The sequence below is a fragment of the Bos taurus genome, chromosome 17, assembly GCF_002263795.3.
Source record: "Bos taurus isolate L1 Dominette 01449 registration number 42190680 breed Hereford chromosome 17, ARS-UCD2.0, whole genome shotgun sequence".
Taxonomy (NCBI): domain Eukaryota; kingdom Metazoa; phylum Chordata; class Mammalia; order Artiodactyla; family Bovidae; genus Bos; species Bos taurus.
Genome location: NC_037344.1, coordinates 62,927,435 through 62,997,953, shown reverse-complemented (window position 1 = coordinate 62,997,953; position 70,519 = coordinate 62,927,435). Strand labels below are relative to the sequence as shown.

General features: G+C 49.7%; 3 protein-coding genes across 4 annotated transcripts; all 3 read right to left on the bottom strand.

The window, feature by feature from the left end:
* Positions 1-12,196: 12,196 nt before the first annotated feature.
* Positions 12,197-28,670, bottom strand: ACADS (acyl-CoA dehydrogenase short chain). Of its 2 annotated transcripts, NM_001034401.2 has the most exon segments (10): positions 12,199-13,008; positions 13,183-13,239; positions 13,437-13,532; positions 13,708-13,845; positions 13,928-14,098; positions 14,376-14,527; positions 14,871-14,982; positions 15,193-15,342; positions 26,946-27,109; positions 28,564-28,670. In NM_001034401.2, coding segments are annotated over 10 exon segments (1,239 nt in total). In that variant the 5' UTR covers positions 28,610-28,670; the 3' UTR covers positions 12,199-12,855.
* Positions 28,671-33,266: 4,596 nt separating this feature from the next.
* Positions 33,267-42,601, bottom strand: UNC119B (unc-119 lipid binding chaperone B). The gene is made up of 5 exons (NM_001206287.1): positions 42,358-42,601; positions 39,640-39,753; positions 36,697-36,817; positions 36,391-36,563; positions 33,267-34,314 (listed from the first exon to the last, which is right to left on the bottom strand). Exons 1-5 carry the CDS (start codon positions 42,599-42,601, stop codon positions 34,202-34,204), a joined length of 765 nt encoding a protein of 254 aa, NP_001193216.1. The 3' UTR covers positions 33,267-34,201.
* Positions 42,602-54,386: 11,785 nt separating this feature from the next.
* MLEC (malectin) lies at positions 54,387-64,382 on the bottom strand. Its single transcript, NM_001098983.1, is given in 5 exon segments — positions 54,387-54,774; positions 56,357-56,414; positions 56,532-56,708; positions 57,716-57,894; positions 64,026-64,382. Coding segments are annotated over 5 exon segments (852 nt in total). The 5' UTR covers positions 64,234-64,382; the 3' UTR covers positions 54,387-54,544.
* Between the last annotated feature and the right edge of the window lie 6,137 nt (positions 64,383-70,519).

Genomic DNA, 70,519 nt, shown 5'->3' with positions numbered 1-70,519 from the left:
AGGAAATAAAAATCAAAAGCACAGTGAGAGACCACTTCAGTCTATTAGGATGGTTATTATCAAACGAACAGCAACAACAACAAAACAAAACAGAAAATACCAAGTGTTGACGAGAACGTAGAGAAATTGAAACACTGGTGCATTGCTGGTAAAAATGGGAAATGGTGTAGTCACTATGCAAAACAGTATTCCTCAGAAAAAGTAAACATAGAATTACTATGAAAGTGAAAGTGAAGTCGCTCAGTCGACCCCATGGACTGTAGCACCCAGGTCTCTGGCATTGCGGGCAGATGCTTTACCATCTGAGCCACCAGGGAATGACTCAGCAATTTCACTTCTGGGTATACAAACAAAAGGACTGAAAGCAGGGAATCAAACAGATATTTATACAATCCACATTCACAGCAGTATTCTTCAGAATAGCTAAAAGGTAGAAACAATCCAAAGTCCATCAATAAATGAATGAACAACATGTGGTCTATTAGGAATTCTCTGGCAGTCCAGTGGTTAGGACTCTCACTGCCAAGGGCCCAGGTTCAATCCCTGGTTGGGGAGCTAAGATCCTGCAAACTGCTCAGTGTGGGGGGAAAAAAACGTCTATCCAAACAAAGGAATATTAAGTTCAGTTCAGTTCAGTCACTCAGTCGTGTCCGACTCTTTGCGACCCCATGAATTGCAGCACGCCAGGCCTCCCTGTCCATCACCAACTCCCAGAGTTCATTCAGACTCACATCCATCAAGTCGGTGATGCCATCCAGCCATCTCCTCCTCTGTCGTCCTCTTCTCCTCCTGCCCCCAATCCCTCCCAGCATCAGAGTCCTTTCCAATGAGTCAACTCTTCACATGAGGTGGCCAAAGTACTGGAGTTTCAGCTTTAGCATCATTCCTTCCAAACAAATCCCAGGGCTGATCTCCTTCAGAATGGACTGGTTGGATCTCCTTGCAGTCCAAGGAACTCTCAAGAGTCTTCTCCAACACCACAGTTCAAAAGCATCAATTCTTCAGTGCTCAGCCTTCTCCACAGTCCAACTCTCACATCCATACATGACCACAGGAAAAACCATAGCCTTGACTAGACGGGAACTGGACTGACTTCCTCCTCTTTCACTTTCATCAAGAGGCTTTTTAGTTCCTCTTCACTTTCTGCCATAAGGGTGGTGTCATCTGCATAACTGAGGTTATTGATATTTCTCCCGGCAATCTTGATTCCAGCTTGTGCTGGAATATTATTTAACCCTAAAAAAGAAGGCAATTCTGATACTCACTACAACACGAGTGAATCTTGAGGACATTATGCTAAGTGGAACAAGCCAGTCACAAAAGGCTAAGTACTGTATGATCATATTACATTAGGTTCCCAAAGGAGTCAAATCCATAGAGACAGAGAGTAGAAAGGTGGTTGTTAGGGGCTAAGAAAGGTGGGGAATGGGGAGGGATTGTTAAATGTACAAAGTTTCAGTTCGAGGAGAGAAGGTTCTGGAGATGGGCAGTGGTGATGGTTGCCCAAAAATGTGAATATGAAACTGCACAACTCAGGTAGGACTCGAACTCTGGCCAAAACCCACACTGGGACTTGAACCCAAGGGCTGGGATTCAAATCCACTGTCTTTAAATAAGATCACAAACCTGATCTCGGGACTTAACAAAGTTCAGGTTCTTTATGTCTCAGTGTAGAAGGAAACCAGTGAGGCAAAGTGATAAGTGATGAAAGGTACGCAGTTCAGTATTTGCCAATGAAACAACTGACAAAGGATGAATCTCCAGAACATAGAAGCGGTTCATGCAGCTCAAGATCAAAGAAACAAACAACCCAGGACTTCCCTGGTGGTAACAGTGGTTAAGAATCTGCCTTGCAATGCAGGGGATGTGGGTCTGATCCCTGATCAGGAAACTAAGATCCCACATGCAGCAGAGGAACTAAGCCCATCTGCCACAGCCAGAATGTTTGTGCACCTCAATGAAAGAGCCTACGTGCCGCAACCAAGACCCCACACAGCCAAATAAATATTCTTTTAAAAATTTAAAAATGGGCGGGAGAATTAAATAGACATTTCTGCAAAGAAGACAAACAGATGGCCATCAAACACATGAAAAGATGCTCAACATCACTAATTGTTAGAGAAATGCAAATCAAAACCACAAGGAGGTATCCCCTCACAATGGTCAGAAAGGCCATTATCAAAAAATTAGCAAACAATAAATTCTGGAGAGGGTGTGAGAAAAGGGAATCCTCTTACACTATTGGTGGGAATGTAAATTGATGTAGCCGTTATGGAGAACAGTACAGAGGTTCCTTAAAAAAAAAAACTAAAAATAGAACTACCATATGACCCAGCAATTCTACTACTGAGCATATACCCTGAGAAAAGTGTAATTTGAAAATATCCATGCACCCCAGTGTTCATGGCAGGCTTCCTTTTGTGGCTCAGTGGTAAAGAATCTACCTGCCAATGCAGGAGGCTTGGGTTCAATCCCTGGGTCAGGAAGGTCCCTTGGAGAAGGAAATGGCAACCCACTCCAGTATTCTTGCCTGGGAAATCCCATGGGCAGTCTGGTGGGCTACAGTCCACAGGGTCGTAAAAGAATCAGACATGACTTTGTGACTAAACAACAAATGTTTGTTGCAGTGCTATTTACAACAGCCAAGACATGGAAGCAACTTAAATGTCCATCAACAGAGAAATGGATAAGGAAGATGTAATACAGATATACAATGGAATATTATGCAAACATTAAAACGGAATGAAATTGGGTCACTTGTTGAGTCTGTCATATAGAGTGAAGTCAGGAAGAGAAAAACATCATATATTAACCCATATATATAGAATCTAGAAAGATGGTACCGATGAACCATCAGCTTGGCAGGGATACATGTGCAGACGTATGGACCCAGAGACTCGTGGACACAGAGCGGGAAGTGGATGGTGGGGCAGATTGAGAGAGTAGCCTTGACATATACACAGGACCACGTGTAAGACAGCCAGCCAGTGGGAAGCTACCGCATAGCACAGGGAGCTCAGCTCAGTGCCCCGTGATGACTTAGAGGGGTGGGGTGGGAGGCGGGGTGGGCAGGAAGTATGTAGACATACAGCGGATTCACTTTGTTGTACAGCAGAAACTAACACAACATAGTAAAGCAGTTATACCTTAATTTAAAACAGAGAGAGACACACATTTCATAGACGGAATTCAAAAGGCAGGAGTGTCCCTGGGAGAAACAGACTTTGCAGACAGGGTGTGGGCCGTCTCAGAAGGCAAGAGGCCCTGAAAGAGAGGATGGTAGTTTTTATGGGCTGGCTAATTTCATAGGCTAATCAATATGTGAACCGTGAACTTCCAGATGTTCAAGCTGGTTTTAGAAAAGGCAGAGGAACCAGAGATCAAATTGCCAACCTCCGCTGGATCATGGAAAAAGCAAGAGAGTTCCAGAAAAACATCTATTTCTGCTTTATTGACTATGCCAAAGCCTTTCACTGTGTGGATCACAATAAACTGTGGAAAATTCTGAAAGACATGGGAATACCAGACCACCTGACCTGCCTCTTGAGAAATTTGTATGCAGGTCAGGAAGCAACAGTTAGAACTGGACATGGAACAACAGACTGGTTCCAAATAGGAAAAGGAGTGCGTCAAGGCTGTATATTGTCACCCTGCTTATTTAACTTCTATGCAGAGTACATCATGAGAAACGCTGGGCTGGAATCAAGATTGCCGGGAGAAATATCAATCACCTCAGATATGCAGATGACACCACCCTTATGGCAGAAAGTGAAGAGGAACTAAAAAGCTTCTTGATGAAAGTGAAAGACGAGAGTGAAAAAGTTGGCTTAAAGCTCAACATTCAGAAAACGAAGATTATGGCAGCTGGTCCCATCACTGCATGGGAAATAGATGTGGAAACAGTATCAGACTTTATTTTTGGGGGCTCCAAAATTACTGCAGATGGTGATTGCAGCCATGAAATTAAAAGACGCTTACTCCTTGGAAGAAAAGTTATGACCAACCTAGATAGCATATTCAAAAGCAGAGACATTACTTTGCCAACAAAGGTCCGTCTAGTCAAGGCTATGGTTTTTCCTGTGGTCATGTATGGATGTGAGAGTTGGACTGTGAAGAAGGCTGAGCACTGAAGAATTGATGCTTTTGAACTGTGGTGTTGGAGAAGACTCTTGAGAGTCCCTTGGACTGCAACCAGTCCATTCTGAAGGAGATCAGCCCTGGGATTTGTTTGGAAGGAATGATGCTAAAGCTGAAACTCCAGTACTTTGGCCACCTCATGTGAAGAGTTGACTCATTGGAAAGGACTCTGATGCTGGGAGGGATTGGGGGCAGGAGGAGAAGGGGACGACTGCCGGGGTCCAGCCCCAGCTGATCCAGGGTATTCGAAGCGGGGACGGCGTTGGCGAGGATCAGGATACAATAGCTTCAGTTAGATATTAATTAGAGATGTAAAGAGTAATAGAATGAGGATAGCTCAGTAGGAAAATTCAGTGGAGAAAAGAGGCTGAGTAGCTTGGTTTACGCGGGAGACCAATAAAACTTCAAGACAAGAAGCTTGCACCACTTACATAGGCCGCAGGCATCCTTCCAGTTCTCCTGAAGGAGAGGAGACACTGAGGCCTCCCCGGTCGGATCTTAGAAGCCCAGGCATAATTAGTAAGCATGGTGGGTTCCGTGCTCCAGATGGAGACTCAGCCAGAGTGAGAGACAGAGCGACATGGGGAGACCAGTATTTCGAGAAACTGATCCCAGTTCTTTATTTTCCATGGTCTACTTTTATACACTGAGATGTTATGCAAAAGTCACGTGGGGTCAGCAGTCCTGACTTTTGTCAAAGTCAGGTGCTTCATACAAATGTATACAGAGGTCTTAGGGGTGTTACATCATCTTCTGGCCAGGGGGCCTGCTGACAATTTATGACCCTCTCCTTGTGACAGCGGTCAGTCAACCAGGACACTTATTTCTCCAGGGGTGATTATTCTTAAAACAGACGCCACCCAAATAAAGTTACATTCCTATAGGGTGAGGGTGTAGTGGGTTTTAGTTAAGGCAAGAATTTATTTAGCCTAAGGTCTAACGTGATTAATATCAAAGGTTAATACTTATTTCTTCTATATATTCATTAATGTGTGTAAGAGCAGGGGATATGGAGACTTAGCAACAAACATTGGCTCAACAAATGAAAAACCCTTCACCAATACAATTTCTAATCAGCCCATTATACTTATACTAATAGTTTTCTAACTTTTCTAAGGAACCTGTTTTTAGAAGGTTTAAAGCATCTCGTGCCTCTCACGGTTGGGAGGCTGTGAGCAATCACATGTGGCCGGACAAGCCTGTCAGGCAGGCTAGAGAACCTTCAGAGGAGTTTGTAAGTTAAAACACTCTTGTCATGCCCAGGAGTTTTTATTAACTGGAGCTCTAAATTAACTCCTTCTCTGAAAGAGGTGGTGGGGGACAGCCCCCCATAAAGTCAGGGGTGTAGGTGGGAGCACAAAGTAGTAAAGTAAGCAGGCTCTGGTTATGGGGGTAGATGCTCGAGAATTTCCAGGGGGACTCCTGAGGCTCGATCCCACCTTTGCGTATGTCGAGCCTCCTTCCTCATGACCTTTGCCATGGGCGGAGTGCCTCACTCTGGCCCCCAACAGACGACAGAGGAGGAGATGGCTGGATGGCATCACCAACTCAATGGACATGAGTCTGAGTGAACTCTGAGAGTTGGTGATGGACAAGGAGGCCTGGCGTGCTGCGATTCATGGGGTCGCAAAGAGTCGGACACGACTGAGCAACTGAACGGAACTGAATGAGTGGGAAAGTGCAATTCACTCATTCATGTCAGACTCTGTGGCCCCATGGACTATATAGTCCATGGAATTCTCCAGACCAGAATACTGGAGTGGGTAGCCATTCCCTTCTCCAGGGGATCTTCCCAACCCAGGGATCGAACCCAGGTCTCCCTCATTGCAGGCGAATTCTTAACCAGCTGAGCCACCAGGGAAACCCGATGAGTGGGAGGATTATTCCAAATATTTTGGAGAAGAAGTGGAGAGTTCCAGAAATGGGGCCACCACCCACGTTTTGGTCTTCTGCGGTTGCCCTCGGAACTGCCGTGGCACTTGTGGGTGTGTTGTTTAGTATATGCTAATATATTACAATGAGCGTATAATAAGGCTCAAGGTCAAGTTAAATCTTCCACCATCTAGGACCCCATCAGTTCTGACCAGTTTATGTCATTCTTTTAAAGGCTATGCCCTGCCCTTTTCCCTCCTGTTTCAAATATACATAAGGCCACTGAACTGAACACTTACAAATGGTTAAAATGGTAAATCCCATGTTACGCATATTTTACCACAACCTTTTTAAAAAGGAATATGTGTAGACAAGCTGGCTGGTTGGTTCTCTCTTTAGTGCTAGGCAACTCCTAGATCAGGGCGGAGCGGGGTGCTGGCAGGTTGTATATGTGTGTACGCATGTTATACATATGTTATACACGTGTTATAACACATATGCCTATGTGTTGTACACACATAGGCGTAGGGGGAATCTTTGTCCTCAGGAGAGGTACACAGGTCGCCTGGTGTAAAGGCCACATGATACCCAGAGCATTCATCCCATCTGCTGCTGCTGCTGCTAAGTCGCTTCAGTCGTGTCCGACTCTGCACGACCCCTTAGACGGCAGCCCACCAGGCTCCCCCGTCCCTGGGATTCTCCAGGCAAGAACACTGGAGTGGGTTGCCATTTCCTCCTCCAATGCATGAAAGTGAAAAGTGAAAGTGAAGTCGTTCACTCATGTCTGATTCCGAGCAACCCCATGGATTGCAGCCCACCAGGCTCCTCCACCCATGGGATTTGCCAGGCAAGAGTACTGGAGTAGGGTGCCATTGCCTTCTCCACATCCCATTTGAGAGGAAAGTAAATAACTGATCCTAGATGCACAGGAAAAGGTCTGGAAAGATGTACCCAAACTGCTCCCCAGAGGGAACCTGTCACTTTTTATCATGAAATGAGTGTCTGAAACATCTAGATAAAACTTCTGAAAGGTTGTTTTTTTTTTTTTTTTTTTAATTTTCAAAGTGGACGTTAAAATGTAAGTGAAAATCACTCGGTCATGTCCGACTCTTTGCAACCCCATAGACTGTAGCCCGCCAGGCTCCTCTGTCCTTGGAATTCTCCAGGCAAGAATACTAGAGTGGGTAGCCATTCCCTTCTCCTGAAGATCTTCCCGACCCAGGGATCGAACCCGAGTCTCTTGCACTATAGGTGGATTCTTTCTCATCTGAGCCACCAGGTAAGCCCTTAAAATGTAAAACCACTTTAAAAAGTTTAAGGGTGTCCCTGTTGGCTCAGTCATAAAGAATCCACCTTCCAGAGTAGGAGACACGGGTTCCATCCCTGGTCCGGGAAAATTCCATGTGCGACCTCAGAGCGACGAAAACTGTGCACCACAACTGTTGAACCTGTGCTCGAGAACCAGGAGCCACAACTGCTCAGGCCCTGTGCTCCAACCTCTGAAGTCCATGCACCCCAGAGCCCCTGCTTTGCATCAAGGGGGGGTGCCCTGCAACGAGAGGGCCGCCCACCGCAACTAGAGAAAATCCCCCACAGCAGCAAAGACCCAGCGCAGCCATAAATAAATATAAATCCATAAAAAAGTTGAAGTCACACAAGGAAGGAGTCTTTTGGCAACTCTACAGTTGGCAAGTGATTAGCATCCAAAACATGCACACGGAGGAACCTCCCTGGTGGTCCAGTGACTAAGACCCTGCCCCCCCCAATGTAGGGGGCCTGGGTTCGATCCCTGGTCAGGGAACTAGATCCCATGTGTCACAACTAAGACCCTATGCAGACAAACAAATAAAAATAAATATTAAAAAATCAACAAGGAGAAGACAACCCATGGAAGAAACAAAGGATGTAAATGGCAATTCACAGCAGAAACCAGAATAGCCAATAAACAGTGAAAAGCTGGGCAATTCCTCTATCAACCAGGGAAATGCAGGTTAAAATCACAATGAGGATGAAGAAAAATCGTCAAGTCTGCTGGTACCAAGAGACAGACACTCTCCTCCCCTGTTAGGAGGCTGTGTGCCAATGGAAGAACGATGCAGAGCAACCTGGCAGGCGCCGGTAAAGCTGAAGCAACCAACAGCGTCAGGCCAGCAAGCCCACTTCTATTTAAACACTCAGAAGCTCTCACACAGGAATAAGGAGACACATTCCAGAATGTTCGCCGCATCGTGGTTTATAACAGAGAAAAACCGGAAACTACCTGAATATATTTGCACAGGGAGACACCATAGAGAAATCAAAATAAATGAACTGGGGCTAAATGCACCAATGTGGGGAAAGAATCTTAAAAAACATTCAGTTTTTATAGAAGATGACTGGGGCCGTGACACAAATCTCAACATATTTCAAAGAATTAAAATAATGCAGAAAATGTTCTGAGATTACAATGCAACTAAGGTAAAAATCAGTGGTGATGGAGGAATTCCCTGGAGGTTCAGGGGTTAAGAATCAGTTTCCACCACAGGGGCAGGGTGGGGGTGGGGTGGGTGTTCCCACTCCTGTTGCGGGGAGGGGAACTGGAGAACTAAGATCACACAAGGGGTCAAAAGAAAAAAAAAATCAATATCGATGGGTATGGGAGTTGCCCTCTGTTTGTTTTTTACTTTTTGGCATTCCAGCTGAGCTATTTCAAATCCTAAAAGATGATACTGTGAAAGTGCTGCACTCAATATGCCAGCAAATTTGGAAAAATCAGCAGTGGCCCCAGGACTGGAAAAGGTCAGTTTTCATTCCAATCCCAAAGAAAGGTAATGCCAAAGAATGTTCAGACTACCGTGCAATTGTGCTCATTTCACATGCTAGCAAAATAATGCTCAAAACCCTTCAAGCTAGGCTTCAACAGTATGTGAACTGAGAACTTCCAGATGTACAAGCTGGATTTAGAAAAGGCAGAGGAACCAGAGATCAAATTGCCAACATCCACTGGATCCTAAAAAAGACAAGGGAATCCCAGAAAAACATCTCCTTCTGCTTCACGGACTACGCTAAAGACTGTGACTGTGTGGACCACAACAAACCACCTGACCTGTCTCCTGAGAAACCTGTAGGCAGATCAAGAAGCAATAATTAGAACTGGACATGGAGAGACTGGTTCAGAATTGGGAAAGAGGTACGTGAAGGCTGTATATTGTCACCCTGTTTATTTAACTTCTATGCAGAGTATATCATGAGAAATGCTGGGCTGGATAAATTTCAAGCTGGAAACAAGATTGCTGGGAGAAATATCAATAACATCAGATACACAGTCTGCAAGATTAACCAGCCTGATCTACTTAAAAAAAAAAATACCTATAATATACAGTGGGACTATTATGTAACCCTGTTCTGTATTTTCCAAGTCTCCTGTAAATGTGTTACGCTTTCATAATTCAAAAAGAAAATAAAAATTAACCTGTCTGTACACTTCAAAAATGCCAATGTCACAAAAAAACAAATTCACTCTGAGAAACCATCCTAGAATGAGAGGCACACAGCGACATGTGTGCAACCCACCTGTGTAGTTCAGGTTCAAGAGGACCTCACGTGGACTTCAACATTCAGTTCTGAGCTGCAGAAGCTTCCACTAAGGAAGGCCTGCTCCCTGCTCAAAACTGAGGGTTCATGGTTGACTCTCCCCACAAGCTGGAATCAAGATTTCTGGGAGAAATATCAATAACCTCAGATATGAAGAAGAACTAAAGAGCCTCTTGATGAAAGTGAAAGAGGACAGTGAAAAAGATGGCTTAAAACTCAACATTCAGAAAACTAAGATCATAGCATCTGGTCCCATCACTTCATGGCAAATAGATGGGGAAACAATGGAAATAGTGACAGCCTTTATTTTGGGGGGCTCCAAAATCACTGCAGATGGTGACTGCAGCCATGAAATTAAAAGACGTTTGCTCCTTGGAAGAAAAGTTATGACTAACTTGGACAGCATATTAAAAAGCAGAGATATGACTTTGCCAACAAAGGTCTGCCTAGTCAAAGCCAGTTTTTCCAGTAGTCATGTATGGGTGTGAGAGTTGGACTATAAAGAAAGCTGAGCACCGAAGAATTGATGCTTTTGAACTGTGGTGTTGGAGAAGACTCTTGAGAGTCCCTTGGACTGCAAGGAGATCCAACCAGTCCATCCTAAAGGAGATCAGTCCTGGGTGTTCATTGGAAGGACTGATGTTGAAGCTGAAACTCCAATACTTTGGCCACCTGATGCAAAGAGCTGACTCCTTGGAAAAGACCCTGATGCTGGGAAAGATTGAAGGAGGGAGGAGAAGGGGATGACAGAGGGTACGATGGTTGGATGGCATCACTGACTCAATGGACATGAGTTTGAGTAAATTCTGGGAGTTGGTGACCGACAGGGAAGCCTGGCGTGCTGCAGTCCATGGGGTTGCAAAGAGTCGGATACGACTGAGTGACTGAACTGACTTCCGCCTTCCCCCACCCCCAACTGGAAAGGGAGACCCGAGACCTGTGAGAGCTTTTGGAAGCCCAGGAGTGCATACACTCCTGGACGTTGGCTCAGAGACCCTGGCTTTTCACCTGCGCAATGGAGGGTGGTATGGCTCTATCTGGCCCTGTCGCTGAGGTTCTTCCCAGCCCCATCTGAGAAGAACACGGTCAGCTGGGGTGGCCACTGGACAAATCAGCATACTTCCCAGGTGGGGCTGACTCTGCTGGCCCAGCCCTGTGCCCTGCAGGAGCTCTGTGGCTCTGGCTGCCTGGCCCTTCAAGGTCTGGAGCCATTTCAGCAGGTAGGCCAGGCGGGCTTGATGCCAGGCCAGGAGGGGCCAGAGTCCAGAGCAGGAGAAGCAGGTTCCTAGCCTGGCGTCCCGCCTGGGACCGGGGCTCAGGTTGGGCCCCCTCTGTTCCCCTGTGAACCTCAAAGCCCCCTCACACTCCACCACTGCCTGGAGGAAAGGCCCAGAGACCGCCTCAACCTCGTGCCTGTCCCCACACCCTCACAGGGGCCAGGAGCCAGGGCTGCCTCGTTGGCGGCGTCGTGGTGTCATCTGGACGCCTGTGGTGCCCCAGTCACTGAGTCGGGGAGAGACCGTCCTTTCCCAGCCTCCCAGGTGGCTCAACCGTGGCTGCTCCGGGGCAGGAGCCCTGAATCCCAGGCTGTTCCCCGCACCTTCAGCTTGCCATCCCAACCCAGAGCCCCGCAGAGGGGTGCGCTGGCCGCTTACCTGGAGTAGGAGGAGGTGCAGCTCCGCAGACGCCGAGGCGGCAGCGAAGCGGTCCGCGCGCTCCTCGCGGCCGCATCCGTGCGCCTGGGCATCTCGGGATCCCGGGATCGCGCACCTGTTACCACTCACGCCCCGCCCGCCTGCGCAGCGGGGGAAACACGCCGCCGCCGCTGCGTCTCCCGGCCCAGCACTGCCAGGCTCCTCCATCCCGCGCACCTGGACCAGGTGCCCCGCCCCGCCCCCAAGGAACGTGTGCCCAGAGAGCCGCTCTCTCCTGCAGGAGCCTCGGCTCGGGCTCTGCCCGAAGGTCAAAAGCAAGGCCGGCCCTGGGCGCCCGGGGTCGGCGGGCTGGAGGCTGCCTCCCAAACCTGCACGGAAACCGCGCGCGGCGAGAGCCCGCGTGGTTGGGCGCCCACTGCATGGTGGCTCCAAATGGATCATGTCCCCATTCCCTCTGCCCTCCAGAGACCTCAAGTGTAAGTCTCAGCCCTTCCCGCTCGGCGGCGGAGGGCTGTCCCCACCTCCTCTGAAGCTCTCTTTGCGGGCTCTTCTCACCCCCACCCCACCCCCCTTTTCTGTCTTCTCCAGCAGCTCCACTCTCTTCTCTGCCTTGGGCCACAGCGGTGATCGTCGCGTGCTCCCCCGGACCCCACAGAGGTTCTTCCGTTCCAACGCCAGCCCCACAGCACAGGGACTGGAAACCCAACCCTCCTAAAACCCGTTTCCTTGCTGAGTTTATGATTAATCTCTCTCTCCAAAACTTTGCGCTTCCCTAGTGGCTCAGACGGTAATGAATCTGCCTGCAATGCAGGAGTCTCTGGTTCGATTCAGCCCGCCCCCCGCCCCCCACCCCGTCTCTCTTACACACACACACTCACACAGTGTGGGGGTTTGTAGAGAGCAGGCTAAAAGACCATCGTTCCCTCCCCAGCAGCAGCACTCAGGCAAGGACACACAGGTCAGGGGACAGGTATCCTTTATTACTCGGTTCCCACATATAATTGTCCCAAAGCACAAGTCAGACCCCTCACCTGTACTCATTTATACTTTACAAAGGTTATCGGTGCGCAGGAAGGCTTCCATAACGACCCAGCCCCAAGGCGGCGAAGGCCTCAGAGAACACAACTTCTGCGTCGAGATGTGGTCGTTCGGGCCTCCAACCCACTCCTCCAGACCCTGAACTCAGAGGAAACGGCAGACGCTGGGTCTCCTGCTGAGCGCCAGGACCCACAGGACAGAATTCGGGGAGTCCCCGGGGGAATCATTTCTCCCTTCCCACGGCCAAGCCCCCAGATGAAGAAAATAAGGCACGGTCAACGGTGGAGAGGGTACAAAGTCAAGAAACAGCTGGAGATGGGCATCCTCAGGCCAGGTCGCAGCCAGCCTCCGCTCTTAGGAAGCCGGCTCTGGGGTGGAGAGAGGTAACGGAGGGCAGCAGGCCCACCCAGGAGCCTGGGCCTGGGAGGTGGGAGGGGTCCTGGCAAGAGGGGGCGTGGCCCCGCCCCGCAGGCTGCAGCGGGGGAGTCAGTGGGAAGGCCACGTGACTCCCTCCCCCTTTCCCAGGGTCCTCCGGCCAGCTCGGCTCCTCGGCCGGCACGGTCAGCCCTCCAGAAAGGGCTCAGCTCCGGTAGCTCTTGAGCAGGTGCCCGGCGACCACGAGCCTCTGGATCTCACTGGTGCCTTCATAAATCTCGGTGATGCGGGCGTCGCGGTAGTGCCGCTCGGCTGGCATCTCCTTCACGTAGCCCATGCCGCCCAGGATCTGCATGGCCTGAAGGGGAACGGGAGGGCTCAGGAAAGGAAGACCAACCCCCCCTCCCCAACTCGTGGGGGAAAGACAGGGCAGGACCATCCACGCATAAGGGCCAGCGGGGAGGAAGAAGCAGCCGGCACACTCCCGCTTACCCAACCCTGGGGAGCTCACCCAGGCAGTGGGGACTCTCACCTGGTGGGTGATGGCAGTTGCGGCCTCCGATGCAGCCAGCTTGGCCATTGCCGCCTCCTAACCACAGAGGACGGTGGCGTCAGAAATTCTTAGCACCTGGCCTGTTCAACACGGCGGGCCTGGGGAAGCCGCCCCTTGGAGCGATAAACCCACAGGCTCAAGGAACTGGAACCCCGCCCAGACGGCTCCCTCAGTGCCTCTGCCGCCATAGAAGCTCTGGGCTGGGCCCGGGGAGACCCCTGCCCCACTGGCACCTTGGTGAAAGGCTTTTTGTTGTCCTTCAGCATGGCAGCGCGCCAGGTCAGCAGCCGGGCACTCTCCAGGGCGAGGGCCATGTCCGCCAACTTGAACTGCAACAACCCAGACCCGCCCCACCGTTGGTGCAGGCCCGCCCTCCCCTCTCCCTGAGGGGCGGGACAGAGGAGGGCGGAGGACGGAGCCGAGGCTGAAAGCCGTCTGGGAGGCAGAGAGGAAAGGCCGAACTCGCGTCCCTCTGGCGTCCAGGCAAGGCTGCGCGTCTGTTACCTGGATGGCCTGCAGCTTGGTGAGGGGCGCCCCGAAAGCACTGCGGTTCTCCGCGTAGGTCACAGCACAGTCCAGGGCGGCCTGGGCAATGCCCAGGGCCTGGGAGGCGATGCCGATGCGGCCCGTGTCCAGGGTTTGCTGTGAGGACCCACCTGTCAGGGGCCAGCCGTTCCCCAGGGCCTCACCCTAGGGAACCCCCGCCCCCCGCTGCCAGGCTCACCATGGCGATCTTGAAGCCCAGCCCCGGCTCCCCCAGCAGGCTGTCCTTGGGGATGCGACAGTCCTCGAAGATGAGGTTGGCCGTGGACGAGGCCCGGATGCCCAGCTTGTCTTCCTTCTTCCCCAGCGTGAGGCCGGGTGTGGGCATGGGGACCAGGAAGGCACTGATGCCCTGGAGGCCGGGACACGCCCCTGACTTGCTCACCGGCCCGAGGCCACGCCCCTCAGACGAACCACCCAAGACTCCCATTCGGGTCGCCACCCCAATTTCCACCTCCCTCAGAACCTCGCTGTGACGTCCTCTGCTGGCTCCTCCCGGGACAGCGCCGCCCCGGGGCCGGAAAGAGTTGGCTGGCAAGAGCCCCAGAGCCCAAGCGGCTCGGTCAGACCACAGAGATGCAGCTGGACATACTGAACGGCTTGCCGCCCCTCCCTTGCGAGCCCCTCACCTTGTTATGCAAGGATCTGTCGGTGCTGGCGAAGACCACTACGGCCGAGGCCTCCCAGGCGTTGGTGATCCAGGCCTTGGTGCCACTCAGGACCCACGAGTCACCGTCTGCCCGCGCGGTGGTGGCCGCGGCCCCTGCGTCGCTGCCGTTCCCTGCCCCACACGCAGACTCAGAGTCCACCGCCGCCAGCTCGCCCAGGACCCAAGCTCACACTTCCCACACCAAGCACCCCCCAGCCCTGCCAAGCAACACCCCCATTCTGCGCCCCCCACCCCCCCAGCTGGTGAGCCAGACCCAGGCGCAGGGAATCAGGGTCTGGCTCCTGAGAGAAGGGGCTGGAGGGCCACACCAGCTCCCTCTCTAGAGGTGCGGGGACATGGCACCTGGCTGTCTCCAAGCCAAAGGGACAGCGGGGTCCAAGTCCCTCCGTCCCAGCTCAGGCAAGGTGGACCCCGGGCGGGGTGGGGGTGGGTGAGCCACGGTCCCAGGTGGTACCTGGTTCACTGAGGGCAAAGCAGCCAATTTTGTCACCACTAGTGAAGGGAGCAACCCACCGCTGCTTCTGCTCCTTGGTGCCGAACTTCAGGATGGGCCCTAAGTAGAGGGACTGGGGGGACCGTGGGGGGAGGTCATCGCAGGCCCCAGCACACCCGCATGCCCACCCCCAGGCCTCTTCTCTCCAGAGGCCCCATGCAAAGGACCAGGCCTAGCGGCGGTCAGGGGCGGGGAGCCAAGGGAGGGCTGTGCCTGGATGTGGGGCCGTCTGGAGCCCCCTCCCCCTCTGCCTGTGTGTCTGAGGCCCAGGCGGGAGGCTCACATTGTTGACACTCATGATGACTCCCGTGGAGGCACAGCCCCGGCTGATCTCCTCCATGGCGATGGAGTAGGCCAGGTAATCAAGGCCGGCTCCGCTGAGCTCCTCGGGCACATTCATGGCCATAAGCCCCAGCTCGCCCATCTTCTTCACCTGGCCCCAGGAAAGGATGTCATGGCAAGGGCAGCCCCCCGGGGGAGGGGGGTGGGGGTGGGGCCACAGGGCCCACCCTCTCCAACCCCAACCCACCTGCCCCCAGGCTGGTGCCCACACAAACTCAGGTCGTGTGACCCTAACACCCACCCCGGAACCCCCAAGGCCGGATCTGTATGACAGCCCTGTTGTCTCAGGCAGTCCTGCCCCTGTACTCTGCCCTCACTCATCTCTGTGTCTACAGCCACGACCAGTGAGCATGCAGAAGGCACAAGGCTTCAGGGGCCTCCGAGGTGAAGGAGCAGGGCAGCACAGTGCCACACAGACCTTCTTCAGCCCCTAACGCTCACCGCACAGCCTGTCCTCCCCACCACAGGGCCCTTGCACATGCTGTTCCTCAGTGATGCCCTGTATCAACTGCTGTAGTCTCGTGCCAGTGAAAGATTCGATAAAGGGGAAGAGCCTGGAATGTTTGACTTGGAATCCAGGAGTGGCTGGGGTTAATTATCAAATGCCTTTGACATGCTCAGTGCTGGAAAGTGTTTCATGTGTATTCTTGGTCCAGTCTGTCTGAAGCTTGAAGCTTTGCTGAGTCAACCTCATGTCACAGGTGAGGAAGCTGGAGCTCAGGGAGGTGGAGCGCTTTGCACAGGGTGGACCTTGTAAATGGTGGGGCTGAGATTGAAACCTACCACTGACTCCAGGACTACAACCAGCTCAGTCTGCACAAGGTGAGTGATCCATGCACGGCATTTAAAAGAGAAAGTCTTATTGACCGCTAGTTGATCTACAATGTTGTGTGAATTTTCTGCTGTATAGCAAAGTAACTCTGCTATACGGATTCTTTTTCATATTCTTTTCCATATGGTTTACCGCAGGATCCTGAATATAGTTCCATGTGCTGTACAGAGGGCCTTGCTGTTTATCCATCCTATATACAATAGTTTGCACCTGCTAATCCAAAACTCCCAATTTGTCCCTCCCTCACCCCCTTCTCCTTGGCAACTACATGTCTGTTCTCCCTGTCTGTGAGTCTGTTTCTGTCCTGTATTAATAGATAGGTTCCGTTTGTGTTGTATTTTACATAACACATGTAAGTGATATCTTGTGGTATTTGTCTTTCTCTTTGACTTACTTCACTTAGTATGATAACCTCTAGGGCCACCACACTACTGCAAATGACATTATTTCATCCTTGTTTATGGCTGAGTAATATTCCACCATATGTATGTGCCACGTGTTCTTTACCCGTTCATCTGTCCATGGACAGGTTGTCTGCATGTCTTGGCTATTGTGGATAGTACTGCTATGAACACAGGGGTCCATGTATCTCTTCAAATTATAGCTTTGTCTGGATATATGCCCAGTACTGGGACTGCTGGACCATATGGCAACTCTACTTTCAGTTTTCTGAGGAGCCTCCCACTGTTATCCACTGCACCAATTTACATTCCCACCAACAGCATAGGAAGGTTCCCTTTTCTCCACACCCTCTCCAGCATTTATTATTCGGAGACTTTTGAATGGTGGCCATTCTGACCAGTGTGAGGTGGTACCTCTGTAGTTTCCATTTGCATTTCTCTAAGAATTAGAGTGGCATTTCTTATCATTAAGTGACTGAGACGTTCTTGACTCGACAGTGATGTCTGGGAAGAGGGGCATCGGTGAATTTGCTGAACTTTCACAATGATTTGTGTCTCTCTATGAAACTGGGTGTTTGATTCCACCTTGAGTTGTTCCCATGCGAGACAATTTGCAAGACTCTACGCTTGGGGTGGGCCTGACCCACCTCAGGGTCTCCCCTGTAATACAAGGGAGGAGATGGCCCGTGCGGAGGCAGAATGTCAGCCTCACAGGGACAAGCACACCCTAACCCCCAGGTTCAAAGAGACTGAGTATGTTCAAAGAGACTCTGCCAAGGAGATTAAGCAAAGGACCCTGAGGTGAGGAGGGGCTTCCCTGGATCATCCAGGGAGGCCAGTGTCCTCACAGGGTCCTTGTAAGGGAAAGAGGAGAAACCGGAAAAGGCCAGGCAGTGATTCTCCCTGGGGCCTGCCCAAAGGCCTGTCCACACCTTCATCAGAGCCCAGAGAGCCCAGCTTTGGATCTCCGCCCTCCAGGAACGGTCAGGCGCTAAGTGTGCACTGTTCTACGCCTGGAGAAGGCAATGGCACCCCACTCCAGTACTTTTGCCTGGAAAATCCCATGGACGGAGGAGCCTGGTGGGCTACAGTCCATGGGGTCGCTAAGAGTGGGACACAACTGAGCGACTTCACTTTCACTTTTCACTTTCATGCATTGGAGAAGGAAATGGCAACCCACTCCAGTGCTCTTGCCTGGAGAATCCCAGGGACGGGGGAGCCTGGTGGGCTGCCGTCTATGGGGTCGCACAGAGTCGGACACGACTGAAGCGACTTAGCAGCAGCAGCAGCTCTACGCCACTGCTTCTGGGGCCTGGTGCTGCAGCAGCAACAGGAAGCTAGTACACAGTGACGAATGGGATTCAGGGCCACCAGGGACGTGGCATTTCGAGAGTCACTAAAAAAAAAAAGAATTCTGTGGTCACCGCACACCTGGGGGCAGCAGGGGGTGACACTGCTCAGGAAGCCGGCGGGGATCGAGGAGTGGGTGAGGGTGGGAGGATCTGAGAGTCAATTTCTAGGTAAGTTGATAAGAAGTCAGTGGTCCCCGAGGAGGAGAGAGGGGTCTGGAGTTCTCAAGGAGGAGAAAGGGACACATTTTTTTTTCCCCTATATTCCTTAGTCTTAGTCACATACGATGTTTTTTTCTTTAAGCCCAGAGCTGATAAAACAACTCAGCTTCAACTCTGTACTAAGGATTTTATATATAAAACAACAATGTATCCTGCTTGAGGATGTTTCTCTTGTCCGTGATCCTATTCTCTTGAACATGATGTTTCTCAGCCCTGTCTGACTTTGCGAACCCATGGACTGCAATATAGACTATATTATAGACTATATTCCATGGACTATCCAGTCCATGGGACTCTCCAGGCCAGAACACTGGAGTGGGTAGGCTTTCCCTTCTCCAGGGGATCTTCCCAACCCAGGGATCAAACCCAGCAGATTCTTTACCAGCTGAGCCACCAGGGAAACCCAAGAATACTGGAGTGGGTAGCCTATCCCTTCTCCAGTCGATCTTCCCAACCCAGGAATCAAACCAGGGTCTCCGGCAATGCAGGTGGATTCTTTACTAACAGAGCTATGAGGGAAGCCCAAGGATTACATGTATAACAACAATATATCCTGCTTGAGGACATGTTTCTCTTTCTTGAGAACCTTCTGACTAATCCTGTTATCTTAAAATGTATATTATGGGAGAGGCATCTAGTAAAATCTTTCTATTGTTAATTCTAATTCTGTCATCTTAAAATGTAAATTGTGGGAGTGGGTCTAGTAAGATCTTTACAACCTTGAGACATTCTTATGATTTATTGTAATAACCAATTAAAAAAGTATATAGCTCCCTTGCTAAGACTAGCATTCTCCGCCCCCTTCTGATGTCTGTGTCAGAAGCTTCCTCTGTCCCTTTTCACAAAAAGAGCTCTGAGTGGTCAAGCCTGGTCTCTGGTCCCGAAGCTAAATCTTCTTGGGAGGTCACTGAATCTGACATGGTTCACTGTAAGCTATCAGATCAAGGAGTGGGCGAAGGTGGGAAGTAGAGTGCAGTTGAGGCGCTGTCTGTCTCTGAGCACGACCTGGGGACTTAGAGCCCAGAGCCAGCCCCGGGGTGGCCTCAGAACAGAGCCCCTTTCGAGCCCACACTTAGGGCCTCTGGCAAACCTATTCCAGAGTGAGGTGGTGGTTTATTGGGGAGGCCTGTGCTGGCTTACCAGCTAGGGCTGCATTCTACCAGGAGCCAGAAATACGCAGGGTCCCCAAGATTCATGCTCAGGCCCAGACAGGAACCCCACTGGAGGGCTTTCTCTGGCCATTGAGCAAAAGAAACTGAAGTAGAAAAAAAAAAAAAAAGCCCCATTTGTCTCACCCTACATGCACCATCCAGCTTCTCTAGGCATTAAGACACACAGCCCCCTCTTTAGTCTCTCTCTCTCTCTCTGTCTCTCTCTCTGGTCCATGACCGTGGGATAAATGACACATCAGCCCATCACACCAAGAAGACTCCATTTCACCCCAGGAGACAGAAGGGGAACCGAAATTCCCAGGTGGAGTACAGGCAGGACAAGGATGACCCCGCGTTCCTGGGACGGGTGGGGCCTCTTGCGCAGATGGTGACGCTCCTGGGAGACACCCAGAGTCCGATGAGAAAGCCAGGGCCCCTGGCTCTCTGCCCCTCACCCCACCCTCTAGTGCTCTCTGTACCAGAAGAGAAAGCTGCCAGAGTCCACAATGACTGCACCCAAGTGGCGGCCTCACCAGCATGCTATTTCCCCCCCAACCTTTCTCACTCTCAAGTGTATCTGGAGATTTCTGGCAATACCCCATGGCCAGCTGCAGGAACATTCCAGGGAAAATGTGGAGACAGAAAGGCAGTGGAGAGAAGAGGGCATGATCAAGAAGAAGAAAGTGAAGACAAAATAAAAAGCAGTACACACATACAAAGACCGTGTGTCCGGCTGTAGAAATCATTTCTGATCACGGCATGTTTAATGGTAACTGGCTAACAGCAGCCAGCCTCCCTAATATTTTTGCCAATTTTGAGCGATCTCAAGGAGAACCTCTCAGAGACACCACCCACAGTGGTTACTCTCCATGCCTGTGTCTGTGAACCAGGAGTGTGGACCTGCAACCCTGACCGGGCCAAGCCTAGTGGTCTCCAAACCCGCAAGAGAGGGACTTCCCTGGCGGTCTAGTGGTTAAGACTCCCCGTTTTCAAGGCAGGGGCTGCGGATTCAATTCCTGGTTGGGGAATTAAGGGTTCCCATGTGCTGCGTACATTCTCAGTTACTAAGTTGTATCCAACTCTTTTGCGACCCCATAGACTGTAGCCCACCAGGCTCCTTTGTGCATGGGATTTTCTTGGCAAGAAGACTGGAGTGGGTTGCCATTTCCTCCTCCAGGGGATCTTCCCAACCCAGGGATCGAACCCGCGACTCCTGCATTGCAGGCGGGTTCTTTACCACTGAGTCACCTGGGAAGCCCCACTTGCGTGGCCAAAAGTAAATAAATAAATATTTTAAATGCATGAAGTTTATTAAAAAAAAAAAAAAAAAACTCCCAAAGAACATGTGAGAAAGAGAAAGACCCCTTTCCTAGCAGAGCAAGCCTTCAGCACCTGCTGCCTTCATATGTGGGACCTGTTTTAGAGGGTGCTTCATATAGAAAGCAGTGCTTTTAAGTCACTTCTAAAGCTCACATTTCTAAAAAGTCACATTTGTCCTGAGTTTGCCGATGCTCATCAGAGTCCAAACTAACTCCCTTTAGAGAATCACACCTCCTTACTTGTTGAAGATCTGCTGCTTTATTCATGAGAAGGGGCCACAGGAAGCCACCCAGCTTCTACTCTGTGCCGGTGTGTGCCGAGTGCTGGGACAGTAAGAAATTCAGGATGACTTGACCAAAAAGTTCAAGTCCATAAATTCAGCAAACGTCTGCTGAATGCCAAGTGCTTACTTGGCAAGGAGGTGTTTCGCTGGGCCAGGAGGCAGGTGTTTGAACAAGCCTGGCCTTCAGGAAGGCAACCTTAGAAAATAACTGGGACACAGGACACACACAATAGCGTGATAAGCACACCCAGAGAGCCAGGGATTATGAACACAGTGACAAATTCTTGGTGGGAGAGGTGAAAGGTGATGCTATTCAGGGGATGCCACCAGGGTGGCGTTAACAAGAGTCTGTGCATATGAATAAGAGGGAAAATGGAGTATGGTTCAAGAGGCTTCTATGTGGTAAACGATCATCTGAGATTAGGGCAAGAGGAGGAAAAGCAGATTTTGCACCCAATAAACTTACTCAATTCTTCTCCCCTTGACTCTTCCTCAGAAAACCCACTTTTCCTGGGAGAAAAAATTCTTCAGGAAAAAAACATTAGAAAACACTCACTAAGTATCTCCTGCAGGTTGGACAGAATCTACATCTGGCTCCTCCGATCCTAGCTGTCTGGCTTTACTGACTGAGAAATGTAATTCCTGGCTTCTGTTTCCTCATCCGGAAACTGGAGATCAGTGAAGAAACTGCCTGAGTGTTTTGTTGATGATTTAAGGGTAAGTACATGAAAATCACCAATTTAATGGACATGAATTTGAGCAAACTCCAGGAGGTAGTGGAGGACACAGGAGCCTGGCGGGCTACAGTCTGTGGGGTCGCAAAGAGTCAGACACGACTGAGCAACTGGACAGCAACCTGGAATATGGTAACCCCCAAATAAGAGTTACTCCTGTTATTATTACTACCGTCATTTTAAAACACGACTGGTATTATTTTAAATTTTGCAACCTGTCCTATTATCCCTGTGTCTACCGTTTTGACCCTTCTGCTTGTTTAAGTCCTGGATTTCCTTCTGTAACTATAGCTGAGCACCACCCATAGTAACAGAGACAGTGAGAAAAACAATGAGCCAATACGCTTCGATCCTCAGCGAAGGGACTCCCTGGGCAACCACCGCATCCCATCAGTGACCAAAATGAGAGCGTCCAATTCACGCGAGGCAGTGGCAAGATCAGAGATCAGAAGATTTACCGCTCTCTCTCCCCAAGCCCTAGAACCTCAGGCGATTCTTACAACTGTTCCTTTATCCTCTGCTGTTCAGTCACTAAGCCTGCAGCACGCCAGACTTCCCTGTCCTTCACCATCTCCTAGGGCTTGCTCAAACTCATGTCCATTCAGTCGGTGATGCTATCCAAACATATCCTCTGTTGTCCCCTTCTCATCCTGCCCTCAATCTTTCCCAGCATCAGGGTCTTTTCCAATGAGTCAGCTCTTCACATCGGGTGGCCAAAGCATTGGAGTTTCAGCTTCAGTGAATATTCAGGGTTGATTTCCTTTAGGATTGACTGGTTTGATCTCGCAGTCCAAGGCACTCTCAAGAGTCTTCTCCAGCACAACACTTCAAAAGCATCAATTCTTTGGCAATCAGCCTTCTTTATGGTCTAACCCTCACATCTATACATGACTACTGGAAAAACCATAGCTTATATAAGGACTATACAGACCTTTGTAGGCAAAGTGATATCTCTGCTTCTTAATACGCTGTCTAGGCTTATCATAACTTTTCTTCCAAGGAGCAAGCATCTTTTAATTTCATGGGTGCAGTCACCACCCACAGTGATTTTGGAGCCCAGGAAAAGAAAGTTTGTCACTGTTTCCATTGTTTCCCCATCTGTTTGCCATGACATGATGGGACTGGATGTCATGATCTTAGTTTTCTGAATGTTGAATTTTAAGCCAACTTTTTCACTCTTCTCTTTCACCTTCATCAAGCGGCTCTTTAGTTCCTCTTCGCCTTCTGCCATAAGGGGGTATCATCTGCATATCTGAGGTTACTGATATTTCTCCCAGTAATCTTGAATCCAGCTTATGATTCATCCAGCCCAGCGTTTCTCATGATGTACTCTGCATATAAGTTAAATAAGCAGGGTAACAATATACAGCCTTGATGTACTCCTTTTCCTATTTGGAACCAGTCTGTTGTTCCACGTCCAGTTCTAACTGTTGCTTCTTGACCTCTTTACAGATTTCTCAGGAGGCAGGTCAGGTGGTCTGGATTTCCCATCTCTTGAAGAATTTTCCACAGTTTGTTGTGATCCACACAAAGGCTTTAGCATGGTCAATGAAGCAGAAGTAGATGTTTTTCTGGAACTCTTGTGCTTTTTCAATGATCCAGCGGATGTTGGCAATTTGATCTCTGCCTTTTCTAAATCCAGCTTGCATATTTGGAAGTTCTCAGTTCATGTACTGTTGAAGCCTAGCTTGAAGGGTTTTGAGCAAGTGAAATGCTCGCAAGTGAAATGAGTGCAATTGTGTGGTAGTTTGGACATTCTTTGGCATTGCCCCTCTTTGGGATTGGAATGAAAACTGACCTTTTCCAGTCCTGTGGCCACTGCTGAGTTTTGCAAATTTGCTGGCATATCGAATGTAGCACTTTCACAGCATCATCTTTTAGGATCTGAAATGGCTCAGCTAGAATTCTGTCACCTCCACTGGCTTTGCTGGTAGTAATGCTTCCTAAGGCCCATCTGACTTTGCACTCCAGGACTTCTGGTTCTGGGTGAGTGACCATACCATAGTGGCTATCCAGGTCATTAAGACCTTTTTTGTACAGTTCTTTTTCAGGCATGACCTAAATCAAATCCCTTATGATTATACAGTGGAACTGAGAAACAGATTTAAGGGACTAGATCTGATAGACAGAGTGCCTGATGAACTATGGACAGAGGTTCATGACATTGTACAGGAGACAGGGATCAAGACCATCCCCATGGAAAAGAAATGCAAAAAAGCAAAATGGCTGTCTGAGGAGGCCTTACAAATTGCTGTGAAAAGAAGAGAAGCGAAAAGCAAAGGAGAAAAGGAAAGACATAAGCATCTGAATGCAGAGTTCCAAAGAATAGCAAAGAGAGATAAGAAAGCCTTCCTCAGTGATCAATGCAAAGAAATAGAGGAAAACAACAGAATGGGAAAGACTAGAAATCTCTTCAAGAAAATTAGCGATACCAAGGGAACATTTCATGCAAAGATGGGCTTGATAAAGGACAGAAATGGTATGGACCTAACAGAAGCAGAAGATATTAAGAAGAGGTGGCAAGAATACACAGAAGAACTGTACAAAAAAGATCTTCACGAGCCAGATAATCACAATGGTGTGATCACTCACCTAGAGCCAGATATCCTGGAATGTGAAGTCAAGTGGGCCTTAGAAAGCATCACTACCAACAAAGCTAGTGGAGGTGATAGAATTCCAATTGAGCTATTTCAAATCCTTTTGAAAGATGATGCTGTGAAAGTGTTGCACTCAATATGCCAACAAATTTGGAAAACTCAGCGGTGGCCACAGGACTGGAAAAGGTCAGTTTTCATTCCAATCCCAAAGAAAGGCAATGCCAAAGAATGCTCAAACTACCACATAATTGCACTCACCCCACACGCTATTAATGCTCAAAATTCTCCAAGCCAGGCTTCAGCAATACATGAACCATGAACTTTCAGATGTTCAAGCTGGTTTTAGAAAAGGCAGAGAAACCAGAGATCAAATTGCCAACACCCACTGGATCAACGAAAAAGCAATAGAGTTCCAGAAAAACATCTATTTCTGCTTTATTGACTATGCCAAAGCCTTTCACTGTGTGGATCACAATAAACTGTGGAAAATTCTTCAAGAGATGGGAATACCAGACCACCTGACCTGCCTCTTGAGAAACCTATATGCAAGTCAGGAAGCAACAGTTAGAACTGGACATGGAACAACAGACTGGTTCCAAATAGGAAAAGGAGTACATCAAGGCTATATGTTGTCACCCTGCTTATTTAACTTATATGCAGAGTATGTCATGAGAAATGCTGGGCTTGAAGAAGCACAAGCTGGAATCAAGACTGCCAGGAGAAATACCAATAACCTCAGATATGCAGATGACACCACCCTTATGGCAGAAAGAAAGAAGAGGAACTAAAAAGCCTCTTGATGAAAGTGAAAGAAGAGAGAGAGTGAAAAAGTTGGCTTAAAGCTCAACATTCATGGCAGAAGATCATGGCATCTGTTTCCATCACTTCATGGGAAATAGATGGGGAAACAGTGGAAACAGTATCAGACTTTATTTTTTGGGGCTCCAAAATTATTGCAGATGGTGATTGCAGCCATGAAATTAAAAGACGCTTACTCCTTGGAAGAAAAGTTATGACCAACCTAGATAGTATATTGAAAAGCAGAGATATTACTTTGCCAACAAAGGTCCGTCTATACAAGGCTATAGTTTTTCTAGTGGTCATGTATGGATGTGAGAGTTGCACTGTGAAGAAAGCTGAGCGCTGAAGAATTGATGCTTTTGAACTGTGGTGTTGGAGAAGACTCTTGAGAGTCCCTTGGACTGCAAGAAGATCCAACCAGTGCATCCTAAAGGAGATCAGCTCTGGGTGTTCATTGGAAGCACTGATGCTGAAGCTGAAACTCCAATACTTTGGCCACCTCATGCGAAGAGTTGACTCCTTGGACAAGACTCTGATGCTGGGAGGGATTGGGGGCAGGAGGAGAAGGGGACGACAGAGGATGAGATGGCTGGATGGCATCACTGACTCGATGGACATGAGTTTGGGTAGACTCTGGGAGTTGGTGATAGACAGGGAGGCCTGGCGTGCTGCGATTCATAGGGTCGCAAAGAGTCGGTCACGACTGAGTGACTGAACTGAACTGAACACTTGGGAGTATGAATTCTAGCCCCACAAGCTGGTAAGCCTTGGAAAATCACGTCCCCTCTCTGTGCTTCAACTTTCTCAACTGTAATAAAAATAATAATAGTATTAATAGCTTCTGTTTTTCACATGCACCATGGACTTAACATACACAATCGCCTACAATCCTTACAACCATTCCAGGAAGCCAAATGGAGATTAGACCTGCAGCTGGGGATGCCTTTAGTACTAAATGCGATGAAGACAACTTCAAGGCTTACCACATAAAAGTTGCCCAACTCATTTTGGTGCTCAGAATGCCACCCACCTACTACTTTGAGCTCTTTAGATGTTATATCCACAGTCCAGGCACAGTGCCTGTGAACACAGTGCACTGTGAGCACACAGCATGCACTAAGATGGGAAAACTGGCCCCAAGGCTGAAGAAGCATGTTAACAGCAACCACAGGTTCTGAATTCCCCAGACGGGCAGCCAGGGCGTGAAGGCCTGACAGAACCGCTTTATCACAAGTCATCTCAACAGCATCTACTAAGTGTTTGCAATCGTGTGCCAGACAGCTGGTTAAGTCCCACGGGAGGGTACAGCAGAAGCACTTGTCCTCACAGGAATGATACAGTGACACAGGGTGGACAGGACCGACTGGGATCTCAGCGGCTGGCAGAAGACAGATGTGGGTTGGAACCTTAGCTCTGTAACTCATTAGCTTCATGACCTTGTGCTCATTATTTAAGCCTCTCATCAATCTGAGTTTCATCAACTACACAACAGGATACGTAATAATGGCACCTTCATCTCATTGGACAGTTTTAAGAGACAGATAAGCCAGGCACTTCCCCAGTGGTCCAATGGTTAAGACTCCGAGCTGCCACCGAAGGGGGCATGAGTTCGATCACCGGTCAGGGAACTAAGATTCTGCATGACACATGGTGCAGCCAAAAAAAAGAAAAGAAAAGAAACAGGTGTGCTAACCCATCAGCACTTAGGTGAGTACCAAGCACATGTCAGCGTTTTATGTGTTAACTATTATTATCAACACAATGCCTGGTATATAGTAAGCATAGCAATCATCCACCGTGATCACTGTTATTCCAGAAGTTATTATCCTGGCTACAGGCCTCATGCTGGACAGTGGAAACCTCCAGGGCATTTTCTGGCCCCCAGGACCACACACCCTGAGGGTTCCCTGACTGCAGTGTCACTGTCACCGGTTGTCACTGTCACCAGTTATCCTGGAGCAGAGGGCAGATTCCATCACTGGGTGCTGAGGTTGGAATTCTCACCTGAGCTGCTGGGAAGCGATGCTCCTTGTCCACCTGGGCTGCGATGGGAAAGAGCTCCTTCTCGGCAAAGTCGCGGCACGTCTGCCGCAGCATCTGGTGAGTCTCGGGCAGTTCAACAGACTGGTAGACGGTATGTAGGCGACGCCAGCCCCAAGGACAGGGGGCTGCCAGAGAGAAAAGGAGTCAGTGGAAGAGGAATGCAAGAGGTCTCATGTAGTAATTAAAATAATAACAGTGATCCACTTACTGGGTGGGCTTCCCTGGTGACTCAGATGGTAAAGAAACTGCCTGCAACACAGGCGACCCAGGTTCAATCCCTGGGTTGGGAAGATCCCCTGGAGAAGGGAATGACTATCCACTCCAGTATTCTTGCCTAGAGAATTCCATGGACAGAGGAGCCTGGCAGGCTACAATCCATGGGGGTCACAGAGTTGGACACGACTGAATGATGAACACTTTTCCACTTTTTCACTTATGAGTGGTTCTCCACACAAATGACTCGTGTCCCCCAGGGGGACATCTGGCAATGTCCAGAGACATTTTTGGTTGTCTCAACCGAAGGGTGGTAGGGAGTGGGTAGAGGCCAGGAAAACTGCTAAACATTGTACAGGACAGAACCCATGATAAAGAACTAGGGGCCCAAAATGTCATTAACACTGCTGTTGAGAATAGAACGGAATGTTCACCATGCTTGCTGAACACTGTACAACAGTCCTCCTCAGTGGCCAGTATAAGACCAGTGACGTGAGAGCACAATTCTGTGACCTCAGGCCAGGATCTTAACTTCACTGGTTTCTCTAAATGTGGAGGACAACAGTACTCTGCTCCTGGGCTAGAACCATGAAAACTAACTGTAGCACTTAGCACTTAACCCTAACCTTGCTGAGAGCAGCGACAGCTCTCAAAGAGGGCTCCCTTTGTTATTATTCAGGGTGAGTGGGTCTTGACCAGGCAAAGGAAGCCCTGGCCACAGGTGCCACTGCTGCCACAGGGTAGAGAAATTAGAAGATGGGAAAGAGGATACCAGTGAGCTCCTGTCATCTGCCAGGCACCTGTATTTTAATCCTTGTTTAACAACTCTATGACTTCTGGGAGACCTGGGTTTGAACCCTGGGTCGGGAAAATCCTCTGGAGAAGGAAATGGCAACCCACTCCAGTACTCTTGCCTGGAAAATCCCATGGAGGGAGGAGCTTGGTTAAGCTACAGTGTGTGGGGTCGCAAAGAGTCGGACACGTCTGAGCGACTTCACCTTACCTTCACCTTACCTAACAACTCTGAGAACAGCAGTATACTGTGGTCGTTTCACACAAGGGCCCAAGGTCACAGATGTACAGTTTGGGTTCAACCCCAGGCCTGGCACCCTAGGAATGGCGTACCTTGAACCTCCTCCGAAGGTGCAATAAGTTTCGGGGTGAGAGTGGTGGGGTGGTGCAGCGTGAGAAGCGGGCCGGAGCAGGGGCCGCGGCCACGCAGGCGCAAGGAGCAGCCTAACTGGGGCAAAGGCCGCCCGGCCGCCCGCCCTGCTGCAGGGGTGAACCCGCTGCCCGGACCCATGCCCACCCGGACCCACGCCCGCCCCGCCCGCCGCCCCACCGTGCGGGGTCAGAACGCACTCACCTCCGCGGACAAGGCCACAGGCCCGGGCGAGCAGCGTGGCAGCCATGGAGGACAGACACGGCGGGCCGGTACTGGGCTTCTTCCCGGCGACCTCCGGGCCGCAGCACGGGTTCCGGGCCGTGCGGGGAGGGACCTGCGCCTGTCAGGAGCCCCGCCCCTCGGGCCTCGGGGGCGGGCCCGGGGCCGGCCGCGGGTGCCCTGCCTCAGCCCGCCACCCCCACCGCGGAGACAATCCAACTCTTTAGGCAAAGTCTCCCAAGCTGGTTCTGTTCCGCCTGCTAAGTCGTATCCCGCTCTGCGACCCCATGAACTGAAGCCCGCTAGGCTTCCTTGTCTTTCACTATCTCCCGGAGTTTGCTCAAATTCATGTCCATTGAGTCGGTGGTGCTGTCCAACCATCTCATCCTCTGTCGTCCCCTTCTCTTCCTGCCTTCAATCGCCTTCAGGCTTTCCCGGCATCTGGGTCTTTTCCAATGAGTCGGCTCTTCTCATCAGGTGGCCAAAGTATTTGGAGCTTCAGCTTCGGTCCTTCCGATGAATATTCAGGGTTGATTTCCTGGTTCTAGGCTCACCTTAAAACTCTTCAGGGGGCGAGCCTGCTGTTGCTGCTAAGTCACTTAAAATCCAGTTCCGTGATCTAAAAAACTCCACTTGGCCTTCCCCGGCCCCAAACCCACCGCGCCCTCGCTGTCACTGCTGAAGCCTCACAGTGCAGCTTTTCTCCAGGATCTCTAGCTGCTTCCTGCCTCAGGACCTTTACAGTCACCATTCCCTCCGCTGGAAGACTGCTTCCCATCAACACCTCCCTGAGGAGGCTGGTGCTTCCCTTCACAAGCTCTCCATCCCATTGTTTTATTTCTGGCAGGTAGCATCTGAAATCTTATCAAGTCCCCTACTAGCCTGAGTGCCCAGTGGGGCAAGGGTCTTACGCTGCTGCTCATTATCTTGGCATAAGGAGTTGGGGTGCCAGGAGGTTGTGAAGGTGGGGTGACACTGCTGCTTCCCTGTCCCTCTGTGGTCCCGCGTCTCACTCCCAATTGTGGAGCAGAGAACCCCACCTATCCCTCCAATGGGAGCCTTGAATGCTGTGTCCTAATGTCCTGCATTTTATCCTTAGTCAGGACCCCTCCACCCTGCGCCCCAAAATTACAGCGATTTCTCTTGCCTGACAAGCATCTTCCATGGGCCCAGGTGTGAGTCAGACTTCCACAGGCTCCAGGCACTGCCCACATGCACCCAGGAACCCAGTCCCTCCAGCTGCCTTTCTTCACCCATTAACTCAGCCAGGCGTCTGTCTCCAGCACAGACTGAAACCAGAACTTGCTCTGATTTCTGAAGATCAATTAAAAGATGTGGCAGTCTTTCAAATGTTTTTTTCCTTAAGTCACTAAGTCATGTCCAATTCTTTGCAACCCCATGGACTGTGCCCACGAGGCTCCTCTGTCCTCTACTATCTTTCAGAGTTTGCTCAAATTCATGTCCACTGAGTTGATGCTTCTATATTTGCATTTAGAAGAAATGCATTCAAAAGCAAGCCTCTAAACCGACAGTACATTTACTGTCGTTGGCAAATGCTCCTCTGAGGCTTTCATACCTTTTACTACCGCATGTGGGCACCAGCCCTGGGTAGAAGAAAAGGGGGAAGAGAAGGGGAAAATCAATGAGTGTTTGTAGGCAGAGGCCAACAGACCTTCAGGTGCCACAAACTGTCTAAACCAGAGTTATTTTTAACTTGCATCGTTTGTGACCTTAAACATGAATGTAAGTGTTATATTAAAAATATGCATGTTTTCCAAAAAAGACAGGAATCAGAAGTTGGTTCCAAGGGGTTGCGTGGAGGGAGGGAACTGGCTGCAGACAGCAGGAACTTGAGGAAATTTTCCAAGGTGATGGAAACGTCCTTTATCATGACTGTGATCAGGTATCCATTTATCAAACTCATCAAACCATACTCTTAAATGGGTTGAATTGACTCTTAGATGAGGTATGGTTAAAACACACCTCAATGAACCTAACTTTAAAATACATATGCATTTAAAATTCTCAAACCATTTCATTAAATTGCAAAGCAAAGACACATGAAACCTAACACACAATACTGTGTCCTATCACTCTAGAAACCAGGGCTACCCTTTAAACCGAAAGGTTTACAGAAAGGCCACGTAAAGAAACTCAGAGCCCACCCCCACTCCATACCTACTCCCCCTGCAAAGCAAGAGGCCCAGTCAGGAGACACGAGAGGGCACACATACTGTGAAAATCTTTCTTTTATTACTGTCTCTTGTGGCAAAATAACATTTTATACAAATAAGTCACCTAGTTTACTTTGGACACAAAGACAATAGAAACTGGAACGAGGATCTTAGGTGAAGGAAGGGGAAAGGGAGGAAGGACAGATTTGGTCATTGACGTTTCTTATATTCTGTGAAAAATAGACTTACAGGGGAAAAAAATAGACTTTCACAAGTTCAACGACTTTACGTGATCCTTTGTATACAACAAGGGGTAAATCCACCTCCATCAGATCCTTCTTGTGCCTAAGACGTTCCGTGACATGGAATGTGAGAAACAGGATCGACGCTTAGGTTCCTTCACCAGTAGACTGGCATCCTCTGCATCAGGGGTCCTCACCCACAGACACTGAGTCTGTGCTATAATTCTGAGAATGGTCCCCATTCCCCAATCTGACATCATGGTGACAACGGCCACCAGGAAGAAAGTGACTTTACAGCAAAAAACTAAGAGGACACTGGGAGTACTCAACTGAGAGGATCAGGGTGGCAAGACACACCAGAGCAAGACACCCAACTGGCACACTGGACACAGCCTATTAAGGCTGTTCCAGAAGTGAGTCCCACTTCGACTAAAAAAAACAAGTTGAAGATCCCCCCAGCTACTGCCGCATCAAGACTCTTCAGTCTAAGGAGCGCTCCAAGACCCCCAAATCACTGCCCGTATTTGAGAATCGGGTGGTCCATACTTTGAGTGCCTTCAGGAAGTCCTGCAAAGCCCTGAATACTTGCGTTCCCTGCGAGACAGCTACGAGCTGATACATGAGGAGAGGATGACCTACTTTATCCCAGAACGACTTTTACTTATTTCCTGTTTACTCTTTAAAACACAGAATAAAATAAACCATGGTCTTCTCTGCAGAAGCTAAAAGGGCATCTCAGCCCAAAGGCGCCACAGGAAAAGAAAGGTGCTCTCCCAGGAGCCTCCAGGGCAGGACAGGAGCGAGACAGGAGGAGGAGGGGTGCAGGCGGCAGCCCTCTGGCCACAGCTGGGTGAGCTGGTCTGCTGGGATGTGTTCCCTTCAGGAGCTGCCTCGCCAGTGCCAGGTCTGAACAGAGGGAGGGCGTGTCTCCCCGGCAGGCAGTTTCTGGCTGGCTGCCCCAGTGCCCACAGGTAACTGCTGCCCATAGTCCAGATTTCTCAACGCCACAGCCTCCTGATTCAGCTTCTGATGAGTTCAGCTACTTTCAGAGAAAGTATAATTTCCAATTCTCTCCCCAGTTCGGGTACAGAAGGATGAATTTCAAGCTTATCCTAGTCAACACCCCAGAGGCTCCTCAAGGTTTCCTGAGTAGCTGGACACAAGAACCTGGAGTCCCAGGTACAGACGCCAGACCTTCAAGTGCAGAAGGGGACCAACCCCTATCCTGCCTCACAGTGGTCTCCAGTGAAACTAAGGCAAGCTCCTGGGAAAAGGGCGCAGCATTCTTCAAGCCAGAACACCCGCCTCCCCCTGCCCTCCTCCCAGCAACCACTAACACTGCAGCTGAGGGACAGCCCACGAACCCACAAGACGGGATCTGTCTGGGACACACTCTCCTGAGCAGGGCTCTGGACAGCTCCAAACCATTTCCTAGATAATAATTAAACATCAAATAGTGGAAACTCTCCCGAGTGGGCTTGTCGCAGAGAGAAGAGCCCAATGAACACAGATCTGTTGAAGGTGCCCCAGCGAGAGAGAAGGTGAAGAGGCAGCGCCGACGTCCGTCCGCCAGGGACGGGAAGGAGCCACACCTAAGGCACCTGGATTTGCAGCCGACTCCAGTTCTGGGGCTCATCAGGTCTGGGGTGAGCAGCCTGCCCTGCAGGGAGCCCAGTTTCTTCTTGCCTCGGGAGCTGGGTGCAGGGCTGGCACCCACGATGAAACCAGGGTGCTCTCAGTGAGCAAGTTGCCGGCCTCTGGCACAGCCCAGACTCTGGCCTGGCACAAAGCACTGGACCAAAGTTCAAGGCCACTCATGCTCTACAAACCAAACAGGGTGCAACACGGGGCAGCGAAAGGCCAGGTCCACCTGCGGCACAGCGCGGGCCCTCCTCTCCTGGCCCCGCCCCTCCTCTCCTGGCCCCGCCCGGCCTTTCTCCCCAACACCGGGGAGACGGCGCTCCTGTCAGAGGTACCACGTGCCTGGGCGCTTCCTACTGCGACCTTCCTATGAACGCTGAGCCCTGGCCACAGCAAAAATCTCATCATAAGGACAGGAGTTAGGCCTGAGCACCTGAATCCACCCACACAGACAGCAGTTAGGGAACTAAGGCGGGGCGAGTCCGTCCAATGAGGGCCTGAGGGAAGTGCAGAGAGACACGTTTTGGAGAACACATGTCTCTGCCAGGCCACCTCAGCCCATTTCCCCCTTTTCCCAACACCGAGACCATTCCGACTAGCGGTCCACAGGACCAGAATCCGCCTTACTCAGGTGGGACCGGCCAGGATGGTTCCAGAGCAGCTTCAGTACAAAAGCAGAGAGGACAAGATCCAGAGGAGCCGTGGGAGTCTGATCGGCACTCGGGAGTCTAGCCACACATCACGTACGCTGGGAGCACCCCTGACATTTTGTAAAACCTCCCCACAAGCCTAGAAATAAAAAACCAGAACACAACGAGGCCTGTGCTGGCCTCGAGTGACACTACAGTTCCCAGAGAGAAAATGGACACATTCGATTTCAGGAGAAACTCAAAAGGCAGGAGCTAGGAAAAGCAGAGCAAGCTCATCTTCCGTCTGGAAGGAGAACGGGAAGGCACGGCCAGGCTGAAACCTCGGGGGTGTGCCAGGAGCAGCAGCCAAGATCCCGGAAGTCAGACAGGTAAGGGCTCCCTAGGTTCGGCAGCCTTGCCCATCCCCGCGCCTCAACTCCTGGCCCCATCCTCTGCTCCACTCCGTTCAAGGTCCTCTCCAGCAGGTTAAGGACAATGCTCAGGCTGAGGTCTGAGTGTGCTGATGGCGGCCCTGCAGGTGAGGGCGGAGTCTCAGCTTCACAGAGGGCCCCTGAAGCTACAGAAGAGCCTTCTCTTCCTAGTACAGCTGTGCCTGCAGAGACCCAGGCTCATCAGGACATCCTGAAGGAGCCGGGAAAATAAACTTTCTTTCTATCTGGATTCCAGGAGTCTTATTTTAAGTTTGACTACCTCTGCAACCTAAGGGGCAGGGGGAAAAGGGAGGAAAAAATACAGGGGGAAAGAGACACAGCACTGCTTGGCACCTCTCTTGGAGCACAGGAAACTACCACCCCGGCCTCGGCTTCCGGGGGCCACGTTCCAGATATGTGTCAACAGACAGCAGCTTCAACCACCTCCGTGCGCCAGGACCTCGGGCCACAGCAAAGCACCTCCCCGTCTGCTCTGGCCGCTGCTACTGGCCCCCATTATAGGCATAGTCGGCCTTGTTGTGCATTATCAGCTTGTTGTCGACGAAGTAAAAGCTGTCAGAACGGGTCTCATAGGGATTTTCAATCATCAGACGAACTACAAGTTAGAAGGGAAAAAATGCAAAGAGTTATGTGTGAGTCTGCCCTATGGACCAGGTGGGAAAAAACTCAGCATCCCCTCTAAATCCCCAGGTAACTCAGTGGTAAAGAACCCGCCAGCCAATGCAGGAGACAGAAGAGACGCAGGTCCGATCCCTGGGTCAGGAAGATCCCTTGGAGGAGGAAATGGCAACCCACTCCAGTGTTCTTGCCTAGGAAATCCCAAGGACAGAGGAGCCTGGTGGGGCTACAGTCCATGGGGCTGCAAAGAGTCAGGCATGACTGAGCACCCACACACAGAAGTGCATAAACCAGCCCTTCCTGAAATGTGAGCGTGTGCTATCAGAATAATGAGGTCAGAACAGAGGGAGCCAGGCCTGGAGAGCTGGGGAGACCTGGGACCACAGAGGCCCCCAAACGGTGCGTGCCATCCACTTCCACAGCAGGAGGCCACCAGCGCTAGGCCTGGCCCTCCGTGGCCATCATCAGCCTGGTGCTCAGTCAGAACCCTAGGGAGAGAAGCTCGCCCGTCTGCCAACATGCATCAAAGCAGCTGACTGATTGGTGCTTCTGGCCCCCACGTCCAGACATTCTGGTCCAAATTTAGAAAGTGGTGCCTCACTGGGCCCACCCACAGGCACCCCTACAACAAAGGAATCCTAGGTGTGCAGGGGGGCAAGGTGTCTTCTCCAGAGATGGCGCGTGGTTGTTAACTCGCCAACGATCCTGCAAAGGCAAGCCTGCCCTGGGACCCAGACTTGAATTTTCTGTGTGTTGAGGCAGCTGCCCCAGGTCTTTAACTATAAATGGAGGGTCAAGGGACCTGCGAGCCACCACCCCTGGTTGATTCTGAGTCAGTGATCATGCGCTATTCTGAATCCTCTGGAGGAAACGCTGTCGCTGACCACAGTTCTCAAAAGGTGCGTTGACTGCTTCAAGTTCTCTGAACTCACCAACGTTATTTAGCTCACATCCAGAGGACTGACCCCCATCCTCTTTTAGCTTATCTAGTTTCAAGGAGAGAAAGTTAGATGGCTGGCCTTTGATAAAAAACTTGAAATGCTGTACTTAATCTCTTGCAAGTATCAACAATTCCAGCCCAGCTTGGGGAGCAGGCTTTATAAAAACAGGATCATGATGATAGCAGATATAGTTGACACCCTGCCCACTTCTCATCAATCCTCACTTTACCTGTGAATAGGACTGCTGCACAAGCACAGAGCGCTTGTCAGAAAACAACACTCTCAAGGATCTGGGACTCTGAGAAAACTGGTCAGTGTATGCAGACCCTTGCCCACAATTCAACTAAACTCCACCACTACTCACAGATCCCATTGTATCTTCATTGCTCTAGAACAACTTACCCTCACGACTCACAGGCGATGCTAATGTCAAAGAGCCAGATGGAAGCCACAGGACTACACATCCTGTTCGTCCTGTCATCGAGTCCATCTCCTCCCTGGCCTGGCCTTCCCTGCTTGGTGCCTCCCCCAGGTCTCCCTCCCCATATCTCTTCCTAAGATCTTGTTTCCATTCTGTCACTCCTGCTCCCACACCTCGACCAGCTCGCTATTTCCTGCCTGATCTATTCTGACAGTTTATCTCATGACCCTTCTACTGGCAGAGAATGAGAAAGAGGTGGTCCTCAGATTGAGAATCCCACTCAGCTTAGTTTCACCAGAGCTCTGATTAAGGAGGAAGCAAAGGGCCAGTGCAGTGCTGAGCAGGAACTGGGGTTCAGAACAGTGAAACCGTGACTGGCTGTGTATGGAATGGGCACCCCGGGGAGGGCCGGGGTCTCCTCTCATCTCCCTCCATTACACCCTTCCCTGCACAGGCTTCTTAAAGGATGGCCTGTATTAACAACTTCAGAGTCCCGCTGCCAGCAGAGCCAGAGTGTGAAACACGAGACAGGAGCGAAAGGAAATGAGAAGCCTGAGGTCAAGTGACTGGAAACCCATCACATCCCTGGTTCTCTGCCAACGAGATCGCCAGACCAGATGGATTTCACTTCAAGGTCCACTCCTGCTAAGCTGAAAGATCCAAAACGTTGCACAAGTCAGGGGATACCTACTGACATCCTCAGAAAGTTGGGGAAACTCATAGATGTGCTCGCAAGTGTTCCTGCTGCTGGGGATGCAGAAGCCGAAATCAAAGTCAAAATTTTTCAGCAGCCGTTCCCGGAAGTAGTGCCGCTCGATCATGCGGAAGTTTGACACAGGTTTGTCTCCCACGGTGAACTCCACCCTGCGAAACACAATCTCCGTAAGCTCGGCTTTGTTGCCTCCTCCCTCCGCTAGAGCCAACCCCAATCCAACACAGGACATTCTTCTCTGTGAACCAGAAGAAGGTGCTCCCCTCAGGAGATGCCGGGACTCACGTGGCGCCCACGGTGCGCAGGCGGAGAAACGCCGGTGTGAACTGGTAGCGGACGAAGCGGCCTGCGCTGACGTCCACATCTCCGCCTGCCTCCCCTTCCTCGTCCTCTTCCTCCTCCTGGTCTGAAAGGGCACACGGAACGCCGGCTCAGCAAAAAGCACGACCAGTCCGGGGTACCGACACCCGCAGCAGGACGGCCGTGCTCACTGAGCACCTGCTGAAGATTCCTGGCTCCATCCTGCACACCTCACAGGGTCCTAACAACCCTGGAGGTGTTGTCTGCATTTTATCTCCACTTTACAGACCCAGAGAGGTGAGCTTATGGGTCCAAACTCCCCCCAGTCTTCAATCAAAACCCCAGGGTTGAATCCCTGGTCAGGGAACTAGATCCCACATGCCACAACTAAGACTCAGAGCAGCCAAAGAAGTAAATTGAATAAATATAAATATTAAAAAAAAATTAAAATGAAAATAACGCTGCCGAGAATTCCCTGGTGGTCCAGTGGTTAGGACTCTGTGGTTCCACTGCAGGGGGCATGGGTTGGATCCCTGGTCAGGGAACTAAGATCCTGCAAAGCCATAGCAAAATATAAATAATGCTGCTACATACAATATCCTGTAATAAACCATAATGGGAAAGAAAATGAAAAAATATATAACTATACACCAGAAAGTAACACAACACTGTAAATCAACTATAAATTTAAAAAACTTTTAATGTTGTTGAAAAAATGGAGCCAACACTTACTCAATACAAAACTGCCATGAACTTTCAATTTATAAAAAAACACACTATCTCAATTTATAAAAAAACACACTATCTGTGAAGTTCAATAAAGCGAAGGGAGCCTACAGTAAATTAAGGGAGCAAGGATGTAGATCCAGGCCCATCAGACTCGAAGCCTATTCTTAAACACGAGGCTATTTGCCTTTTATATAACCTGAGGCCTTGGGCCATGTCCTAACGCTGAAGCCTGAACACCAGGTGGGTACCAGGCCCCTGAAGTGGTCTGTGCTTTACAGACCAGGTCGGCTGTTGACCAAGTTAATGTGCTTGCTGCTAAGCAAAATAAGGAGGCTGCAAAAGTTGAAACTATCGAGAAGGCACCTCCAAAGAATGCAGAAATTTCTGGCACAGCAAAGACAAATCCCTAGAAATAATTCTGCTATTTAAATGAAAGACAGTGACCTTCAGCCTTGGGGAACTGCACCTTCTTGGATTACTACCTATTCCAGGCCATACCAGGCCCAACACTCTGACCATCTGAGAAAGAGTGAAGCATGAAGCAGATGGGCCATGAACCAACACGCAGGACCCAAGAAAGAAGACGGTCCACACCAGTAATGATGGGCTCTGGTCTAGCCCATTCCTGAACCCAAAAGGAACTGGCAGACATTCTAATGTGAACCAGGAGTTAGCGCCCTCTCTAGCAGCCACCCAGTGTCCAGCAAGAGCATTTTTTTCCAGGTCTAGGCTGACCAATACAATAAGAGAAGTCTTTTTTAGCATCAAATATCCCAAGAGCAGTGGACAGCCAGACTGAGTGGGAGTTCAAAGGTAGACTCCAGAGGCCCGGCTCCAACTATGGGATTCAGAAAGAAACAGAGCAGATCTTCTTGGGGATTCGAGCTCATCAGAAAAGTGCTGCAGGAGGGCTCTGGTTCGGCGTGCACCTTAGTCAATCAAGGTCCTTAAAGGCTGGACGGGCTGAAAATCAAGGTATTTTTACAGTGTCTGGTGCTGACCTTCCTGTGACAGTTCAGTTTTGTACTGAAATGACTATTCTCAGTCCTGTCTCATCCAAATCCATATACCCGAAGTAGCCCTGGTGTTCCCTGGGTCCTGGGAACATCTTAACACAAGGACAGGAAGCTTAGAGATGCGAATGGCACAGACCCAGGAAACTAGGTGGCCCCGACCCTCCCAATACAAGATAAGTACCTACCAGCTCGAGCCTTAGTGCCCTGGTCAGTCCAGGATTATGGTAGCAATCTCACGTTGGGTCAATCAGCAAGGAATCTCAAGTGGGGTCAAGAGACGGATGCCTTAGTCTGGCTGAGACTTTTTCATGAAAGCCTTTGACTTACTTGGTTACTAACAGCTGTCTTACCAAACTTACAGGCTCCTTCTGAATAGCAAATAGATGTGAAAAGCTTGGCAAAAAGAGGCATTAGCACAGACTGGCTGCAACTCTGGACTATCTGGGCTGGAGTTCTAAAAACAAACTCCAGGGGGCGCTCAATCTCCAGTGACATGCTCCCCAGACCTACAAGTGGTCCCCTAGTCAGAAATGAAGTGCCCTGGAACCACATCACAAGCACGAGCAGTATTCATTCAAGGCTAACTGAAAGGGTCCCAAGCAAATGAGTTCACAGGCCTGGGCCTTCTGGTCATCCAGAAAATGCTGGAGATTAAAATCCAAACCGGGACTAACTAGGAAATCTGAGACACTATTCAATGGAAAGGGCGTGAGAAGACAAAGAAACTGCCTCATGATGTGGACTGGAAGCCTCCCTATCGCCCTTCCAGAGTGTCCCCACGACTCAAGGCTCGGGCAGGCTTTCCTCATTATACTTTCATTTCAAGGATTCCTTCCTAAGTGGAGGTGACGCGATCAGATCAAAGAGCATGGGACCTTAGGAAAGTCACTTGGAAATTCTGGGCCTGTTTCCTTATCTGGAAGATAAGGATAATAACTCCTCACAGAGGTGTGAGGATTCCATGAGATGATGTAAACAGAAAACCATGGAACTGATAACCAGTGCAGAGTAAATACTCAGCAAGCACAGCTTCAAACCTGTAGGCCAGGCTTTAGGAGGCGGCTCAGAGGCAGGCCTTGCGGCGTCCATGATACAGGATGCAATGGCACACAAAAACTCAAGCCTCAAAGACTCTTTGCTCCGACAGTCAACTGACTACTGTTGATGCGATACTGAGACCTACCTGAAACACAAGGTTTGGCAATTTCAAAAAGCACTGTCCCTGTCTCCAAATCCCGAATTTTGAAGCGGGTAAAATCAATACTGTAGATGTTGTCTTCAGGTTTACATAAATAATCTGAAAATGAAAGAGAGAGAGAGAGACCAATGCTGTTAAATAATCCTCCGAAACTACCATTTCCTTCTCAAGTTGTGAAGCAAACTCGGGTTGTTTTTTTTCTTACATAAAATATACCCCAAAACTTCCTCTTATGTTATAGCCAAAAGTTGCATGCAGAGAATTATGGGATCCAAGAAAGGAGAAAAGTGCATGGACTTGGTTTAGATGGAAGATTACCGTAACACTTAGAAACAGGAATGGTAGAAGGGAATTTCTCTGGAAACACTTCAAAAATGACCTAAAAACCTTTCATCAGAAGTCAAAACACAACAGAACTTTTTTAGAAATCCATTTAAAAACATGCTGACCCAAAAGTCAGACACGACTGAGCGAGCACACACGCATGCACGCAGTGGTGAATGTGGTGCATGCCTGCTGACCGTATCACAAAGCAGAGATCAGCCAACTTTCTCTGTAAAGGGTCAGAAAATGAGTAACTTAGTTTTTGAGGCCACACACTCACTATCAGAACTACTCAACTCCGTCACTGTAGCACAAATGCAGTCACACAACTATTTACAGACAAAAAAATACAAATTTTATATAACTGTGTGTCCCAAGAGATTTTTTTCCCCAACCATTTGAAAAGGTAAAAATCATTCTTGGATTGTGGGCTGCACAAAACCAGGCGGTGGGCCATACCCACCCAGGTGGCAGGACAGATTTGCTGGAGAGGGCATGAGGCCAAAGGGAGATGGAGCCGCCAATAGCTTCATCTGTTAATCAAGACAGTGCTGACCAAAGATGATTTCATTTCTTTCTTTCCACCATGACTCCTGAGAGCATCATCTCCACAGTTCACTTTGGTACTGTATCTTATACTGCCTGCTGTGTTCGCTGTTTCATGTTTTACAAGCTGACTCTCCAATAAGATGGCAAAATTGAGAGCTACTGATTATTCCATAACTTCCCAAGGCACTGATATTGGTTCTGCACCTTTACAGGGGCCTCAATCAATACCCTGCTGAACGGAAGAGACTTTAAGAAAAGTAACAAACTCCAGAGGTCACCAAGCTGACTTATGACTTTCTCCAAGAAGCTGCGGAGGTGTTCTGAAACAACGGCACCAAGCTCAAGTTCCTACACAGGGCCTGAGTGCCCTCTGAGCATGCCACTTAGCATCAGGCACTAGCGGCTAGATTCATCCTTGCTATCAAGAGAAAGCAGGAGGTGAGAAAAGGTGAGGTGGCGAGCATTTCCACACTTTCAGAACCCCTGGTGATAACTGGGTTGGAATAGAAGCAGCTTTTTCACAATGTTTCTATGAAACAGAAGAGCAAGACCTTCTAAAGCCACACTCAGGATAGTCCCAAGGCAAACAGTGATTGAAAACAGACACGTGACAATACTCAGAATCAAATTAAAACTGTCTTAGAAGATGGGAATTCTATTTCACACAGGTTGAACCAAGGCCTCAAACTGCCATCCTCAAATCACTGGGATGGCCTCCAGCTTCCTGAGGGCCACCTGAGCTGTGGACCAAAGCAAGTCAACAGATAAAAGGAGAGCAGCCTTAATCCATCAAGCTGGTGCTGGGGCTTCAAAGTTAGAAGTCCAGAGGATGGAGCAGGTGGGTGGGCTAGGCAAGCAGGATCTAACCTATGGACTGGAAACTCAGGGGGAAACAGCAGCAACAGAAAGGGCATCAAGTAAGAGGATGACCTGGAAGAGAACAGGAAGAGGGAGGAGAGCCAGGACAGGTGGCGGGCTATGTATTTCTTCTATCAATAAAAGGTGTAAAACCGTTGCATCCTATGCAAGAAATGCATCTCTGATACTCTGACATATTCATCAATCACTAGATCAAGTGTCAAAGGCAGGATTCACATTTAGGTTTTATACGTGGAACTGAAACTTTATTAATATATACATTACATACATATAAATGAGGCAGAAACTCCGCGGCAATGTACTTAAAGAAAAGAAAAGCCCACCTGCACACAAAGAGGGCAACGCTTGGGACCCAAAAGAGGCAGGGGGCCGAGGCAGGGAGCCACAGCAGGCTGGAGCCAGGAGGGGCTGTCCGGGGGGCCGGAGTGGAGGGAAACGCGGAGAAAGCAGGTAGGGTCTGGGCTGGCAGAGGGCAGCAGAAGCTGGCTCAGGTCGAGGGGGCCAAGCTGAGCAGGAACTTCTCTGATAGCAGCGAGCTGGGGGCTAAGGGAGTCGGGGAGAGGCAGCGGCCCACTTGCCAGGGTCAGGAGGAGCTAGTTAAGAAGCCAAGAGAGGGGGTCCCCACCCAAAGAGATCCAGCTGAGGAGGAGTACGGTCGGCCGGGCCTGAGGGCCCAACCGGGACGGGCCACAGGGAAGCCTGACGTGGCCGGAGTCAGGGGAGGGCAGTCGAGCTCAAGGGGACCCATCCCCTTGAGGTGTAGGTGAGGGAGGGGAGCGCCGACTCGGTCGGGCGGAGCAGTGGGCAGCGAGGCCTGGCCAGTCGGGGACGCCTGGGTGGACCCCCTGGGCCCGCCGAGCCGCGAGCGGCCGGCTCCGCGGAAGGCGACACGGGGTCCGGGGGCCCGGCGGCCCGACGCCGAGGGGAGGACGCGGCCGGCCCCGTACTCACTCTCGGTGACCTGGCTGAGGCGCAGGACGTGCTCGGGCCGGATGGTGTCCAGAGCCAGCAGCTCCTGCTCCGTGACCGCTGCCCCGATGCCGTCGTCTGCCGCGTGGTGGGGCGCCTGCCGCCGCCCCTTGAGCCTGTTCAGGACGCCGCCGCCAGCCTTCTTCTTCTCTTCCTTGCCAGTTACCAGCCCCGCGGGCCCAACGGCCGACCCCAAGGCCGCAGCCTTCGAATTCGACCCGCTCATCGCTCCGCCGCCAAGATGGCCGCCGCCTCCGCAGCGCCGTAACTATGGAGAGAGGGGGCGGGGCCGGGCTGGGACCTGAAGGCGGGGCCGAGGTGGGCGGGGCCTGCGAGCCGCGTCGCTGGCGCCCCCCGCCCCTACCCTCCCCCTCAAGCCCCGACTCCAGCACTGGTCCAGCCAGGTGGGCCGCCACGTTAGTACCCCGGACTCTCCACTTGGCCCCCGAAGTCACCCCAAACATCTAGCATATATTTCGTACGGTCAAATGACTTTCTAGCACATAAAATGCAAACAAGGCATCTTGAGAAAATGTGGTTTCATCTGCAGTCTAGAAGGTAAGTTAAGACTGTGTTTGCTGTGCAAAAGCAGCTGTCCGATTAGATTTCCATTCTTAAACCCTACTGCGTCAGGCTTTGGGCTAAACATTGAACTGGGCTGCAAGGAATATAAGAATATGAAAGGGGGCAGGGATTGAGTCTGCTGTATTCACCACTGTATTTGGGCAGCCTATAAAGAAAGCTGAACACCAAAGAATTGATGCTTTTGAACTGTGGTGTTGGAGAAGACTCTCGAGAGTCCCTTGGACTGCAAGGAGATTCAGCCAGTCCATCCTAAAGGAAATCAGTCCTGAATATACATTGGAAAGACTGATGTTGAAGCTGAAACTCCAATACTTTGGCCACTTGATGCGAAGAACTAACTCATTTGAAAAGACCCTGATGCTGGGAAAGATTGAAGGCAGGAGAAGAAGGGGATGACAGAGGATGAGATTTGTTGGATGCCATCACCAACTCAATGGACATGAGTTTGAGTAAACTCCAGGAGTTGGTGATGGACAGGGAGGCCTGGTGGCTGAGGTCCATGGTGTTGCAAAGAGTCAGACACGACTGAGCGACTGAACTGAACTGAGCTAATGCCTGTTGTTCAGTGGCTAAGTCATGTCTCTCGGAGACTCCATGGACTGCAGCACTCCAGGCTTTCCTGTCCTTCACTGCCTCCTGGAGTTAGCTCAAACTCATATCCATTGAGTTGGTGATGCTATCCAACCATCTCATCCTCTGTTGCACCCTTCCCCTGCCCTCAATCTTTCCCAGCCTCAGGGTCTTTTCCAGTGAGTCGACTGTTCGCAACAGGTGGCCAAAGTATTCGAGCTTCAGTCTTTCCAACAAATATTCAGGGTTGATTTCCTTTAGGATTGGCTGGTTTCATCTCCTTGCTAAGGGATTCTCAAGAGTCTTCTCCAGCAGCAATAATGACTGACTGACAATGAATGAATGAGTGAAGGAAGGCTTGCACAGGAGGGTGCTATGGAAGAGCTCCCACTTTGTTGGGGAAGACTGTGAGGTACATAATTCACTACATGGCCCTTCCTCTTGACCAGCCTAGTGTAAATGAACTAGAAGAAAAACCAGACTGCTAACTGTAGCAGCAGAGGTGCTACCAGAGTACACAGGAGAGGTCTGGGGGTGGGAGAGAGGCTTCAGGGGTAACGTCTGCACTGAAAATTGGAAATTCACCGTTATGTCAACTGGAGGTGAGTGGGAGGGGGGAAGACGCTGCCCTCTTACACCCCAGGTGGCTCCTTTGCTCGAGTCAGGATCCACTTTCTTCTGTGTTGGAAGGCCCCCGGCCTGAGTGCTGCAAAATGTGTCTGCAAGGCTGATGTCACCTGTTAGGCTCAGGCCAAAGTGAAACTCTACCCATCTCTCTACGGTTAGCCTCAAAAGACTGGATTTATGCAGGACTTGCTGAGTCCTCTAACCTGATATGAGGGGTTTGGGAGCAGCTGATAAGCCTCATCTAGTTTCTGGATAAAATCCAAACCTGACTCCACCTCAGTTGCCCAGCAGGGTGAAACAGTATGTGGTCAAGTTCCTGTCAAAATACTGTCCTGTCTTGGAGAGATTACCCACCCCCACCTCTTCCCCCCACCCCGGGTGGGACTTCTCAAACAGTTCAGGGAATTTTAAGATGTGTACAGAGAATTAAGCTCTTTCCCTTTGCAAACAATTCTTTTCAAACTACTCAGCAGTAAGTAGCTACTGAAGAATTTCCTAAAATGTTAATATGCTACTTGATTGTGAATCACTAAGATGGTGATGGGCGGGGCGGGGGTGAGCATACAGCCACTTCCCACAATCACTTGCTCCATGAATCTTTGTTCTCAGAGCACCAGAACTCGAGTTACCTGGATCCCGGCTTTTCTCTTTTTAGGGATGATGACAAGCGTGTTGACCACTTTATTTGCAATTCCACATCCAGGAATTTAGCCGATATGTGTTCACAAAGATGAGGGACCATTCTAACACTGAAAAGTTACAGTAAGTTACAGTTGCATCTATTCATGTCATACAGCTATTAAAAAGACTGAGATCGGTCTCCATGTACTAGTATGGAGAGACCTCAAAGATAGATTAAGTTTGTGGGGGGAGGTGGACAAGGCATATAATCCCATTCACTTAAAATTTAAAAGTACATGAGTATTTGTATGTGACTGCAATGGAAGGGGTTTGGATATAATGTATTAAGTGACGTTCCCATTGGGAAGCAGTGTATCAGAAGGGACTGAAGGGGGATATATTCTCTTTCAACACTCTTGAGCTGCTTCTATGCTATTTTATCACAACAAGCACATGATCACGGGCTGCTTGTTTACTTTGAAATAAATAAATAACTTTGGATCTGTGTCTGGAAGGTAGATTCTAAGTCAAAGTAGCCTTATTATCTCTTAAAAACTTGAAAGCTACCTCAGACTGGATCACTTTTTTCTGTTCAAAAAGAAATTTAAATAAATACTGCCATATATGGGAGCTGAGGCCTGTACTCTTTCTGATCACTATCTGTAAACTGTGGTTAAAAGGATTATGTCTTTAGGAGAACAGTAAGCACCCCAAAAAGAAAGAAAAAATATCTGTAATTATTCCTTTTTAAAAAGGAGTTGGAAAAATCAGGGCTGTAAACTCCAATCAGCCTCTCCTCACCGAATCTTCCTAAGGTATGTCAAAAGGCTCTTAAATAAAAAGTGTTTTTTGAAAAGTGCGTCTTCTCATTCCATTTGGTGGAAAAAGGAAAATAGAGATTTACTGCATTAAACAACAGCCCCCTTGTCTGCCTGGGCCAGAACATGGGAAGACAGGAGTGGAGAGGCTGACCTCCCTTTCTTCCCGACTCAGTCCTCTTCAGGTCCCTCTCCTTCAGTGGGTTAGTTTCTTCCCTGTGAGAGCTGTGCCAGTGGCTGTTTTCCAGGACAGTCTCAGAGTTGCCAGGCAGTCGGCCTCAAATCAGGCCAGGCAGGTGGGGCCCAGAGCTGGTGCAGCCAAGGTAAGCGGGACATCACAGGGCTTTTTTCTGCTGAGACAGGGAAGTTCAGTCCTCCTTCCTGCTGCCTCCCTGAGGTGGCATCCATTGAATTCTCGGGTCATGGCTGGGACTGCAGGCGGGCCTTGTGGTCTGGGAAACTGAGAGCTAGTAATTTCCCTAGTACCCAAGTCACTTCTCTCCCTGGCTGAGGGCTCTTTAAGTATTCATTTATTACTTTTATCCCACCTGCTTCCAAAAAAGATTCATGGTATATTCCAAAGTCATACAGCATAAGACTGGTGGGCAGACATTTGTGTAGTTTTCTTGAGGGCAGAAATTTCAGCATTTTAAGTGCATATATGGATTTTGGTTTGTACCACATGGCACACAGGATCTTAGTTTCCCAACCAGGGATCGAACCTGCAGTCCCTGCAGTGGAACTAAGGAGTCTTAACCATATACTGTTTGCATATACTGTTTTCAGTAATTCCTTAATGGAATTCAAAGGCACATTTGCCCATGTGCAAAATAAACACATACGTAAATATGTGTATGCATGCATGTTCAGTCGCTTCAGTCGTGTCTGACTTTTTGTGACTCCATGGACTGTATATGTACATATATAAATACTTATAAAATGGAAGATATAAACCAAACATAAACATGTGTATTATCCTCTAGGGATTAAAGAGGTAGGGCTAAGACCGATGAATATTTTTTACATCCTGTACCCCATATAAAATTTTTAAATGTACCTTTGCACTTTGTATCACTAAGCCTTAAAAGGTTACTTTTCTTTTTCAGAGAAAGAATAATATAATAAACCTCTGTGTAACCAACACCCAGCTTCCTCAGTTATCTACCCTCAAAAGGTTCCTTCTTAAAACTAGTACATCATGTTTTATGTCCTTTGATATGTTCCAGCGTATCCTGGTTTACAGTCTATGGGAACTTGAATACTGTATAAAATCTCAATTATGTGGAACTGGTTCACAGTGCTTTTCAAGTCCACTATATCCTTCTACTTCTCTGCATATTCATTCTATTAATTTTTGAGAGTTTGATACTGAAACAACAACTAAAAATCTTAAGTTTATCTACTTAAAAAGATAATTGTAATATGTAGAATGATATGTAACCTTGTTCTGTATTTTCCAAGTTTCCTGTGAATATTTTATCATACTTTCATAATTTAAAAAATTAAAAAAATTTTAATAATAAACTCCATCTCAAAAAAAAAAAAGTCATACATCGATGTTAAAAGAACACAGGGTAGGTCGCGTATGCCCTCTGACCCTTTGTTTTCTTATTTACACGTCAGGCCAGTGACTGGTCTTTCCTGGGGTTGAGAGGAGATGAAAACAGCAATGAAAAGCACTGTGCTGGCGTCAGGGAGAGTGTCTCATGAACAGTCGCTATGGCAATACATTTAAGTGCCCACTTTCTCCACGACCCCTCTGCTGAAGGCAGGCACCCTGGGCAGGGAAAAGCCATGGAGCTGGATGGGCGAGTGCAGTGCAGTGACTAAAAGAACAGTCATGTCAGCACAGAAAGGAGATGTGTCAGGGACCAAGGTTTAAGGAAGCAACAGGTGGGAGGTCAAGTAGAAGCCATGAGAAAACCCACAAGAGGGGCTTCCCTGGTGATCCAGTGGTTAAGACTCAGCACTTCCAAGGCAGGGGGCTCAGGTTCAAACCCTGGTCAGGGAACTAAGATCCCACATGCCTCATGGCTAAAAAGTAAAACCCAGGAGAAGGAGTCTTAAGGCCCAAGCCAAAAAACAAGTGGGTTTGTTTTTCACTAATTAAGTGGTTAACAACAAACAAAACTAAGACTCTTGGGCCAAATAACTGTGGTGAGGTGCCTACCATTTCCGGTTGCTAGAGAGCAGAGGCCGTCTGCTCCGTGCTTCGCCTCTGTTCCGCCTTGACCTCTCGCCATTGCTATGGCAACAGGCATTCCAGTAAATGTTGGAAAAACTCTTTTCTTTCTTCCTCTATGGGGGTGGTGGAGGGGCGTGGGGTACTAAGTATGGAGAAAGGTCCGACACATCGGCTCCAGCCAACCGGGAGCCTGATTTCCTCAGCGAGATTAAGATCTGGACCCAAGAGTGCTTTAACCCAACCCCCGGCACTTGGCCCAAGACCTTCTGTCAGACAATTTCCCTCCCTGTGAGTCCCTAGAGTAGGGCTTCTTCAGGTCTCTTCCCCATTTGGCAGCTCACGCGAAGCTACTTGAAATAGTAACAGCCAAGTCTAAATTAGTCAAGAACTCTAGTTATGGGTGGGCTCAAGCTAAGAATGAGGCTCTGTGGGCCTCCTGGCTTATTTGAGCCCTGAGAACAGACTCCATCAACAGTGGTTTCATTCTTGGAGCTGAGCGCTGAATTCTGCCCTTCAAGGGATAACTGAGGGGAGGCAGGCCACACTCTCCCTCCCTCTCCCCATACCAGCAGCCTTGGTTCCTGCTTGGAGAATCACAGAACATGGCGTCAGGGGTGGGGGCGGGGGGGGGGGGGTGTGGGAGAGTCATGGTCAAGAGCAAGAGAGTCCTGATTTAAAACCTCAGCCCTGCCTTTTGCTGGCTTTGTGACCTTCAGCAAGTCACTTCACCTCTTAAAGGTGAATACCAACTCGTTTGTTAAAGATTAAACAGATTAACGTCTGTGGAAGTGCTGGGCCTTCCTGCCAGGCCCATCTCAAAGGCTCAGTCAAAGGTATCTGTAATGATTATTGCTATAGCCTTAGCAAGATCATGGGCTTTCCAGCCAGACAGACTGGGTTTGAATCCTGGCTTGACCATTTACTGGCTAGTCTGGGGTAAATTTCTGAAGTTTTCTGAGCTTCGTGTTTCTGAGCTTATCAACACTGACAGCACACTATAAGAGGAGAAAGCAGAGAAAACCATCTCATGGCCGAGTCTGTCCACAGGTTATTGTGGAAGCTGAGGGGAAAACCGGAGGGGAAGCAGCAACGGGCTCAGTGTGTCTTGGAAATGAGAGTCCCGGCCTGGTGTTCCAGTGAAAGTGGAAACAAAACAAAATAATTGTTTATTTTTCCTTGAGAGAGCTGCTGCCAGTTGAAAAGACCCAGCGGCATTTCACAAAACTTCGTTCCCTTAGCCAAACATCCTGGTGAAAAGAAAGCTCCCTGACACATCATGGGAGAACCCTTTGCAGCCAAGAGAACCCCTGGGTCTCCACCTCACTTCTTTGCGATCAAGTTCAAACTCAATCCCAACACTGAGTGTCACTGCAAATTGTTTATTAAAACACAAAGCAATGGACAGTGAAAAACATTCTGATTTTTTTTTTTTTTCCACTTTTTGGTGGGAGTTGGGTGGGGGCATGGGAGGGGTAGGGCAGATGGAGAGAGCCCGGAAGGAAAGACAGCTCTGTGCGCCCCGGCAGCTTTCCCGGGCCAGCCAGGTTCAAAGCTCCTCAGTCACACCCCGCTGTGTTGCTATAAATGCATGTTGTGGCTACAGACAGAGCAGGTTTGGCCTCCGCAGGGAGAGGATGGGCTTCTAGAATAGGAGCTACAAGGGCTACCATGAACTGGACACTGTGGCTCCAGCACTTGGTACAGAATCGACCGACCAAGAGGGGCAGGCTGGTGTCCTAACAAGCCCAGCTTAGGCCGATGACAGTTGAAGAGGCTGCCCTGAGCTCTGAAGGGACAGCTGGTCCAAGCATGGGAGAGCTTGGGGGAAGGAAAATCCTCGGAGGGGACTGATCCAGGGTCCAATTTCTTTTCATTCCCCGGATCACGACGCAGCAGGGAAGAGAGGAGTCAAGGGTGTCTCATTCCCCGGTCTGTCCTCCCACCTGGCCCTGCAAACTCCCCTCTCCCACCTGACAACTCAGCCCTCCTTTCCTGACAGTTGTCCTTTGAAAGGACGGAAAGCGCACTTCAGATTGTTGTTGATTTTCCTTGTACTGAAATAAAGGCCCGAAGCTCAAAATAGAGGTGAGAATGGAGTCCTGCTTTTCCTGGTGCTGCGTGCCCCCATCTCACAAGACTGCCTGGATGCAAGAGGTGCCAAGGGCCTCTCTGCCAACTCCAACAGGCACTACTGTTTCCCTGGCTGCCAGCACCATCCTGGCTCCTTGTTTTTATACTCCTGGGGCGGGGGGGGGGGGGGGGGGTGCGGGGCAGGAGCAGGGAACCCGTCCCAAGAGATCCATCTTGCTCTTTCCCTGCCAACCCAGCCAGGCCCCAAATTGCCAGCCCTCATCCAAATGGTCTGGCAGCTGAAAGCCAGCTAGCCAAAGGCTGCTAGGCAAGGACACACCAGATCGGCAGTGAGCCACCCACGTAACAGAGAAGAAACCACCCTCGCCGGGCAGTGGACCCATTGGTGCCAACCTAGTCTTGTAACAAAACGGGGAAATCTAGCCCTCTTGCCCCAGGAGAGGTCTAAATACAGAAGGAGCCCTAGCTCGGGCTGAAAGGGAGAAACGACTCCGATCTCTCTGAAGCTTGAACGATAAGGCTTCTTTGCAATTTTCTTAGAGCTCTTTCATCCCTAATCGTCTCTTCCCACAGAAGAGGAGCAGATTCCTTTTCTGGTTTCTGAACGGATCCCAGGTGTCTCTGGTTCTACTTCTGCACCATCCCTTAGGCTCCTTCCCCAGGGTCACAGCAGGAGGCCCTAAGCTTACCCTCCCTCCCCACCTTGTTTTTGTGACACAGGAGTATCTCTTATTAGTCTCTCATTCTGGAAAGCTCACCTGCTCTTCTAAGTCTTTTTGGAGAGGCGTGGAGGATAGCATTATATGTTGCCACTTGATGCCATTAAGGCTCCCCGAGGCAAGAAGACACTTGGACTAGGTCAGAGCCAGCCAGCAAAGGGGAAGGGAGAGAAGGGACGGGGAGGCAGCCCCACGGCAGGAACAGTGAGACCCCCTGCCCAGACCTGAATCTTGTGGGAACACCCATCCTGGCTCAGAGCAGGAGAGGAAAAGGCACTGTGCTGACCGGCTGGGTCTTTCCCCAACCCCCAGGGAGAGTGGAGAACCTACTGATTCTCCCCCTGGGCTTCCCAAGGTGAGCCCGTTTCTAGGAAAAGGAGCGTAAGAGCTAGGAAAGGGAAAATACTGCTGCTGCTTTCCGAAGTTCAACTCAGATCCTAGAAGCCACGGCCAGGCTTTCCCAGGAGAGCGCAGAAGCAGGATGCGAAGGGCGAGAAATTCCTTAAAACAGAAGCTTCTCCAAAAAGAAAAGAAGTCACAACGCGATTCTAAAACTGGATTAAACAGTCCCCAGGCACAGAAAGGGGGCGGGTAAGGTAACTCAAACTTTACCCCATCTCTTCAAAGCCTAAGTGACTTCTAATATGATCCTCCAATTTTGGGCCAGTATCTCTTAGGCAAACGGTGGGAACGGGAAAACAAGATCACACTCTCCAAGCGACAGGTGGGCCCACAGGCCCTGTGGTCCTCCTGCGAGTCTAACACCACTGAAACAAAGAGGACCATCTTTCAAGTCGCCAAAACGCAAGGTAAACATTGAGCAGCTTCTTCTCGATCATACAGGTTTTTTTCTGTTTTGTTTTTTCCGCCCAGAACAACATATTTGGTTTAGGGTACCTGGGTCCCACAGATTGTTTCCTGGCATGATGTTCCCATCAGGGTTGAGTGAAGCCCCCTAAAAGTCTGATTGGAGGCCAGCTGGTCTCTGACCCCAATCAGGGCGACAATGCAGACTCAGCCCACCTCCCACGGACATTTGTGCCTGGTCCAACTGGAAACTGGACCTGAGCCACACTTCTGGCACCAGGAGTTTCATCTCAGTTAGCGTTTGCTCTTGGCTTTGGCCAGCTGGGCTGAGGAGGATCTCAGAAGCTCGGACAGAGTGTGGATCCCGTAGAGAAGAGTCGAGGTCTTTCCTTTCCCACCCCTAACAGGCCTGACTTCTCACCTCCCCAACCCCAGCCAGCAACTCCCCTACCGCGCAGACTCTCAGCCCTAGCACCAGCTCAAGACACAGACACAGGGACAAACAGTGCAAAGAGCAAAGGATAAACAACAGAGTAATTCTTGACACGCACAATACAAAAAATAAAAATAAACAGTACCCCGTTCCCACCCCTTTAACCTAAACTTCATGTACCTATAACATCTTGAAGGAGCAAAAAAAAAACAAACAAACCAAAAAGCTTTCAAGTTCAGCATCCCAAGCCAACCGTGACCAGCCCTGGGCGGCTTTGAGAGCTGGGTGGGCTTGGCTACAGGGTACTTGACCCCCGCCCCTGCCATACTTCTTCCTGTTTCCTCACTTCCCCTTTAGCTTTTATGAGCCACAGAAAGCTGTTCCTTCCTTTCAGACACGACCAAAAAGGAAAGCGCCCATCCCTGTCCCTGAGCTCAGGGAAAGGGTGGGCTGGGAAACAGAGGCAGAAGCGAGGCTGCTTGGCTTACAGTACCGTGAGGAAATGGCCCCAGGAGTCAGGGTTTCCTTCTGAGACTCTGAGTCACTGGAGGGAAGGGTTGAGGTGAGGAGGCGGGGAGCCCTCCTTCCTCAGAGAGACCCAGCAAACGAATGGACAAGGCAAGATGGCGGCCGCAAGCCCTCCCGCATCCTGTTTACCCCGTGGCGTGGGCAGTGGCCTCAGGAGAGCAGCGATGGGACGGGAATCCAAGCCACCGTCAGAAGCCTGAGTGACCGTCGGGACGCCCACTGCCCCAGGCAGGCGGTCCCCAGGACAGAGGCTTCAGGACGTCCCTGCGAAATGCAGGAGGCTTTGTGATGCACTCCAAGTGCGCCTCTAGTCATAGCTTCAGGCCGCAGCCACCCGGCAGCCTGACTCTTGCCCGAGGACGGACGTCTAAGTCACAACTGAAATGAAGGGCTTTGACTCTCTCGAAGGACTAAAAGGCGGACCTGGAGTAACTTCGGTCAGAACCCAAAACCCAGGATGGGAGCCCAGGGGCTACTTCCTTTGTCCCAAAACTACCAGTTCAAATATGCAGAGCTCTTGGAAACCAGAAACAAAAAAAACCCTCAAAATTCAACAGGTTCTAAAGATGGGCCTGGCCTGAGAGTCTGTGCTGTTCCAGCCCCAGCAGCGGCTCATCCTGTGGCTCTCCATCCACAAAACTCCTTGTAGCTTGCCTGGGTCCCAGCTCAGTGCTCCGCTAATGGGGAAAAGGCTGACTGGGATCAGAAAGGTGGGCAACAGGGGAGCCTCACTTCCCTCAGAAAATTTTCGCAGGGAATTCAAGACAGACATATCCGGGGCTGCCAGGCCTAGGGCTGCCTGTTAACCTTCCTGCCCCATCACACCAAGAACTTGGCAGTGACCTGGACAGGGGAAATGAAAGGTCATAAGGGCGCACTCTTAAGGTCAGTGAAAGGCGTCACTGGGCCAGATACAATTATTCTAGCTCCTTGGGGCAGCTCTAGCCTTAAGCCAAAACTGGCTGAACCATGACGTAGGACGAGGAGGGAATCAATGAACGTCCGATACTAGATACTCTCAACAGTGGTCAGTCACTTAGTAGGGCTCAGGTCTCTGAGGTTGCTCTTAAGTTATGTTAACGTAAGCCTTTTCCAATCCAAAGACCAGAAGAGACTTTTAAGGTCAAGTGTTCTGTGTCTGCAGGCTGGAAAGCCTCTGTGTCCCCTGGCAGCAAGCCCCTACAAAGGGGCCAGTAAAAGAGCTGCTCGGTCAGGTCCTCCTGGCTGCTGGCTCAGAGATCCAGGGAGGGAGGTACCAGTAAGGTGAGGTGGTGGAGGAGAAGACATTCAAGCAGAGGGAACTCCAGATCCCCAATGTCTCCTTCCCTTCTTGGCAATAACTTAGCAGGATGGTTGAGAGAGAGCGAGAAGAGATTTCCAAATGAGCCAGGTTCAGAAAAATAAGAGAGAGAGAGGAAATCAAATCCCCAACAGGCACTGAAATCAAAATGATCTGCTGTGGTAAGAAGTCATAGGCAACTCGAGGACCTGATAGAAACGAATCGCCTTGGATACCAGACAGTCCTCTAACTGGCGCGTGTCAAGGAGAAAAGCGATGACAAAGCTCAAACACTTAAGGTGGAACCGTCACTGGGCTAAAACCAGACAGGCTTCCATGTAAGGAAGTATTAACTTTTCCTCTTTTGAATCCCCCTTCCATTTTTGTCTTATCATACAAATTATACACCTTCACACACACACACAGACCACACACCCACTTGGAATCCCAGGACATCTGAAAACTTCTCTGGACGTCACTTCAGAACATACCCAACTCCCAGCGCTGGTCTTCTGGAGTAAGAAGATCGTATTTGCCTGCTGTTAATTTCTAACCTAAGAAAAGGAACCAGGTCAGCTCTGAGTTCAGAGTTCCTTCCACTGGACGAAGACCCTTGGCCAGGTGGGATCGAGTTTACCCTACGTACCCGAGAGAGGAAAGAGACAGCTGGGGGCTGCCCCAGGGAGAGGATGAGGACTAGAGCAGGTCTGGGACCAGGTGGTGGATGAGGGCTGCTCTCTAGTCACTCTGCCTCTTTTCATCTCCTTTAATTGTGTGTGTGTGTGTGTGTGTGTGTGTGTGTTTTCTCACGTTTTTGTTAATCACTATAAAAAATACAGAAACCCAAACCAACACGTTCGGTTTCTTTCCCACACCCCTCCACCTGTTCAGGATGGTGATCGGTTCTCACAACCGGCAGAGGCAGAAGAGGGTTGGAATGAAGACTCCGAAGGCCACCAGGATGGGAAACATGAGGCTGCTGTTGTCCGAGGCGTAGGGGTTGGGCGTGCGGGGGCCCGACTGCACTCGGTTCTTATTGGTCTGTCTCTTGAGATTAGACCCTTCATCGTATTCTTCTTCCTCCTCCTCTTCTTCTTTCTTTTCCAGTCCTGGATGAGGCTGCAGCTTTGGCACATCTGACACGAGAACAAGAACACCTTTTAAGTAAGACTCACGGCATTTAAATGAGGCCCTTAAGGGAAGTAAATGAGCCACAAGAGACCCTATGACCTAAAGCAGGATCCACAGGAAGGAGCAGCCACAGTTCCCAGCCTGGAGAACAGCAGATGGCTGCAAACATGGGTCTTCCTGAGATTTAACTAAAACGGAGTAGAAGTCTTGCACCCTGAGAGACTCCCTGTCTCCCTTCCCTGTCCTACTTCTTTAGAGCCTGGGGAGAACCAGACTGGATGAGGACAGTGACCCAATATCCCAAGCTTAACCTTTTCAAATCTCTCCTTCTCCCTCCTCCAACCCCACATTCCCTTCTGATGCACACAGCAACCGAGGAAAAGCTGATCCACGGAGCTCTGGGTTCTCCGCACACCCTCCCCCTCTGTTCACTGTCCCCTCCCAAGGGATTCTGTTTACCCATCAGTCTGGGAGTGAGACGTCCTCTGGGATGTGCCTCCAGATGAGGTGGGGAAAGGCATGGAGGTGGGATGGGGGAGCAAAGTCACTGAGGCAGATGCCTTCCCTGCAAAAACCGGCCTGGGGAAGCTGGCAGCCAGGACCTTCAACCCCAAGAAAGAGATGGACTTTTGGGCTGGATCCCAGAACAAGGAGACATTAAGTGAACTTCTGCTAAGTGCAGCCCAGCAACAGTGTGCTCTTAGAGCACACCACTCAGGGCCCTTCCTCTGCCTTTTTCCTCTTTCTATCTACCTGCCCCGCACCTCATTCACAGAAGTCGAAGAAACAGAGTAAGAGTAAGGTTTAGGCAATTCCAAATGACTACAAGGGTCAGGGCACACCCAGTCCTGATTTACAGAGCAGTTAAAAGGATTTTTGTCTAAAACCAACTCACTGATTAAATGGTGACAGGAAGATCTGAACACAGACCCTGCTGCAAAGCTTAGGGCTAGCACCGTGCTTGCTACACTTCAGCCTGGGCCACCTGACTCCGGGTTCCTCATATTAAGGCTTTAAGTGTTAGGGGTTTCAGAACAGTGATCAGCTAAATCACCCCTAGCGGTTCCCTCAATCATATCCTTCAGCTCACGTCAAAAAGCAGATCAGAGGAGCTGCCCAGGTGGCTCAGTGTAGAGAATCTACCTGCCGATGCAGGAGACATGGGTTTGATTCCTGATCCAGGAAGATCCCACGTGCTGGGGACAACTAAGCCCCTGAGCCACAGCTACTGAGCCTGCGCCCTAGAGCCCAGGAGCTACAGCTACTGAGCCTGCGCCCTAGAGCCCAGGAGCCACAGCTACTGAGCCTGCGCCCTAGAGCCCAGGAGCCACAGCTACTGAGCCTGCGCCCTAGAGCCCAGGAGCCACAGCTACTGAGTCCACCTGGGGAGCAACTGCTGAAGCCTGAGTACCTAAGACCGTGCTCCATAAAAGAGAAGCCACCACAATGAGGAGCCTGCATACCACAACTAGAGAGGAGCCTCCACTTGCCCCAACTAGAGAAAAGCCCTCACCGCAATGAAGAGCCGGCATAGCCAAAAATAAATAATTAAAAAAAAAAAAAAAGCAGACCAGAAACACAACTTACCATCCACTGTCCCAGCCATGATGTAGAGTGCACAGACTTTGGGGTTGTCATAGTATCCCTAAAATAAGGGAAACAGCGGTTACCGCCACACAGCAGCAAATAGCTCCCCGCTGCCCCTGGCACCCATCCTTTTGAGCTCGTCCTCGGCTGCAAGGGGGCAGAGGAGGAGCGTTACCTTGACAAATTCGATGTAGAGTTTGCCTGTGAAGGTGGACACCTCGCCCTGGACGCTCAGCTTCCCCTTCCGGATGCTCATCGGGATGATCTCATCATGGGCAGTACTGTGCCCTACACGATCAAAGATATCCAGGTCCTTCACCACCACGTGGCCGTTCAACCGCACGTCAAACACCTGCCAAGATGAGACAAGCAGACAGTGTCAAAACCACCTGCTTCAGACTTTAAGGCTCTGTGCTTCTAACGTACGGGTTGCAGGTTCGACCCCTGGTAGGGCACGTTCTCCATGCCACTCGACACAGCCAAAACAAACAAAAAACCATCTGCTTCACACTCCTTCAGCAGCTGGACATTAGGCACCTGCCTGGGCTTCAAGTTCAAAAGTAATTTAAGGAATGACAGGCAGGGCTAGATAGACTTCAGGGTGGCTAGAGACCTTTACCTGAGCCAAACCAAAGGCACATTCCTTCACTGTCAAGGTTGCTAACTGGGAACAAAGAGTGCAAACAAAAAACTCAAGGCAGAAAGAAGGAAAGTCAGAAGAAGGGACAGGAAAATATCACAGCGAAAAACAAGAAGGTGCAGACAACCAAGAAGGGAGAGGTTATAACCAGGAGGACCTTAAGAAGATTAGTTAATTGCTAAGATCTAGGATTCTGGCATTGCCTTCTGTCAGTTCAGTTCAGTCACTCACTCGTGTCTGACTCTTTGCAACCCCATGGACTGCAGCACGCCAGGCTTCCCTGTCTATCACCAACTCCCGGAGTTTGTTCAAATTCATGTCCATCGCATTGGTGATGCCATCCAACCATCTCATCCTCTGTCGTCCCCTTTTCCTCCCTCAATCTTTCCTAGCATCAGGTTCTTTCTGTCACAGGTACCTTCTGTCAACCACGAGGCAAATGCAGCCTCGTGGTTACGGGACACAGCTGGGCAAGAGGAATAATGCAGCTTTGGGAGTTCCCTGGTGGCCTAGTCGTTAGGATTCCGGGCTTTCACTGGGGTTCAGTCCTTGGTCAGGGAACTGAGATCCCACAAGCCACATGGCGTGACCTTAAAAAGAAAACCCAGCTTTTCCTCAAACGTCAATTATTCCTCTCTCCTAAGCACCTACATTCTCTGGGAGCTTTCTCCCAGAGTGGCGGGGTCCCACTGGTCAAGTGGGGGCCTGAGCCGCCTCACCTTCTGCTGGGACTGCGCGAAGTAGACCTCAGCGAACTTCAGCACCAGCACGTAGTCCCCCTCCTCCTTGATGGGCACTTCGTAGCCAAAGGTCTCCTCGTTGTACCGCTCTGTCTGATATAGGATCTGGTCCTCCGGGTTGGAACGCAGGATTGGTAGCTTCATGCCATAGTCAGAGGCTGGCGACAAAAGATACAAGAGAAACCACATCAGAGGCCAAACACAAAAGCAGACTGGAGACCCCAGAATGGCCAGGGGCGTTTCCCCGGGCAAAGCTAATAACCCTCCCCCATTGCACCTGGCTCCAAAGAGACCAGCCACAAAGGCAGGAGTCAGGGAGCTGTTACCAAGGAAGAGTAAAATGAAAGAAACCAACACAGAAATCACCCCAACAAGCTCCCATCACCCTCACAGCAAAACTTTCAAACATTCATGAAATTGACTTTTCCCCAGCCATATTCAGAGTGATGGGAATGGAACAAGTCTAACTCATTATTACAACAAAGCACTGCCCTACAGCTGTTGGGCTTCAGAGAAACCTCGTAAAAGCAGGAGGATGGCCAGGAACACTGCAAGATGATTAAGTTCAAAGAATTTTTTTTCCTCATTTGGAAGAGCTCAGTCTAAGTAAAAAAAAAAAACAGGATATCTGTTAGGAAAGTCATTCTTCATTGTCTTTACTGCAAATAAGAAACCAGCTTTCGTTGCTTTTTACAACGTTTTCATTCAAAAAGTTCCAGGGCTGGTCAAAAGCAACAAGGTCGTTAGAAAGAGGATGTGATGCTCTCTAATTTCCTCTGGGTCTAACACCTTACTTCCCACAGACTCACGAACTCAACCTCACCCGTGGTCTCAAACATGCCCCCAGACAAACTGAAAGAAGAAACAAGATTCCCGCTGTATCCCCAGGACATAACGTCGTCCTGGGCACGTTCATCAGCGCGCTCAGTGTGATCCACTGAACAAACAAATGGCAACAAAGGAGGTGCCCGCAGCGTAGTCAAGTCACATGCTCCTCTCCACAGGAGAGCCATCCTAGCAGGGAAGGAAAATGGTCCACGGTCCCGTTGCACCTCTGGCCTCAGATTCCCAGCTCCAGAAGGAGCCACCTTCCCCATTTGGGACAGATGAGGAATGTGTGCATGCGCGTGCTCAGTCATTCAGTCGTGTCTGACTCTTTGCAACCCCACGGACTCTAGCCCACCAGGCTCCTCTGTCCAGCTAACAATACTGGAGTGGGTTGCCATTTCCTCCTCCAGAGGATCTTCCCAACCCAGGGACTGAAACTGCTTCTCCACTGGTGGGCTGATTCTTTACCACTGAGCCACCTTTCCCATTTTAAACAGATGAGGAAGAAGGCAGAGTAAAAAGTTGTTTTTTGTGGGTGGGTATCAGAAGAGCCAAAATCCTCTACTGCCCTCAGCTATGACTCTGTGTATGTTTTTCTTTCTCCCACACAACAAACTAACCCGGGTCCTTCCTCAAATATGCTTCCACACTCAGGGCCAAGAGGTGAACACTATGCCTTCCAGAGCTCTATCCATCTACCTTCCAAACCACAGACTCGGCAGTGATTTTGGTACACGGGCCTAGTCTCTCCTCCACCTGGGAGGAGGAGTCTTGGAGCTAAGATGTCAAGACCACCTTCCAGTTTCACACGGTGGCTCTGAAGACATCTGGCACCTGGATCCCCAGGGTGATGTTTGAGAGCGGTCACTCTGGCAGCTTTATCTTCCGAGAATCCAAGAGACAGGATCTTTTATCTCCACAGGAGGTAAGAGAGTAACTAGAAGATCCAGTGGCTGAGGTCAAGCCTTCCAGAAAAATAAACAGAACTGTTAACAGTTCCTGTAAGTGAATAGCAGCCAGATCAGATGGACTGATGAGACAATGAACAGGAAACTCATTGCACTTTTGTCTCCAGACATTTTTTCTTCCTATTTCTCCTTGAAAAATCAAAGGGGCTGGGGTGCTGAGTAGCTCTACAAAGGATGTGCTGCCAACTGCCCCAGATACAACCCCCAGGCTCAGACCACAAACCTATAAAGATATAAAGATTGCCGATCCTCTTCCAAATGAGTTCTAAGAATCTCCCTCTTTCACAAAGACCGTGATCCTTACAAATTTGGAATGGTCACTCGATTTGCTTTTCGGAGACACAGAAAATGTTATGCATGTGTGGAGAATCTATTTTCCCCTCTTCTGGCATGGAAAAAGTGAGAAACTGACGGTAACATAATCTGTGGCAGTCTCAGTCTCACAGCTAAGAAAACTCAGCAAAAAACTACTCAACAACCTTGGAATTACCTTTAAAAGCTTTTCCAAGTGGCTTGCCCACGAAATTCCCCACATGCAAAGCTGAATTTGCCCAAGTCTCAAGAGAGACAATAGCAACTTCCCCTCCGAGCCTTTATGCCTTCATGGCTACCTCAACAGTGAAGTGAACACGGGGAACATACAATGGCAGCTGGAATTAGAATTTCGAGTTAGCCCGACAGAGGTCAGACGGTTAACCAAAGATGGAACGGGGCCAGAGGGTCCACACTCTGTCCACAGCTTCTTAGCTCTAGACAATAGAGTCACCAGGCTACTTGAAAAACTCAATCCAGGTTTGAGGGGAAGATGGGCCTGGATTTGAATCCTGGCTCTGCTACCTACTATGTGATGTAGAACATGTTGTTGTCTCTAGGCGTTTTTTCATCTGGAAAACAGGGTACCATCTACCTAAATTCTCTGCTAGTGAACTGCTCCTAGGAGGGCCTGCAAATGAAATTGGCCTCTTATGTAGCAGTATATTAAAGTGCTAGTCATTCAATCATGTCTGACTCTTTGTGACCCCAGACTGTAGCCCGCCAGGTTCCTCTGTCCATGGGATTCTCCAGGCAAGAATACTGGAGTGGGTTGCATTCCCTTCTCCAGGGATCGAACCCAAGTCTTTGCACTGCAGGCAGATTCTTAACCGTCTGAGCCACCAAGAAAGCAGTATAAGAAGAGAATTTTAAACAAATCCCTTGGCCTTAAGCAAATCAGAAGTACCAGTGTCTCTCTCACATTATCTTTCAAGCTCTTATTTCCCCAAAGCCAGATCCTTCCCCAGCCAAAAGGGAAGAGTCTTCTTTGTTGTTCTTTAATTGCTCAGTCCTGTCTGAATCTTTTGCAACCTCATGGACTGTAGCCCACTGGGTTCCTCTGTCCATGGAATTTCCCAGGCAAGAATACTGGAGTGGGTTGCCATTTCCTTCTCCAGGGGATCTTCCCGATCCAGTAATCAAACCTGCATCTCCTGCATTAACAGGCGGATTCCTTACCACTGCCACCAGGGAAGCCCCTGCAGGGTCTTCCTTAGGTCCTAGAGAATTAGTAATCTGATGGGCTCAGACCCCTGGCCAGCTTTTTCCCCTCCAGAGCCACATTCTGCTCCACTTGTAATTCCTTGTAAAAGATCTTCAAGCAAAGAAAAAGACAGACACTTAAACCTACTCTGGACAGAATTTTCAGACTCATGTCACTGATTCCTAAAGCATGACAAGTTTTATGAAGGAAAACAAGGTTCAGAGAGGGAACGCAAATTCATCAAAGCCATACAAATAACTAGCGGGCATCTTTCTATGAAGAAGAAATAGCTTTTTTCCTAAAACCGAGCCAATCTCTATGCCTTCAGGCCAAATAACCAAGTCTTTTCCATCAGAGTCCAGAAGAACCCACAGAGAGCAAGTTACGAAGAACCTGGGATGCAGAGCACGCCAGAATCCCACACAGAAAGCTTCTGAATCACTCTCCATAGTGGTACCTCTGTCTGCTGAAGCACACAGGTGAAAAAAGCCTTTCCCAGGCTGTCAGCATCTTCCATGAGCCCTAGCTATCCTCAAGGCAGAAATGAAATTCAATACACAATGTGAAGTGCCTTTGAAAGCAAAACCCACTAGGTGCCTTGGGCCACTCACAGTTTCCGAGAATGCCAAACTACAAAGACACTATAGACAGACAGCAAGTTCAAAAGCAGGCCAAACTCTTATCTGGATTAACTTGGCAACAAACATCTGAATTCATTAAACACAAAAATGGACTTTCCTTGGGTGCTGAAAACATCACGGGCGTATGGAAAATAAAGACGTTCAGCTCCAAAGGAAATTAGTGTAAATAGCAGCAGGGTTCGGGGGGTGGGGAGCAAGGGTCTCCAAATACTTGGCACACCCTTATCCAAACAGAAGGAGCAGCTGCACTTCCCTTCGTGGTACTGACTCCCCTGCACAGAAAGAATCTAAAGAGCTGCTTTCCGAGAGAGAAAGACTAATCACTTCTCAGCCCGACCTACAGCCAGCAAAATGCTGCTCTCAGGAGCCCTCCAAGTGCAACGTCGCAACTGGCTGGGTCAAGCTACATCAACCTAAAGGCTGACAACCAGCCTCCACCCTCATTCAACCCTTAACACTGCTGCAATTCATACCCAAGTGGACTACCAGTGTGGAGCAGGGAACCTCCATTTAGAGTGCCAGGGTTCCAGCCAGGATTCCAGAACAAGTGAGCTTTCGTAATATGGTAAGTTGCACAATTTTACCTGCTACAATAAATTCTTCCAAAGGCACTGCAACTATGATCCAGTAACCTAAGGACAGACAGCCTGACTGACTGCTGATCAGACTCAAAAAAAAAAAAAAAACCAAACCCACTGGTACCAGCAAATGAAAACCAGGATTTCTGAATAAGGGAAGTAAAGTAGCTGGGGACTAAACCTGTGTGCTCTCAGCTCCCTCCTCCCCACTAGGGACCAAAGAGAATAAGGTCACCTATGAAAAGCCTGGAATTTGTTAATTGAAAAGGAACCATCTGTACATGGCCTCACCACAGCTATCTCTAGAGGCGAAGTCCACAAACGGTCTCTAATTTCCTCAAGGGCTTCTTCCGCCCTGCCCACACCCATGAAGAAAGAGGAAGGGTCCAGGCTGAAGATAACAACCACCTCCTGCTATTAAGTCTGCCTTTGGCTGCTGTGATGGCTGCTGAAGACCAGGGCCCTGACTCAGCTGAACCCAGGCTACTGAGACCTACATGCCAGGGCTAAATAAATTCCAGAGCTAAACTGAAGACAAACGTGGAGCTTTGGAAAACTGCTCTGTGCCCCAACACCCCCACGTCTATGGAAGCAATAAACACCCCCCAATACAACAAATTCCAAGCAGGCCAGGGCAATTAATTTGGTTGAAAGAACCAAGTTAAACCTTTTAGGAAAAGCAAGAGCCAAATCTGGGCATCGTGGAAAAAAGAGTGAGAAAGTCTGTTTCCTACTTTTCTGGAGATGGCCTGTTGCCAAGCTGGCAGCCTCTGAACCCAGCCGACAGCATAAACCTCCTTCCAACACATGAAACGGGGAACTTCCTTCTTAAACCTGTTTTCCAATCCTAAGAACAGAAGAAACAAAGTCTAGATTTTCCCAAAGAGTGGTCTGCAGATGACCTACATCAGAAGCCCCAGGGGTGCAGAAACCTGGGTTTAATCTACAGGTCTAGAATTTGTATTTTTAACTAGCTCCCCCAGCAATTCTCACACTGAGAACTGTGCAGCTCTTGCAAAACTACTGTTGCTCAATCAGTTAAGCCAAAAGCAATTTTCCCATAACCTGGAATCACACCTCTCAGGACCACTGAGGGGTAGGCTCTCCGCACAGGCAGGCAGAATATTCAGACCTTACGCTGCTGACACACCACCAGCCCCGTGTGCAGTAGGGTTGGCGACATAACCACCCTCTGGGAAGGGCCTTAAAGCTTCTACTTTTAAGCACACATATGCCCCGCTCCAAAAGGGGGGGGGGGGGCGGGGGAGGAGGCTACCATCAAACTTTCCTGGCCCATCCTCTTCGAAGATTCCTTTCCATTCTGGCTAAGAATCAAGACCCGCTCCTGCAGAGAGGGTAAAGAGAGCGGCCGATTTCTGGGTCGGCAGAAATCTACCAGAAACTGACCACCAGGCTAGGAACAGCGAAAACCGAAAAACCCGTGAGGCCTAGAGGTGGCAATAGGCCGCCCCCGACTTTACTTTCCCAGCGCGGTTGGAGGTGAGGGGTTAAGAAAATACAAGATGCGAGGTCCAAATATAACTTCTCGCCAACTCTCTGCCTCGATGGCTCTTGGCTGCTTCGAGCCAGTGCCAGTCTCTAGGCTCTGATCGGGTCCCCGAGGAAACTGTAGAGAGAAACTTCGCTCCAGAGACGTGGCCCCGGGGTCGAGGAAGGGGTTCGGGGCCCGCAGCCCTCGGCGCGCTGCGCCCGGCACGGCAGGCCCGGGATCCCGCGGCTCGGCCGAGGGGCTCTCACCTCTGCCCACCCGGCCTTCCAAAGGGTCCTTGCGGAAGTGGATCCCGTGCACGTCCACATGCGCCTCCCCGCCCGCGTTGACGGCCCAAATCACGCTCTCGGGCAGCCCGGCCCCCGCCAAGCGGACCACGCCGAGAGCCGGCAGCAGCAGAAGCAGCAGTCGCAGGAGCGCCACGGCGGCTCCCTCAACCGCCCGAGCGCCTAGCATGGCGGCCTTCACAGCGGGGGCAGCCTCCGCCGAGTGTTGTCCTCAGCCGGCCGCCAGGCCGCCCCAGACTCAGAAAAACAGCGCCACGGGCCGCTGTGCCTCAGCCGCCGGGGACATGTCGCTCTCAGGCCTCCTTCTCAGCCACGGGTGCCGCCTCCCACCTTAGGAACAACCTACCCCACCGCCCAGCCCCCGGCCACGACCCCGTAACCAATCAGCTCCCGGCCCTCATTAATTACCCACCACCCCGCCGGGAGGCGCCCGCCCATTGGCTGCCAGGAGCAGGAGAGGGCGTGGCTACTCTCAGGCGTCGGCCCAACCATCAGGCATGAAAGGGAGCGCGCGCAGAGGCTGGGAGTTCGGTTGAAGCGGCGGTTCAATGCGGAAGTGGCGGGGTGCAGCGCCGAGGCGGCCCCGGAATCCCGTATCTGAATAGGAAAGGTGGCCTAGGGGGGAAGGTTTAGGATAGGGCGCACTGACACGTCGCCAGCACTTCCGGTGCTCCAGATTTTGGGGGCCGAATAGGCTCTCGAGGGGGGCGTTACCGACTTTCCCGATCCCCGCTTTCTTTCTCAGGGAGAGGCATGAACATAAGATCTAGTAGGAGAAGCAGTGATCACGCTTCCGACCTGATACCCAGCCTTTGTCCCCACGCCAGGCAGAGAACCCATCCTCCCCTAGAGAGGCCACATGAACAGGTTTTCAGGGCAAGGGTCCCACGAGGACAAGATCCCGCCCCCACCCCTTAGCGGGCTCTGGGCTGGTGGTAGCGTCCAGATGGCCGTCCAATCAGGAGGCTCCAACGCAGCGGAAACGCGTGGCCTGGCGGGGAGGGGCTCCAGGCTACCGTATCTCCATGGCGACAGCCTCAGGCTAGCCCCAGCTTGGAGGGGCGGGACTGGGGCTTCCCCGGCCCCGGCAGAAGGACTTGAGAGCGGTACCCAGTCTGGAGGTTCAGACTGTCCCACACAGAGGTGACGCTAGCTTCCTCCTTTTCTTTGGCAGTTCACACCACGCTCTCCTGCCTTGGCGATCCCTGCGCTGTGGTCGCTGCCCGAACTCCCACCTGTCAGAGAAACGGGCCCAGAGAGGGACCGAGCATTGCTCAAATGGTCAAACCACAAGTTCAGGGCGGAGCCAAGGCAAAACCTCCTTTATCCATTTGTTCCACAAATATTTATCGAGACCCTACTCCTAGGGTTGTCAGATTTAGGTAAAATACAGGAAGCACAGTTAAATTTGAATTTCAAATAAATGAACATACACTAAAAATAATTTATTGCTTGTCTAAAACTGAAATTTAACTGGGCTTTTTGGGTTTTTTTCTGACAATGCTGCCTACTACCTGCCAGGCAATGAGTTTTTGGCAGCAGTGAACAAAACTACACTCAGGATCTCACATGAGAATCACAGTCCTTACTCAATTATTTAGTTAGACCAGTGATGAGTACCCTAAAGGAACAAAGTGAGGTACCAAAGTGAAGTATAGTTGGGGAAATTTTTCTTTTTTGACCCGGCGGGTGGAATGCCTGCCGGGAAACACGGCAGGTTCTTAGTTCCCTGACCAGGGATGGAACCTGTGGCCCCTGCAATGGGAGAACAGAGTCTTAAACACTGGACTGCCAGAGAAGTGCTCGGTAGAAAATTTAAATTCACCTGAATTGCTTCCCCAGCCCCTAAGAGCAGATTCCCACAGAGATAATTTTTGAAGTATCCTCTTCTTAGTCCTATTTTTACCCCCTTCTTTTGCAAGAATATGAACTTGTTTCCTTCTGGGGACCTGTTTCACCTCCCAAGGCCTCTGGGGTCCTGCTCTGGAGCTTCTAATCCTCCTTTCCTCTGAAAACTGTCATCTTTGGAGGAACCTGACAAGTCAGAGCTTATAGAGCCCAGAGAGCAGGGTGTGGTGCAAGTGGGGGAATACAGGCACAGAGAGGTGATGGGGACTTCTTCCCTTCTGGGCAGCTGACCTGTAAAGCCCACGTGCTGGCCATTTACTACACTGCTTCCAGAAACTCATGTTTATTTCATCCTCAAGGCAGTCTAGCCTAGAGGAAACTATCACAAAAACCATTAAACTTTTTTTTTTTTTAGAAACCGTTAAACTTTTTTTTTTTTTTTTTTAACTTTTAAAGAGGACCCAGGTTGCACAGTGGTAAAGAATCTGCCTGCCAACACAGGAAACACAAGAGACTGGGGGTCGATTCCTAGGTCAGGAAGATCCCGTGGAGTAGAAAATAGTAACCCACTCCACTCCATAACAGCATTATTTGTTATTCCCATTCTTGCCTGGGAAATCTCATAGACAGAGAGCCTGGTGGGCTACAGTCAATGGGTTTATGAAGAGTCGGACATGACTGACCACACACACACACAGAAAGCCTAAACGTAAGCCTTCTCTCAGTACCTTAGATCCTTGGTCACCCCAGGCGATGAACAAGATACCTGATTTTTCTCCACCCCAAACCCCTCCCCAAAACTAGGCTCTTCAGAGTTCATTCCTGGCTGGGCTATCCTAGTAGGCAGAGGCCTAGCCCCATTTTTGAGATTCAGATGCTTGTAGTTGGGGCTACCTCTTAGGTGAAACAGAAGTTCTAAGACCCTGAAGGTGGGATGAGAAGCATGGGATCTGAGTTAGACTGCCTGAGTTCCAAGTCCTGCTCCACCATTCACTCACCATATGGTCTTAGGCAACCTCTCTGAGTTTCAAGTTTCCTCAATTGTGACTTAGAGATAGTTTCGACTTCAAAGGGTAGATGTAGAATTAGAGAAGGTAATGCAATCATTTGACTCAGAAATTTCACTCCATTTCACCCAAAAGAAATGAAAACACATGTTCACATCAACAGTTGTACATGAATGTTCATAGCAGCATTACTCATAATGACCAAAAACTGGAAGCAACCCAGAGGCCCATGAACTAATGAAAGGGTTTTAAACGTGGTATATCTATACAATAGACTGTTCAGCCAGAAAAAGTAACAAAGTTCTGGTACAGACTATAACATGGATGACCCTTGAACACATTGTACTGAGAGAAAGAAGCCAGAAAAAAGAAAGGCTATAAAATCTAATACTGCATTTATGTAAAATGTCCGGAATAGGCAAATCTATAGTGACAGAAAGTAGATTAGTGGTTGCCTGGGGCTGGGGAAGCAGGGAGATTGGGGTGTGATAACTAAAGGGTATGGGGTGTCCTTTTGGGTAACAAAAATATCTAAAATGGGTTGTGGTATGGTTGCACAAATTCTGTGAATGTACTAAACCACTGATTTGTACATGTTAAACAGATGAATTGCCTGGTATGTGAATTTATATTTAAATAAAACTGATACCAAAAAGAAGATGAAGGAGGGAGAGGAGGGGGCAGAGGAGGAAGAGGAGAAGGTGATGTACTTTAGAGTAGAGATTAGAGTAGTGCCTGGCACAAGTCAAGCACTCAGCCAATTGTTATCCTGGAATGAAAGGGTCCCTGAGTTCTTGCTTTCTGCAATTTGTACCCCGACCTGTCCTGTGAAAGGTTGCCAGTCAGGCTTTTTTTAGGAATGCCAGGAGTGGTAAGTATAATCACTGAGGCTGCAGCCTCCTCAAATTCCTTTCTGCTGAAAGACCCTATGCCCCTTAAGGGTGACCATGTCTTCTGTAGGTGACACCCCATAACCAATTTTGGTGAAATCGGTGGTACTATTTAACAGGGGATTTCCTAACAGAAGTATTGGGCCGCTTGACTCACCAAGCTATTTCTCTTTTCTTATCTCATGAGATTCTTGTTGTTTAGTCGCTAAGTCATGTCTGACTCTTTTGCGACCCTATGCACTATAGATTGCCAGGCTCCTCTGTCCATGGGATTCTCCAGGCAAGAATACTGTAATGGGTTGCCATGTCCTCCTCCATATGATCTTCCTGACACAGGGATCAAACCTGAGTCTCCTGCATTAGCAGGCTGATTCTTTACCATTGAGCCACCAGGGAAGCCCTGTGAGATTCTTACAGCGTTTGAAAGCCCCATACCTACTCTCCTCATATAACTGAGGAAGCAAGCCTGCAGGGATAGGAGCCAGCAGATTTCAAATGGCAGACATTGCTTCTGCAAGAAGAAGCTGGCACCTATACAGTGGGTCTCATCTGAGATAGTGTGATTCAGGGGCAGTTTTATGGGAGCAAGTGGTGATAGAGGTTGGAGGAGTTAAGATTCTAAGCAGCTGAAGAGTTATCATGAGCGGGACTCAGGGCTGGGATGCCAGTGGTGGTGAATGAATGCATTAGTGGCTCAGTTGTGTGCGACTCTTTGCAACCCCATGTACTGTAGCCTGCCCTGCTCTTCCGTCCATGGGGTTCTCCAGGCAAGAATACTGGAGTGGATTGCCACTCCAGGGGATCTTCCCAACCCAGGGATCGAACCCAGGTCTCCTGCATTGCAGGCAGATTCTTTACCATCTAAGCCACAGGGAAGCCCCCTGAGATGGGGGTAGTGGGGGGAGACAAAAGTGTTAGGGTCCCAGCTGCCAAGCCAGACTGGAGGGCCTGACTCCGAGGCAGGATTACATCCAAAGTCTCTGACCTAGGAGTCCCCAAATAGCCCTGGACCTCCTCTCAAGGCTGGCTGTCCACACGGCAGGGAGTGCGAGCTCTAGGAAAGCAGAGAAGGGTGTCAGTTCCCTGGTGGCACCGGGCCCAGGCATTTCTCTCCAGCTTCCAATGTCTCCTGCCTGCTGTGGAAGGTCAGCCCCATCTCAGAGCACAAGGACTCTCAGAGTGGCTGCATCCCCGCCCCCTTTAGCTGGGGCTGGTTTTCTCCAAAAACTGCTTCAGCTCTTCAGAGGAGGAGAAGTGCTCATTCACTGCTGGTGAGAATGGTAAGCCGCTTTGGAAAACAGTTTGGCAGCTTCTTACTACTCAGCGTGCTCTTACTGTGATATTCAGCCATCAAACTCCTGGGTGTTTATCCAAAGGCGGTGAACACCCACATCGACGCAAAAACCTGCACACAGATGCTGACAGCAGCTTTGTTTATAACTGACAGAATGTGGAGGCAACCAAGATGTCCTTCAGTAGGTGAATGGATAAATAAACTATGGTACCTCCAAACAATGCAATACTCTAATATTATTCAGTGCTAAAAAAGAAATGAGCTATCAAGCCATAAAAAGATGTGGAAGAACCTTACATGCATAGTACTAAGTGAAAGAAGCCAATCTGAAAAGGCTACATACTGTATGATGCCAAAACTATGGAGACACTAAGATCCGTGGTTGCCGGGGGTTGTTGTGGGGAATGGAGGAATGAATAAGCAAAGGACAGGGAACTTTTGCACGCATGCCTGCATGCTAAGTTGCTTCAGTCATGTCACAGCAGCGAAACTACTCTGTATAATATTGTAATGGTGGACACATGTCATTATGTGTGTGTGTGTGTGTGTGTGTGTTTGCTAAGTTGTTTCAGTCCTGTTCAACTCTTTGCGACCCTATGGACCGTGGCGCTCCAGACTCTTCTGTCCATGGGATTCTCCAGGCAAGAATACTGGAGTGGGTCGCCTTGCCCTCCTCCAGGGACATGTCATTATACTTTTGGTTAAAGCCATAGAATATACAGCACTAAAGAGTGAAGCTCAGTATAAACTGGACTTTGGGTGATAATGACACGTCAGTGTAGGTTCATCAGTTGTAACAAATGGACCACTCTGATGAGAGATGTTGATGGCAGAACAACTGTGTATGGAGTGAGGATGGGGAGTAATATGGGAACTCTAAGTGCTTTCCATTCGGCTTTGCTGTGAACCTAAAACTGCTCTAAAATATAAAGTCTATCTAAAAAAACAAACAAACACTACAAACCCTCCAGAACCTTCTCACAATGGAGAATTTGCCCTCCATGGAGTGATGTGCGTGGAGATTTGACGGTCAAACAGAACTGGGCTCCCTTGCTTCCTCAGCAGCTCCCAGCTGTCACTCCTTTTCCTTCTAATCGCCTCTCTCCTAAAATGCAAAAAAGAGCATCCATCTCATGCCGTTGTGGGGATTGAATGAGATGGTTTAAAAAAGGACATAGATTATTCTTCTCTGTTCGTGGAAGAAAGATACACATTTTGTTGGAAAACTCAGAAGAGAATTTCACAAAGACAAAATTTACCACAATTCCATCCAAAACTGGGATAAACTCAGGCCCTGAGGGAACAGTTCTCAAGAACCACTGTTTCTGAGCCATTTGATTCTCACAACCACCACAAGAAGTTAGGAAAACAAAATGTCCCCATTTCGCAGATAAGAAATGAAGTTCAGAAGGCTTA

Coding starts and splice junctions, on each gene's coding strand:
- ACADS (XM_024977169.2), bottom strand. CDS start 28,609: ATGGCTGCCACGCTGCTCGCCCGGGCCTGTGGCCTTGTCCGCGGAG. Junction 15,343..26,945: donor ATCGCTTCCCAGCAGCTCAG/GTGAGAATTCCA, acceptor TCCTGGGGCCAG/GTGAAGAAGATGGGCGAGCT. Junction 14,983..15,192: donor TCATCATGAGTGTCAACAAT/GTGAGCCTCCCG, acceptor CGGTCCCCCCAG/TCCCTCTACTTAGGGCCCAT.
- UNC119B (NM_001206287.1), bottom strand. CDS start 42,601: ATGAGCGGGTCGAATTCGAAGGCTGCGGCCTTGGGGTCGGCCGTTGGG. Junction 36,564..36,696: donor CTGCGCACCGTGGGCGCCAC/GTGAGTCCCGGC, acceptor TGTGTTTCGCAG/GGTGGAGTTCACCGTGGGAG. Junction 34,315..36,390: donor CCAACTTTCTGAGGATGTCA/GTAGGTATCCCC, acceptor TCTAACTTGTAG/TTCGTCTGATGATTGAAAAT.